This window comes from Barbus barbus, assembly GCF_936440315.1.
Source record: "Barbus barbus genome assembly, chromosome: 2".
Classification (NCBI taxonomy): Eukaryota; Metazoa; Chordata; class Actinopteri; order Cypriniformes; family Cyprinidae; genus Barbus; species Barbus barbus.
In genome coordinates this window covers 5,660,461-5,732,370 of record NC_136730.1, presented here as the reverse complement: position 1 = coordinate 5,732,370, position 71,910 = coordinate 5,660,461, and the positions used below count along the sequence as shown (strand labels likewise).

At 37.4% G+C, this 71,910-nt stretch overlaps 5 protein-coding genes and 1 pseudogene across 7 annotated transcripts in view; 5 read left to right on the top strand and 1 right to left on the bottom strand.

The window, feature by feature from the left end:
• Positions 1–11,115, top strand: part of LOC306888758 (calpain-1 catalytic subunit-like) — a 24,907-nt gene extending 13,792 nt beyond the window's left edge. The window contains exons 5-22 of the mRNA XM_079447194.1: positions 1,021–1,154; positions 1,237–1,405; positions 2,089–2,172; positions 2,453–2,538; positions 2,650–2,724; positions 3,429–3,589; positions 3,671–3,831; positions 3,932–3,943; positions 5,177–5,388; positions 6,942–6,981; positions 7,258–7,323; positions 7,405–7,462; positions 7,849–7,913; positions 8,123–8,191; positions 9,205–9,283; positions 9,364–9,480; positions 10,061–10,119; positions 10,319–11,115. Of these exons, the coding sequence (XP_079303320.1) occupies positions 1,021–1,154; positions 1,237–1,405; positions 2,089–2,172; positions 2,453–2,538; positions 2,650–2,724; positions 3,429–3,589; positions 3,671–3,831; positions 3,932–3,943; positions 5,177–5,388; positions 6,942–6,981; positions 7,258–7,323; positions 7,405–7,462; positions 7,849–7,913; positions 8,123–8,191; positions 9,205–9,283; positions 9,364–9,480; positions 10,061–10,119; positions 10,319–10,345 (1,674 nt within the window). The 3' untranslated portion in view covers positions 10,346–11,115. The remainder of the gene's footprint in view (positions 1–1,020; positions 1,155–1,236; positions 1,406–2,088; positions 2,173–2,452; positions 2,539–2,649; positions 2,725–3,428; positions 3,590–3,670; positions 3,832–3,931; positions 3,944–5,176; positions 5,389–6,941; positions 6,982–7,257; positions 7,324–7,404; positions 7,463–7,848; positions 7,914–8,122; positions 8,192–9,204; positions 9,284–9,363; positions 9,481–10,060; positions 10,120–10,318) is intronic.
• A 437-nt stretch (positions 11,116–11,552) lies between these two features.
• Positions 11,553–13,982, top strand: LOC306876703 (dual specificity protein phosphatase 19-like; annotated as a pseudogene). Its single transcript has 5 exons — positions 11,553–11,562; positions 11,667–11,768; positions 12,331–12,378; positions 12,520–12,657; positions 13,806–13,982. The product of its transcript is annotated as a dual specificity protein phosphatase 19-like (transcript).
• A 358-nt stretch (positions 13,983–14,340) lies between these two features.
• LOC306888763 (uncharacterized protein) lies at positions 14,341–17,589 on the top strand. The gene is made up of 7 exons (XM_079447204.1): positions 14,341–14,373; positions 14,458–14,603; positions 15,060–15,252; positions 15,327–15,424; positions 15,507–15,579; positions 15,683–15,862; positions 15,972–17,589. Exons 2-7 carry the CDS (start codon positions 14,472–14,474, stop codon positions 17,123–17,125), a joined length of 1,830 nt encoding a protein of 609 aa, XP_079303330.1. The 5' UTR covers positions 14,341–14,373; positions 14,458–14,471; the 3' UTR covers positions 17,126–17,589.
• A 17-nt stretch (positions 17,590–17,606) lies between these two features.
• LOC306842550 (purine nucleoside phosphorylase-like) lies at positions 17,607–22,113 on the bottom strand. 2 transcript variants are annotated; one of them, XM_079373488.1, is made up of 6 exons: positions 21,891–22,113; positions 20,622–20,791; positions 20,431–20,534; positions 19,774–19,949; positions 19,461–19,651; positions 17,607–18,588 (listed from the first exon to the last, which is right to left on the bottom strand). In XM_079373488.1, exons 1-6 carry the CDS (start codon positions 21,911–21,913, stop codon positions 18,371–18,373), a joined length of 882 nt encoding a protein of 293 aa, XP_079229614.1. In that variant the 5' UTR covers positions 21,914–22,113; the 3' UTR covers positions 17,607–18,370. The 2 variants fall into 2 exon arrangements, with proteins under 2 accessions (XP_079229614.1, XP_079229613.1); XM_079373487.1 differs by lacking the exon at positions 21,891–22,113 and having other exon boundaries at positions 20,622–20,916.
• Positions 22,114–35,526: 13,413 nt separating this feature from the next.
• On the top strand, positions 35,527–43,349 carry LOC306888289 (ATP-sensitive inward rectifier potassium channel 10-like; the record flags this gene model as incomplete). Its single annotated transcript, XM_079446487.1, has 5 exons — positions 35,527–35,884; positions 35,991–36,202; positions 36,741–36,872; positions 36,969–37,146; positions 42,949–43,349. 5 exons carry the CDS (start codon positions 35,527–35,529, stop codon positions 43,347–43,349), a joined length of 1,281 nt encoding a protein of 426 aa, XP_079302613.1.
• Positions 43,350–45,025: 1,676 nt separating this feature from the next.
• On the top strand, positions 45,026–63,681 carry LOC306876696 (uncharacterized protein; the record flags this gene model as incomplete). The annotated part of the gene is made up of 8 exons (XM_079428044.1): positions 45,026–45,039; positions 54,294–54,414; positions 55,301–55,388; positions 56,236–56,538; positions 56,643–56,897; positions 62,228–62,379; positions 62,469–62,606; positions 62,727–63,681. 8 exons carry the CDS (start codon positions 45,026–45,028, stop codon positions 62,889–62,891), a joined length of 1,236 nt encoding a protein of 411 aa, XP_079284170.1. The 3' UTR covers positions 62,892–63,681.
• Positions 63,682–71,910: the final 8,229 nt, after the last annotated feature.

Below are 71,910 nucleotides of genomic sequence, written 5' to 3'. Positions count from 1 at the left end.
CACATCATCTCATCATAGACACCATAATTAAAAGACGACAACTAAGAGCTTGTGCTCCGTGATCGTCCTCAGCTCCTCTCAGACAGTTTCTGCTTACAGGTTTGGAAGTCGAACGGTTTTGGCCCTACAGCACATGCATGCGTGCTATTCCTAAGAATCTTATGAATTAACAGATTGAGGTTAAATTATTAGTTATTGTAGAATATCTCCATGCTAATGGATATTCAATAAGTGTTATCGTAATCTTCAAATGTGATTATTGACTGATTACAGAGCAGAAAGACAGCTGTGTTTGGGAGATATGATGTGTGTGTGTGTGTGTGTGTGTGTGTGCGCGCCACCTGCTGGACGTATACTCTTAAAATATAAACATTTCAAAAGATGATTTTCACAGTGATTCCATCGAACAACCATAAAACCTTTCAGTGAACAGTTAAAATAACCATTTTTTCTTAGTGCACTCTTAAATGATTATTATTATTAATAATTTTGTTTTGTTTTTATTAGGGTTGATGGTTCCATGAAGAACTTTGAACATCCCTGGAAACTTTTTCTTTCACAAAAGGATGTTTATAGCAGAGGTCCTTTCAATTCTTTAGATTATTCAAATGTTCTTTAAAGAACTGTGCACTGAAAGGTTCATTGGTGGCATTGCTTTGAAAAACCTTTTTCGGAACTGTTATTTTTTAGAATGCGTGAAGAACATTTAAAAAATCTAAATTTCTCCATTATAAAGAACCTTTTGGGCAATTGAAAGGTTCTGTACTCTGGTTTATTACTGGCATTGATGGTTCCATGATGACCCTTTAACTTTCATGGAACTTCTCCATTCCACAAAAGTTTTTTTTTTTTTTAAATGAAGATAGGTTCAGTTATTTTAAGAACTGTTCACTTAAAAGGATCTCTTTTGCAGCCTTTATTTTCTAGAGTGTGTGGTTGTTTTTTTTGTGGAAGCATCAATGCCAGTAAAGCAGCTTTATTTTTTTTCAGGAGTGAATCTGAATCTCTCTCTCTCTGTAGTTCTGGCAGTTTGGTGAGTGGGTGGATGTGGTGATTGATGACCGGTTGCCCGTGAAGGACGGGAAGCTGTTGTTCGTTCACTCGGCGGAGGGTGGAGAGTTCTGGAGCGCTCTGCTGGAGAAGGCCTATGCCAAGTACGATCATCCTCAACTGTACATGTGAATCAAATACAGGTTATCTGCACTTCTTTAGTCTATTTATTGGCTTGTTCGTCAGGCTGAACGGCTGTTATGAGGCTCTGTCGGGCGGCAGCACATCTGAGGGCTTTGAGGATTTCACAGGAGGAGTCACAGAGATGTACGAGTTAAAGAAAGCACCCGCCGATCTCTTCAGCATCATCGGCCGCGCCATCGAGAGAGGATCGCTGCTGGGCTGCTCTATAGATGTGAGCACTGATTCTCACTTTTCACACTCAGTGTTCAGTGTTATCTTTAGAATAATTCATTTTTAAAATGTACAGTTTGAATTAGCTGTTATGTTTGTATATTTCCAGTTTTCATTTTAGTTTCATTTAGTAATTTTATGTGCTTTTGTCATTTTTTGTTCTTTATTTTACTTTTACATGTCCAGTGAGGTTTGTTTAAGTTTTAGTTGATTTGGTTTATTTATTTGGGTGCAAAGGCAACATTTCAATTTTTTTCTCTACATTTCTTAGTTTCAAAATAAGTGTTCATCTAGTATTTAATATTATCATTAAATTTGTTAATATTATATCAAATCTATCAAAGATGACCTATTATAGTTTGTTTGTGATTAACATGATTATTTGTGATTGTGCTTTTGCCATTTTTATAAAAAAAAAAAAAAAAAAAAAATCTAGTTAGCTTATTTATTGTGCTACTTAAACCCAAGTTAATTACCAAGGCAATGTTTATAATTTTAGTTTAGCATGTCATTTATATTTTCTCTCATCTATTTCAGTTATCAAATTATTTTAAGTAGTTGTAGTTAATAATAATAATAATGAGGATGATTATTTTGCTCATCATATTAGTTTTTAACCTGTTTGTATTGTGACGGTAATCAATATCAGTGTCTGACTGCATTATGCATCTTTTTGTCCTCAAGATCACTAGTAAGTTTGACATGGAGGCGGTGACCTTCAAGAAGCTGGTCAAAGGTCACGCGTACTCAGTGACTGGAGTGGAAGAGGTGAGCCAGAGACTTAAATACAAGGACATACTAAAACACTTACTCTACACATCTATCTAGCAGGTTCTAGATGCAGCACGTCTTTCTTTGAAAGTTCCCAGGGATTGTATGAACACCCTAGAAGTATCTGTCTAATGCATGAATGCTAATGTAATATGAAATCAAAATGGACTTGATTGTCTTAATAGACATTTCTGGTCTTAGTGTGTGTTTAAATCAATGCAAGTTATTCCAAAGGGAAATCTTTGTAATCAGAAATATTAAATGATCTGTTGATCAGTTGGTGTACAGGGGAAACATGACTAAGCTGGTGCGCATCAGGAACCCGTGGGGTGAAGTGGAGTGGACGGGAGCCTGGAGTGACGAGTGAGAATCACACCAGTGTGCTGAATGATGCTCCATACTTACGGTACGGTGTTGTGGTTGTTCTGACGTGTACGTGTGTGTGTGTGTGTGTGTGTGTGTGTGTGTGTTCAGCTCTCGGGAATGGGACAATGTGGACTGCACTGCCCGGGGCAGATTACAGAACCGCAGCGAGGACGGAGAGTTCTGGTGAGTGGATCATGAGAACACACACACCCAACCTTTGATACCCATAAACTCTTCTGAACAACTAAACAGCCCTAGAAATCCTCGAGCAACAACACAAAACCATAGCATCAACCTATAAATGCCCTGTTCTGAACCGTTTACATCTTAGCAGCCACATAGCAACAACTTAGGACACCTTAGCAACGACCAATAGTTGGCCTATAAACTGTTCAGAACATCTCAGTAACTGCATAGCAATCCCCTAGAAACCAAAACTGTAGCAATGACTTTTAAATGCCATATAAATCAATTTAAAATACAACTACAAAGCAACACCCTAGCAACCACCCAACATCATGGCAACAAGTTTTGCATTTGCAAATACCACTCATTGAATTAAGTCAAATCTCCCTACCAACAACCTTTAAATTCAGAGCATAGCAACGCTCTAGAAACCACCTAACAACCACACCACAGCAACGACCTATAAATGTCCTGTAAACTGTTCAGAACACCCTAGCAACCACACAAAACCCCTAGAAACAACCCCTATGCATGCCTTCTAAACCATTCAGAACATAGCAACATCCTAGAAACCACCTAACAGTCACTCAGAACACCATAGCAACGACCTATAACTGTCCTACAAACCGTTCAGAACACCTTAGCAACCTCATAATTCGCCAGCACCGCTCAGGGGGTCACCGGATCTCTCTATTTTTCAGGATGTCTTTCAGTGATTTCCTACGCGAGTTCACTCGGTTGGAGATCTGTAACCTGACGGCAGACGCGCTCCAGGCGTGTCAGGTGAAGAAGTGGAGCACGTCGCTCTATCAGGGCGAGTGGAGGAGAGGAAGTACGGCCGGTGGATGCAGGAACTTCCCAGGTACAGGGGACTGGGAACGGCGAGTCGGTGCCAGCAAAACCACCAAATCCTCATCTGCCTGTTTTTTCCCATAAACTACAGCCACATTCTGGATCAACCCTCAGTTCAAGGTGACCCTGAAACACCCGGATTCTCCCGGCCAATCAGATTGCAGTTTCCTGGTGGCGCTGATGCAGAAGGACCGCAGGAAGAAGCGGAAAGAAGGACAGGACATGGAGACCATCGGATTCGCCATTTATGAGGTCAGAGAGCAGATCTCTTCTGTTTAACTCATCTAAAGTTCCTGTTCACGTGTTTTGACTCCTTTTCTGATTGGTTGCTTTTTCACCTTTATTTTTGCAGGTGCCAAGAGAGGTATGGTGAGAGCCACCCGGGGCCTTTTAAATCAAGTGCCATTTATTTATACATACACATTTGTGCTTTATATAGTATAGATTGTTTCAAACAGGCTTGGGAGAGGATTCAGACATTTGAAGGCCTTTAAATACTGTAGAAGAGAGTCAAATCTTGAGAAGCTTGAAGACACTAGATCTGTTTCACTAATAATTGCATGGATTGCTCGTATTTATACTCAAGGGAGAATTTTTTATTTTTTTGCCTTATTTGTAACATACACATGAATTTATTTGTGACCTCATTTTAATTGTAATGACTGTAGTATTGTAAATGAGTGACAGCATGCCCGGTGTTAGTCATTTGCATAAGACACGCCCACACCATCTCCATATAAGGTCTTTCATAGGAACAACCTATAAATGTCTTAACCCTTTGGAACACTTTAGCAACTATATAGCAATGCTCTAGCAAATCACACAGAACACCCTATAAACAATCTATAAAAGCTCTATAAACTGTTCAGAAGTCTTTAGCAACCACACAGCAATGCCCTAGAAACCACCTACCAATCACATAGAACACACTAAAAATGACCTAGAAACCGTTCACAACACCTTAGCAACTACCACATCCACACCCTGGCACCCATGACAAGAAGTTCTGCACTGACATGATGTGGAGTAGCACATAGCAGCACCTCAGAAACCACCTAACACAGAACACCAAAGCAACGATCTATAAATGGCCTACAAGTTGTTCATAACACCTCAGCAACCACATAGCAACACCCTGGCAACAGCCTATAAATGACCTTTAAACTGTTTAAAACATTAGCAACACCCTGGCAACCCATAATAAGAAGCTTTGCACTGGCAAATGGAAACTACAATAGAAACCACCTAGGAACCTTAGCAACACCCTAGAAACCAGCTTGAAACCTTAGCAGCGCCCTATAAACCACCTAGGAGCCTTAGCAACACCTTAGAAACCACATATAAACACAGAGCACCCTAGAAACTATAATATCCTATAAACTGTTCAAAACACCTTAGCAACCACACACAACACCATAGCAACAACCTATAAATCAGAACACCTTAGCAACCACATATCCACTCCCTGGCATTGAGAATAGATTTGAACATGAATGTTCTTGATGAATGATATTCATGAAAGTGTTTGTACACAGATTTCCCGCTCAGATTTTTTAAAGCAGACGTGACTGAGTTAACGCTGTGTGTTTGTGCTCAGTTTGCGGGGAAGTCCGGTGTTCATCTGAAGCGGGATTTCTTCCTGTCTCACGCGTCCAGCGCTCGCTCGGAGCTCTTCATTAACCTGCGGGAGGTGAGCACACGCCTCCGGCTGCCTGCCGGCGAGTACATCATCATACCCTCCACATTCGAGCCGCAGAAAGAGGCCGACTTCGTGCTCAGAGTTTTCTCAGAGAAACCCGCCAACTCAGAGTAAGTTGGCACGCACTCACTCATCCAGTCAGGATTAAACACAAGCTTTCTCAAAAGGCTCCAAAAATGTACAGGATGGTAACAGGAGGCCATAAATCATTTTCACTGACTATGCACATATATTTTGCATAATTTCCTCAAAATATATACACTTTGTCCTGTATGCATATTGCAGATAAATTCTAGTTGCGGAAGTAAACTTAAAAAAAAATATTCGCTTTTATTTTGTTGCTGTTGAGGAAAGATTCCCAATAGTGGCATTTATTTAAAGGGGTCATATGATGTTGCTAAAAAGAACGTTATTTTGTGTATTTAGTGTAATGCAATGTGTTTGTGGTTTAAGGTTCCAAAAAACACATTTTCCACATACTGTACATTATTGTTGCTCCTCTATGCCCCGCCTTTCTGAAACGTGCAGATTTTTACAAAGCTCATCATCCCGAGAAGCGAGGCGTGCTCTGATTGGCCAGCTGTCCAGTGCATTGTGATTGGCTGAATACCTCAAGTGTGAGACTTTATAGAAACAGGCTTTGTGCAAGCCAGCATTGTAGGCTAACGTTACTCTTCCAGGTTCAGGAAATATGCGCTGCACACACTCTAATATTTGGGTTGAACTGTTCTGGAACAGTGTTGTAAATACAACTTAACCACTGATTTCTAGTTGTGTCCTCTTTTGGAAGGCCAAAGTACTTTCGCTTTCACAACGAAACACTGGCAGCAGCAACAACACTACAGCGAGAATAATAGTTCCGCCTTCTTTCATTGCGTATACATTTGGGCAGTGTTTTGCAAATGTGGTCACACAGTGATGTAGACATGTGGGGGCGTGTTTAAATAAGTCGTTTTAGGGGGGCGTGGCAGAGTCTTAACTTTTATAAATATCTCTTTGGTTTTGAGACTTTAGTCTTTGCAACTTCAGGGATCTCATCTACGGATGAACAGCTTGTAACACTCCAAAGGAGAAAGGAAAACTTGAAATCCCATCATGTGACCCCTTTAACAAACTATTTTGGATCTCATTGGAAGCGCTCATGCCGTTTATATTTGGGGCAAAAAAGACCATTGACCTTACTCAGCAAATTAAACTATTATTTTGCAATTCCTAAAAGAGTTATTGGTCAGCTGATTAGGATCTCTTTACTAACTTTGGTGCTGCTGAGAATTAACTTGTGTACTGCACATGCTAATGGTGAATGTAAATATGAAAGCTGTTATTTTGCAGTTTAACTGTTGCAGTAAAGTTGCAAAAATGTAATGCAAAAATAAATTAATAACCACCACCTTTTGGCTTCCTTACAAAATTTAACTTGACCATTTGAATTGCATTACATTTTTTGTTAGGAAAAACCCCCAGAAGACTAAATTAAACCAAACCGCTAAAGTAAACCATTATTTTGCAATTATTTTCCAGCTGAACACTCTTTTTCTTTCGTTTAATTTACTTAAAGCTTGTTCTAATGCTGAAGGACTCAACTTTGATAGCAGTTCTGTTCATCCAGTGAAGGCAAAGATTATTCTCTGGCTGATATTGTAATTCTCTTTGTGTCCTTCAGAGAAATGGATGATAAAGTAGTGGCTGATATTCCAGAGGAGGTGAGATGATCAGATCGAGACACATTTCTTTAGTTCAGCAAGAAAAGATAAGAGGGACTGCACTATACGACACATTCTCAGTTAAAGGGAGTTATTAGACACCTACACACAGCTGTATGTATATAAAGTTTAATAAAGTGTATTCAGGTTAATAGATGGTTTCTGAAGGTTCAGTGATGTTGTGAAGGAGGAGCTTATTTTATCATGCAAGACTACAATGTATACAAGTATACATTTATTTATGTATAAGTATATTCTCTCTCTCGATTGCTTTAGCAACGCCTGGATGAGAGTCAGATTGACGCGGGGTTTAAGAGTCTCTTCAGACAGCTGGCTGGAGCGGTGAGAGACTGATGAACCACTGCTGTGTGCAGACATTAAATATTACAATGCATTTCTATGTAAATCATATATGTGTTCTAGGACATGGAGATCAGCACGACAGAGCTGCAGACCATCATGAACAGAATCATCTCCAAACGTGAGCTCTTCATGATTCAGTTCAAACCTTAGTGAGCCGCTTCACTCTCTACACAGGCAGCTCACTTCCAAGACAACAGCCTACTATTTAAATCCTGCAGAATCTATGCTATATGTGCTTCTGCAGAAGACAAAAGTCAGTCACCTCACTCTTGCTAAACTGTAAATTGTGTATTTGCATCTGAATATTTAGCAATAAATTGACTAGAAGTCAAACTTTTATATTTTAGATTAAATTGTCATAGTGTTTCAAGAACATTTGAACTATTAAGATGTAGAGTTTGCACAAAAGCTGACATTTAAATGAAGTGTCAGACAGATTACACTTCAAGAAACGAAAGGGATTATTTCTGAGAACTCGCCTCTGTTTTGTGTCTTTCTGCACAGATAAAGATTTAAAGACGGACGGGTTTGGGAAGGAGTCATGCCGAAGCATGATCAACCTCATGGACGTATCCTTTCCACGCAATCAGCTTTAAAAAAATATGATAATGCAGATATTACTCTGCTAACAAATAGGCTACTGGTCACTGAAGGTTTTTTCGGTTTCTTTTTACATTGAACACTGCATGTTCACATCAAACATTGGCTCTTTGTGTCTCTTACAGTTCAGACTGTATTTCTGTTTGTCTTGCTCTGATTGTCCTTGACATGTCTGCAGACAGACGGCAGCGGAAAGCTCGGACTCACAGAGTTTCACGTGTTGTGGGAAAAGATTAAACGCTACCTGGTGAGATGAAATTATATTCAGGCTTTTCAAAGGTAGCGTTTAGTGCAGGCTCTTCTGATGGGTTAGTCTGGGCTGGTCATCACCTACTCCTGGTTTCACAGACAAGGCTTAAACCTAATTCCAGACTAAAATCTAAGTCTGAGCGGTTTCAACTGAAAGAAACTTGCTCCGACGGATCTTAAAATATATCAGTGCCTTTATTTTGTCTCCAAATGCACACCAGAAATATTTTTTCTAAGGCACTTTCATAAAAATTACTTAAATGTCCTAATTGAACTATGGCCTAATCAGGGTTTAGTCTAAGCCCTGTCTGTGAAATCAGGCCCTAGTGTTCAGCAGCTTGACCCGGACATTACTCCTTATTCCACATGCAAACATTAGCCAGTCATAACCGAACTCATTTACATACAGAAGTATTAAAAGTGCAGCATGTTTATTTCTGAGAGTCAGAGAGAGTTGTTATAAACCAGTGTTAGAGTTTAGTAAAGTAAAACCATACAAAAATGGATTACTTAAAATGTTTTAATTTAGTTTTTCAGTTCACGCTTATTTTATTTAACTTCAGCTGGTTAATGACATAATTCATAAACTATATAGACAATGTTTTTTTTTTAATTACTACATTTTCTAAATTAATAAAACGTGAAAAGCATCATATAAAAGTACCATCAAAATATGAATAAAAACAAAAGAATATAAATAATAGTATCTCAATAAAACTAAAATAGCACCGTGAACAACTGAAGTTACTGTTTTTGGTGCGGGAAAGCTGGGCTAAAATGATAAAATGAAGAATATGTAAAATAGTAGAGAAGTCATCATGAAATAGAAGTTGCAAGTAATTGTATTGCCACATTATGATGAGTTTTGCCTGAAGCAGCTAAATGAACAGACACGTGACATTTTAAATTAATTAAAAAATAAATAAGTGGACAAATTGTGTGCAGTCCATGGTTTGAAGACGATGCATGAAGAAATTAAAAACGGTCTGTTCTGATTGCATATGTTTACAGCAAATCTTCAGAGACCATGACGTGGATAAATCGGGTACTATGAGCTCTTATGAGATGAGAAGAGCTCTGGAAGCAGCAGGTACACGGCCTAAAAACTCTTATTTGGTCTGTTTGATTCATCTCTGTGTCCTGACTCTCTGTTCGTCCCTTTTTCTCCAGGCTTTAAGCTGAACAATCATTTATTCCAGCTGATCATCCTCCGGTACACCGAGGAAGATCTGTCAGTGGATTTCGATAACTTTGTCACCTGTTTAGTGCGACTGGAGACCATGTTCAGTGAGTCCATATGTCATTTAAGAAGTGTAGCCATTTTTCATTTTAAATAATGTGCTTATTTGTAATTCAATATTGCACAAAGATGATTGAATATATTTTTAAAAATGTATACACTACCATTCTAAGGTTTAGGGTTGCTAATATTTTTTTCTTTGAAAAATGAGCTTTTATTGAGCAAGGATGCATTAAATTGATCAAAAGTGACTCTAAAAACCATTTATAATATTTATAAAGATTTCTATTTTCAAATGATTTTGAACTTTATTCATAAAATAATCCTTTTCATCATTTCACAATATTACGGTTTTTAATGTATTTTTGATCAAATAAATGTAGACTTGGTGAGACTTCTTTCAAAAACGTTAAAAAGACCCCAAACGTTTGAACCGAAGCGAATAGAGAATTCATGTAAATAGGTATTTAGAGATAAGTTGGACATAGATCCATTTCTGCATTAAGTGCATTGCTGTTACACAAAATGACAAGAATATGAACATGCACAATCTTTTTATAAGTGCAGTAATTCTGACCTGACATGAGCTTTCAGGACAATCTGACTGAGACGTGTGTGTTTTTACAGAGACCTTCAAGACGCTGGACACAGATGCTGATGGATTCATATCTCTCACATTCTTTCAGGTGTCACTTCAGTTCACTTACATGAACATTTCAACACACACACGATCATGTTTGAGATGAATTAGTCATGTTTAGTAAACCTCTACACATGTGAATACAATCTCTGGTTCAAAGACTGTTTGCAGTGTGTCAGTCAAGCAGGTTTATTCTATAATGATCTTTCTGCTCTAATGCACTCTGATTTCTTTCTGTGTTGCAGTGGATTTCTCTGACCATGTTTGCCTGAAATGGACACAGATTTCCGCTGTTCGTCTGCACTGAGACGGTCTTCTCTTCTGTAGTCCTGCCCTCTGAAGAGTGCCTTCATTTCTACACTTCTGTAATGCATTTCTATGGGATAAACAGCCTGTTTACACAGTCTACATGCAAAACACTGTGCCAAACGCATTTCTAAAGCAAAGAGAAAAACATTTATAGTATGTTTTCATCATTTCTGGATCGAGCTGCATGCATATTCTCCAGAAGAAACTCGTTCACACTTTCTGTGCCACATGAATCATTGCCAATTTCAATCATTCTTCATTTTTATGGCTATTTTATGATAATGAGCTGCATATCTCTCAGTGAATGTCATCTGAATGTTGTTCGTATAAAGACCGCTGTATTAGAAATGCATGTGCTGATGAAACTGTAGATCGAACCCAGCTTTACTTACTGAAGGGGATTTGGTTTGGACTGAATTTCATGCATGCAGCTGTTTTATGGGATAAACTGTCTAAGATGTACTGAAAAACCAAAGAGTCTTTTAACAAGCGAAAAGGGACTTACAATTTTTAAAAATGCCATATGCATTCCTTAAGTTCTGTTTTTATTGTCCATTCAATACAATCTAGACAGGAGCAACAGAACTGGGAACAGATTTAATCTGATTTTTTTATTAGAAAGATGTATATGAAAAGGTGGAGGATGTTCCAAACAACATGTTTTACAGGATGGGTTTTTTCTCCAATGTTGATTCGTTTGTGGGTTTTCAATAAACTTTAAAAGTACAACGATTTTGGGGTTCAAGGTCTTGTCAATGTGGCTTTTACCTTCTTAAGTGAGCAAATATCTGTAATAATGCAAGTTGATAGCCTATCAACATTGTCAAGAATATTAATTATTGTACAGTTATGTATGCAGCTTTATGACCATACATTGAATACTTATAGGCCTAATTAAAAAAAATATATTGGATGAATATTTATCTGTAAAAAGGCTAAAAGGACATGATGTTGAAAGTCAGCTGAACCTTAAAAATTCACTTATTTTATCTAAACAACTAGCAATGTAGAAGAGTAAGATTGTGTTTGAATTCAAAGAGAAAATATAAAGAAAAGTACTGTGTAAAATAAAAATACAGAGTGTCTATTTACTATTTAAATAAATTTGTATTTTGTGAAATTAGGGTCATCGTGGGTGAGCGCTAATGCATGAAGGGCTTTTATTTTGAAATGAGCTGGTGTACCAAACTTAAGGTCCCGTGCGTTGTTTTTGCGGCGGTTCTGTTTAGTTCCGCAGCTCGCTGAACGGAGGTCTGTGAATGAAGATTAATTTCCATCATTAAGATCATTTCCACGCGGAGCGCCAGGGTGCCGCGGCGTGCGGGTTCGTGCAGGACTCGAGCCTTGACCTGCAAGTGTGCATCATCAGAGCCTTCCTCCTGCTCTGTGCGTTTGATGTTTATTTGTAATATTCATTAGGAAAACCTGGTTCAAACCCTACTGCGGTGGTGCACTGCTGGAAATACCATTATTTTCCACGGTGATCACTGCAATAATGCACTTAAGGTACCAACAGCGACTAAATGTGGCATTGTGAGGTACTTTTTGTGTAATGATGTATATCAATGATGAAAAAAAAAAAAAAAAAAAGTACTATGGTCACTAATAATAATAATTATTTAATATTAATTAGATAGATAGAGAGAAAACTTTAAATTCAAATCACATTATTTTTAAGGTAAAAATAATTGTCCAGATTATTTTAGTCATTTAAGACAATATTTAATAAATATGACTGTCATTATATTAAAAAAAAAGTTTTCCATGATCATGATGAATTCTATCATTTCTAATTTCAAGATTATTTTTTTTTAATACTTTAAAACCAGATTATTTATTCATGGCTAATTCCAATTTACTATTATTATTATTTAAACATTTTGATTGAAAATGTACCATGAAACTTTGAGTATTAACTCTACTTGTTATATTTAATTGTGATTTTTAGCATCACAGGATGCTGCCCATGATGTAGACACACTGAAGAAATGAAAAGGTAATCTAATATTTTATTATTTAATATATGACATATATATTACATTATTTAATGTATCTGACTTTCTCATAAAAATAAGCAAGCTAATTTATATAATACTAAAAATTAATAATTATATATTTTTTTGCTGTTGTGTTTTAGGTGACTCATGTGCTGAATGTGGCGTACAGTTCCCCGATCTCTTCACGTATAAAACTATTACAGTTAGATGTTCCAGAGACAGACATCACCTCATACTACCCTGAATGTTTCGAGTTCATAGATGAAGCCAGTCAGCAGGTGTGTACAGGTGCTGGTCATAAAATTAGAATATGATGAAAAAGTTGATTTATTTCAGTAATACCATTCAAAAAGTGAAACTTGTATATTAGATTCATTCATTACACACAGACTGATATATTTCAAATGTTTATTTCCTTTAATTTTGATGATTATAACTGACAACTAATGAAAGTCCCAAATTCAGTATCTCAGAAAATTAGAATATCAATTAAGACCAATGCAAAAAAAATGATTTTTAGAAATGTTGGCCAACTGAAAAGTATGAGCATGTACAGCACTCAATATTTAGTTGGGGCTCCTTTGGCCTGGATTACTGCAGCAATGCGGCGTGGCATGGAGTCGATCAGTCTGTGGCACTGCTCAGGTGTTATGAGAGCCCATGTTGCTCTGATAGTGGCCTTCAGCTCTTCTGAATTGTTGGGTCTGGCGTACTGCATCTTCCTCTTCACAATACCCCATAGGTTTTCTATGGGGTTAAGGTCAGGCGAGTTTGCTGGCCAATCAAGAACAGGGATACCATGGTCCTTAAACCAGGTACTGGTAGCTTTGGCAGTGTGTGCAGGTGCCAAGTCCTGTTGGAAAATGAAATCTGCATCTCCATAAAGTTGGTCAGCAGCAGGAAGCATGAAGTGCTCTAAAACTTCCTTGGACCTCAGAAAACACAATGGACCAACACCAGCAGATGGCATGGCACCCCAAACCATCAATGACTGTGGAAACTTTACACTGGACCTCAAGCAACGTGGATTATGTGCCTCTCCTCTCTTCCTCCAGACTCTGGGACCTTGATTTCCAAAGGAAATGCAAAATTTAATTTTGCAGGTGTTTTGAGTTAATTAGCTGATTAGAGTGTGGCACCAGGTGTCTTCAATATTGAACATTTTCACAATATTCTAATTTTCTGAGATACTGAATTTGGGACTTTCATTAGTTGTCAGTTATAATCATCAAAATTAAAGGAAATAAACATTTGAAATATATCAGTCTGTGTGTAATGAATGAATCTAATATACAAGTTTTACTTTTTGAATGGTATTACTAAAATAACTTTTTCATCATATTCTAATTTTATGACCAGCACCTGTATGCTGTATGTGGAAGACGGACACATATCCAGAGGTGTGTGTGTTCTGCGTGCACCTCAGGGTGGAGTGGTGCTGGTGCACTGTAACGCCTGTGTTTCTCGCTCTGCTTCTGTTGTCATCGGGTTCCTCATGTCCCAGGAGATGTCATTTGAAGCCTTCAGCACTGTGAAAACCGCCAGGCCTCACATTCAGCCAAACCCAGGCTTTATGAGTCAGCTGAAGAAATATAACCCATGATTACACTCAAAGACTGATTTGTCCTGTTTTTAGCATTTAGATGTTTCTCAAACTGCTTGATTGCTGCACATGTCAGATTACACACAGCACTTGATGAGTTAATGAGCTGATGAGATGAAGCAGGTGTGTTAGATGATTTGTTAGACATCAGAAATGTGGTGTTGGGGTCTCCAGGACCAGGATTGAGAAACTGTTTTAGTGCCAACGTCTTTCATTTCATATTTATATTTATTTTAATTAATTATGTTTATATTTGTTGCAAAATTAAACATTTTAAACCCTCGCTGCTGATTTATTGATAGCTTTTATATTTTCATGAGGTTTTTAGTGGGTGACTTTTATTTTAAAATCCGTCCTGACGGGAAACTGTCCACGCGCACGTCACAACACAGTAACTGAGGAGACTTTAACAAAACAAATAAACAGTGATATATTCACCTGTTTTATGATTTTTTTTATTTATTATATTTTACAGGTGTGTTTAGAAGCATGTCGTCGGCCCAGAAACAAGTGCTCTTAATAATGGACAGTTTAGTCACATCTATTGTGACAGAAATTTGTCAACTCGATATTTTTCAGTCAAAACGTCAAAATGGAAATCAAGAAACTGATATTAAAATGGTAAGTTCGTTCACATGTATAATGATTGACATTTTAACGTTTGTAAAGGTGTTAATCATTTCACTTTCACTAAAAAAAATACCGTGGTAACCATAGTTACTGTCAAAATATACAGTAGTTGATGGTTACTACTGTAAAATGATACACTAATATGGAATCTCCTTAGATGTATATATTCTATTTTATGTGTTACTTTTATTTGTTAGATGATAGCTGGTTAATATCAATAATCAAACTACCTGATGTTTGAACGCTAAACATTTACAGTGGACCTTGAAAAAAAACATGCTTAAATAACTAAATATATGGATATTCAAACCTTGTCATTGTCTTAATAAATGTAGAAGCGTCAATCCTCAACATTACATGTGCAGAAACTTAATAAAACTGTTAGGTAAGCAAACTTTTAATTTGACCTAAACAGTTAAACTGATTATTTCTGGTTTGATTCACAAGAATCTGACAGCTGCTATAAGGAAAATAACAAACTCAACAGCTGAACACATCTGCAGAATCCTTCATACAGCATCAAATGGACCAAGAAAAGATCTTCCACAAGCAGATCAAGTCAACCATATGGTAGAGCAGCAGTTTGCTGGGAGTGGAAGACCACTTAACACTCATATCAAAGATGAGGAACATGTCAAAGGTGGTTCTTCTCATAATTAAACCATGTATTACTGTTATTTTAATAGATTAAATAAGAAAAATGCACTGTTGTAGGAGGAGACCAGCAAGATTTCACCTCTGACGTTGTGTCTGGAATCCAGGAAAGATTGAATTGCACCACATCTGGTGGACATCTTCTTCAGGCTGTTGAAGTAACACCCTTTTTGTGTTTTTGAATATACAAATGCTTTGATTTGTTGTACATCAAACTAACATAGCCCTGTCTTCATCTAGGATGCGCCAGAGTTTAGATTTGAAGAAGTATTTGTCCACGGAGAAGTAGAGTGTCAAACTCCTGCTGCAGATGGTGCAGACTTCCTGACATTAATGCAATTCAATTGTATAATATGTTAAAGTATGGCTTAAATATACAATATCATATCTATAAACATGCCTTGTTGATGTTACAGAATCAATAGAGCCCAATGCAGATGAATCTGAATCTGCAGAGCATCAAAGAGAAGAGCAGTGGAGCACTGAACCAAACTCTAAGTACATTTCAGTACAATTAAACACACTGGGTGCACCCGATATTATCGAGACAGGATTGGACGTCCCAACAGACACAGCTGAAACTGCTGCTGTAGATGGTACAGACTCCCTGACATTATTGCATTTGGATTAACATGGTATAATATGTTAAATTATGGCCTAAATATACAATATAATATCTATAAACATGCCTTGTTGATGTTACAGAATCAATAGAGCCCAATGCAGATGAATCTGAAACTGCAGCGCATCAAAGAGAAGAGCAGTGGAGCACTGAACCAAACTCTAAGTACATTTCAGTACAATTAAACACACTGAATCCACCTGATATTATCGAGACAGGATTGGATGTCCCAATAGACACTGCTGAAGAAGTGCAACCGAATGCAAGCGATGAGGAGAACATATGCAAAGTCTGCGGAAAGACCTTCACCCACCTCAACAACCTCAGAAGACACGAGCAGAGGTTCCACAGCGGAGAAACGCCTCACGCTTGCCAAGAGTGCGGAGAGCGCTTCGGCTCCAGACGCCTCCTCCAAATCCACCGCAAAGACCACAAGGTGGAAAAACCTCACAAATGCACTCTCTGCGACAAGGTGTTTCGCTTGCCCAACCACTTGAAGAATCACATGATGAGTCACAGTGAGCAGAGACCATTCTCCTGCACCACATGCGGCAAGAGCTTTGCATTGATAAGCGTCCTCAGAGCTCACGAGCGAACGCATGCTGGCGAGAAGAACTTTGTATGCTTGCAATGCGGTTTGCGGTTTCTCACCAAGCCTTACTTGGACTACCACCAGCGAGTTCACACTGGAGAAAAGCCATACCTGTGCAAGCACTGCGGGAAGAGCTTCGCTCAAAAGGGCAACCTAAAGGCACACGAAAGGCTTCACACAGGCGAACAGCCCTTTAGATGTGAGGACTGTGGAAAAACCTTCGTACATGCCAACACCTTCAAATCCCACAAGCAGCTTCACACGGGAGTCAAAGCTTTCTGCTGTGAGCTTTGTGGGAAGGGCTTTCGGCGAGGAACGCATCTCAAGACTCATCTACTGATACATTCTGGAGACAAGCCATTTAGTTGCGATGTTTGCGGGAAGACTTTTGCCCTCAAAGGATCTTTGAAGACACATCAGCTTACTCATACGGGGCAGAAGAGCTACGCTTGTAACGTCTGCAGTAAGCAGTTTGCTCAGGCCAGCTCGTTAGCGAAACACAAGCGGGTTCATACGGGAGAGAAACCACACCGCTGCAGAAACTGTGACAAGTGTTTCTCTCAAAGTAGCCATCTTAACTATCACTTGAAGGTTTGCCAGTCTGGGACAAAAAGTTCACCAAACTCTAATGTGGAGGAGAACTAACTGAGCAGTCATTCCATTTGTGCCTTTCTTGAAGAAACCCAACTGTGGTTTTCTTAGAAGATCTGCAAGATTTTCGTGCTTAATTTCTGGATATTATTAAGGTGAATCTCAAGAAGAAATGCCGGATCAAATTTCACAGTGAAATAAAGCAATTATATTTTGCATAAGGAAAACAAAATATATGAGACTCTTTGAAGAGTTCCTTTTTTACAATAATAAAAAAAAATCATGTTTTTTCATTGTGCATTCCAATTAATCTCAATAAAACAGCAGTTTGGTTAATTTGATTAAAGTAATATATATATAGCTAATTAACAAAATAAAAAATGGTTTTCTCTTTTTGCAAATAAACTCTTCATTTGCAGATTTGTACATTAACACTCAAATAAAATGTTTCAAAACCAAACTGTAATAAAGGAGTAGAAATGCAATGTAAAAAAATCTAGTTTTCATGCAAAATAATGTCATGCAAAAAAAAAAAAAATGTAAAATGCATTTTATTTTTCCTTTTAATTTTTGTTTGAAATATACAGAGACGCAGCTTTGGAAAATTTGATGGGAGGAATAAAAACCCATTTCTACGCTTTGCATTCTCTCATAAAAATATTCCATTCCTCTAAGAAACTTTGCATTCACTCACAAAAAAGCATTGACAATTTTTCCTCCTAAGTGATATTTCCATCACAGGTTTTGGGAATGAGCGAAAGCATTAAAATATATATTTTTTTCTCCCATCTCAATATTTCCCCATCACCATGTCCCTTTTATACACAATACTCACTTTTCCACCATAAACAAGAGGGAGACATGCGTAATAAATAGCCAAATTTACTAATAAATGTTAAAAAACACATAAGCATTTACTGTACATCTACTGACACATACAACAAAGCAATCAAAGTTTTACAGAGAATTCAAATGTTAAATTAAGACATAGTAACAAATGATAAACGTTAAGATGTTAAATAAGAAACATTAGCTTTAGCATTCAGAGGAATGTAAAAATGATTTGTATTTTTCTTTTATAAAGAGAAAAAAAATAAGCACTCTCCTGTTGACCGGGTTTATGTACATAAGGGCAAAATATCACAGACCAAAACTGAATGAAGGCTTTAAGAAGATTCAGCAAATATAAATAAGTGGGACCCAAGTGGAATTTACCTGTATAGCAAGGTTTTTGTAACCATAATGTTTGTTTACAGATGAATCAGCGATCTTTGGTCTGTGACTGATCTAAGAACAGTCTTAAGCGAAATTGTTGTTGTGCTCTATCCGGGTGACTATGGTGGACACCAGCCTCTCCAGCTGCTCCGCCCTCTGTTTGCCCGTCTGCAGAACTTCCTCATGATTGGCCTTTTCCTCACTGTCGTAGTCCATCACCGCCTTATTAGTTATCAAAGACAGAGCGAAGACACGCATCCCACAGTGCCGTGCCACGATCACCTCGTGAACCGTACTCATGCCTAAAACACATGACACCTGGTCATTAAACTAGTTAACATAGAAAAAAAAAATTGCATATAAATAAATTTTAAATTTCAATGTTATATAAATTACATTATACAGTACAATAACACACTGGTCACTAAATCACTGCTTATTTGCATAAAAAGTTACATTTGGTTCAACTTAAGGTATGTTTACACCACCATTTTACTAAAAATAGAAAAGGTTTTCCCTTGCTTTTTGAGAAGTTTCGCATACAGATGACAATGTTGTCAAAACGATCGCCATCCATTCAGATCGGCGAAAACAACTTAAGAGTGCGGTATTATGCATGCCAGGCCAATAGTTGGCGATATGCATGCACATGACGTCACCATTTACACAAATTTGTGTTTTTATAGTTAGATTCCGCTATTGTAATTTTGTACTTTGAAACCAGTTTTCAAAAGTGTGCATTCTCAGTCCCCCAAAATGACGTTTTTGTACATATGAACGGCCAAAACGCATAAAAATGTCCTGTTTTAAGTTGAAAACTGTCTTGTAAACACCCCAATAGTTGCCTTGAAAAAGATTGAAAATGAATGCCTTCCAGCTACTTTGTTACAGCATCACTGTTCATTTGCATCAAGTTAAATTTTAAACGGTCACATTAACATTTATGCTTCTGGCAGATGCTTTTATACAAAGAGGCTTGCATTATATTTTAGATATACATTTCATTAGTTCATGCATACCCTGGGAATCGAACCCATGACCTACAAGAATACTAACTGTTGTCAGTTTGAATCAGAGAACTGCTTAATACTCTATTATATTATTTTATATCATAAATCTTTGATAGCATGTTCTGATCGGTTAAAAGAAGCTTTAGAGCAGACGAGACACTTACCGACAGCATCAGCTCCCAGTTTGTGCAGCATGCGACACTCGGCGATGGTCTCGAACGACGGTCCTCCTAGAACACAGTAGACACCCTCTCGCAGGAAGTCGCTGTAACCGAGCTCTGAACCCACGTCGAGCGCCAGCTGCTGGAGTTCTCGATCGTATGCGTCAGACATGCAGGGGAAACGAACGCCAAACCTAAGAAGGTAAAGTAAGGCTTATATAATGAACAGTATTTACAGGAGCATGTGTGGAATCTCTACTTGTCAAAACAGCTCTGTGACATAACCGTGGTGATTCAAGGAACTGAATAAACATACCTTTCATCATTGGGTCCAGCCAGAGGGTTGTTTCCAGCAAATCCTGGCATGTTGAGATGATCTTTGATGATCATGATGTCGCCTACTTTAAAGTCCTGGTTCAGACCGCCAGCAGCATTGGTGAGAATCACGGTCTCCACACCCAGCAGTTTGAATATCCGCATAGGCATCGTAATCTAAAACACAACAACAATCTTAGTTTGAGATGCTTTGAACCTCGCATCAGTTGCAGCTTGCACCAGTTGTGTTCCATTTGTAACCCTGGACCACAAAACCAGTCATAAGTAGCACAGTTTCAAATAGTTCTTAGCCAAATATGGTCCTATCCTAACAAACCATACATCAGTGGAAAACAAGTGTTCTGGTCTTTGCATTCCACAGGGTCAAAGAATGAATGAATGCTTCAATCAGGCACACAACACAACCAGTTAAAACTAATTAGGTTTTCAAATATAGTTTGTGCAGCTTGTAATTTCAGGGATATTTAAATACACAGACGTGAACCCTTCTTAAACCCAGAGGCTTGGATCAGCACTCAGGACAACAATACAGCCACAACTAACTCTCAATTTAACTGTCAGACTGACAAAGAGCTGTATTGTTTACATGTTTTGGACTCTGACGAGCCGGAATTTGAATATTATAGGGTGGTCATACCTTTTGGATAGTATATCCCTCATAGAGATGAAACCGTCCCTGCATGCAGACACAAGGTCTGCCCTTCAAAGTGCCGAAAACCAGTCGTCCAGCGTGACCGTGCACTGCAGAAGAGAAAGAAACGCACATATTCAGTAATGGTTTTTACAAGATAAGGTATACAATATTGTAAATTATACAGTAAACCGCACCTGTACTTTGGGGGAAGTCGGGGATGTCCCTGTAGTTGAAGGCCACCTGGTCTTTTAAGGCGTCAGCCAGCCCACCCAAACCCGAACCGCACACGATGCCCACCAGAGGACGGACTGCAGTCTGGGACATAAGCCAGTCAGCTGTGGCCTGGCAGTCCTCATAGCTGTACCTGCAAAGAGAGAATGGAAAAAATGAGTTCATGAAGCCCCACACATGACTGTAACTGAATGTGTTTCCACCGCACTGAATTCACAGCACGCACGTGCACGTTTCCCATCCACAAGTCACATCCTCGGACACACTTGAATATCACACACAGTCGCATTACACTTTTATACAATATACTTACACAACTGACATATCTACAATAGCATTTGCATATGTATTATATAACTGAAGAACTAAGATGTTGAATACTGTAACATATATTTGAATGGATATGAAGTTTGCAGCTACCAACTAAAAATATCCAGGCAAATCTGAAACATGAGCCACTTTCTGACACATCACTACTGTAATCTGAGCGGCTGACTACTAAAATAAACTTCCTGTAACAGAGCATCTTTATGATTAGTACTATGGCCTTTGCACAAAAACTAACACAGTTTCATGTGAAAATAAGCTTAGATTTACAATTTAATAGCAGCATACACACATTTCAATACAATAAATTGTTAAAACAATTACTGTTCTAAAAACAACAAGCAGATGTCCAAAAAGCACTTCTCCAGAGGTAGTACAAGTAATGGCATTAGTGGTATTTATAAGTAGTACAGGTTAATGTTTGACCAATATTATTGTCTAATTAAACATATCTAGAGAGTATGGTGTAAATATTATATTGTGTCTATATGTTTTACAGTATATGTTATTTACAATATTCTTTTGCCCATCAATGTCAGTACAATCAATTCAAAGTCAAATTTTCCCTCCAAACTTCAAAGCGTTCTTTTTTATCCCCGCGTTTAAATTCGAAACAATCGCTTAAATAACGGTTCGCTGGCAGCTGTTCAAGACGCGCGCGCCACCGCAACACCACGTGCTCGCCACTGCTCAAATTCGTTAAAAATTAAATTTCACATTGTTAATGAAAAAAGCAATGGTTGAATTATTATAGGTCGACGTTAACCAGCCAACTGAACTCCCTACATGCCATTGATCGAGTATTACATTCAGCATTGATACTCAACCATATAGTACACTTTCAAAAGATTAAATAAAGACAGTAGATCTAGAAAATTACATTCGAAAAAATAAGAGTCGTTTACCCAGTGCTGCTCTCAGGAAACATGATTAAAATCGCTGGTCGGAAATATCTATGTTACTATGTAGCGATGTATGGTAAGGTTAGACACGAACGTACGCGACGAATTACCAATGCAACAAATGAAAGAGATACAAACAAAACAAAACCACTAGAACGAGCGCTGTTTAAAATTCCTGAAGAGTCGCTCACGAAGCCGGTTTCTTATAGATCCGCCGCTCCGCCCCGCCCCGCGTTTGACGCACTGAACACACCTCCTGACGCACGGTGGGCCATCATGGGCTCCCGGTCTGTTATCAGTAAAATCTCACTAAAACTTGAGCAATAGCTGTCAGACTGAACACCTGATCACCAGGAAATGGGTTTTCCGGGATTAGATTTATGGATGGTTGAACAACACAAATGCATGTGACTAAGAGTCATCCAAATATAAACACTGTCCTGTGAGTCCATGTGTATTTGGCTTGATCAAACTAATTCACAATTATTCAGATAAAGAAATCACGCACTTTTACACAGATAGCCTCAACTGCCTTTTCTTTTGGCTTTGAGTCAATAAACTGGACATACTGAACAGGCGTATGTTGCATAATAGCCTATTATAATTTTTCTCCTTTGTTGAGTTTTGAACCTACAAGAGCATATTTTGGCCCGCTTTGCTCCGTATAGTATAGAATAGATAGTATAGAACAAGTATAGAATAGAATAAGGAACACTAGTGAATAAAAAAATGAACAAACCCATATGTTTGTATATATGCTTCTCACACATGAACATGTCAGTCAAAACCATCTAAGGGTTATCAATGGAGAATGATGTCAATATCACTTTCGATAACGATTTTACATTTATAAATGATTAATGATTTATTTTTTTGGTCATATATTGTTGTTGTGATCAGCCAACTGTAGTTCAAGGTACTCACATGTGAATAAATGACAAACTGATAAGCATAATATTTACAGCCTCACCTGTAGGCCTGATAGGGGGCCTGTTTTTGTCACTGTTGTGGCTCTTTATAATCAACCTAAAACCACAGCTGAAGAGAAGAAATGGCTGTAGGGAACTCAACCTGTATTGATGACGTGGGTTTTCTTTGCATAAGCTGACACGCCTGTATCCTGACCAATGGCGTGACCGCTTGGCTCATGATGGCACAAAACAATTTAGCCTTTTCCTCAGAGGTTACAGCCTTTTAGGGATCAATAAAAATGTTCCCAAAGCTGTCCAAGTTCATTTTACAACAAGTCCTGCAGAACAAGGTCAGGAGGCCCTTAGGATTTCTCACTGGTATGATCTGAAGCGTTTAAACATTGCTTGAAAACCTCCATCTAAACAAGCAAAATATGATTTACCTGAAAATAAATCATTCATATGTGACCCTGGACCACAAAACTAGTCTTAAGTGGCATGGATATATTTGTAGCAATAGCAAAAAATACATGGGTCAAAATTATACATTTTTCTTTTCTCATTAGGATCATTAGGATATTAAGCAAAGATTGTGTTCCATGAAGATATTTTATAAATTTACAACCGTTTTTGATTAGTAATATGCATTGCTAAGAACTTAATTTGGACAAATTTAAAGGTGATTTTCTCAATATTTAGATTTTTTTGCCCTCAGATTCCAGATATTCAAATAGTCATATCTCAGCCAAATATTGTCCTATCCAAACTATGGAAACCTTATTTGTTCAGCTTTCAGAAGATGTATAAATCTCAATTTCCAAAAATTGACCCTTATGACTGGCTTTGTGGTTCAGGGTCCAACACATATTATTTTCTTTCAGATGGAAGAAGCTGCGTCTGATCAGCACAAGTCTCGAATGAACACATGAATCTTTATGCAACAAACTGCATGCATAACATCTGGTAATATTGTTATCCACGTCTGATAATTGCAAAGCATACTCACTTCAGACCAGCGGCGTGCATGAAAGTCACATGTCTCGGTCAGCACTCATCATCATACATAGTGACCCCATTATTCGTAATGATTGAGAGTGTGAAACACTGGTGAACGTATGAAATGCCTTTGAGTTTAACGGGTTTAGTTTGACGTCTTTGAACCTGTCTAGACAAGAATGTACGGTTTGGCTAATGCATGCATTAGTCCTTTTATTTGGTCCTTATTATTGATTAAGAAGACCATAAGCTCAGTTTAGACAAGTCAAAATCTAGCAGATCTAGAATTTTCCAGGCTTCAATATTGCCCTGTCCGATTAATATCAACAGATTGACACAGGAGCATGTGACTGAGAATCTGCAGAACTGTTTACGGCAATGCTTAAATGAAAAGCAGCTTTTATGGCAGAATCAAGTGTAGTCAAATTTAGGAAATAAAACAGTGCAGTACCAAATGGGCCACAACTCTTAGTATCATTTCCTGAACTGACAAACACTGAGGTGTTTTTGTGAGATCTGCATGAAAAAGACCAGTCCGTACCTTTTAGTAGGACTGAGAAACATTGTTGAATTTTGTCTATAAATGTTACATAACAAATGTGTGGGTCAGTTTGACTGCAGAAATTCACTGCCAGACATATTTGGACTCGGACCAAAGCAAATGTAAACTTTAACTCGGTTTTTCTTTCACCGCCTTTCATTACACTTCCTGTGCAGCAAACACTGAGCCTTAGTAAATACAGGTCCAAAAGTCATTGGTGCACTGCTTCTATTTGGCATTTTTGCTAATTTAATACAGATTACTTGAAGTGAAAATGAGGTGTTCAACACCTTTCAAAGAGGAAGAACTTTGAGAAATGTATGAGGAAATTTTGGACATTATAAAAGTGATACAATAGAATGAGGGGGTTTAAACAAGAAGCCATCAAGTTTTGTCTTTCTGATCCAATCAGGTTTTCCAGATGAGCCCATTGTGCTTTATCATTCTTATGAAAAAAATCATCACCGAGTCATCTCGACTGTCAACTTATATCAGAATGTGGACACTGTGCCAACCTTCCCCTTCTAGAACATGCCATTAGTCTGTCTATCTCTCTTATCACCCTCATTAGGTAATAGTGGGTTGAAAAGAGACAAATATAAGGAAATAGGAGATAAGCCATGATAAGTTTTATCGATAAGGCATTCTTTTGTGTCCACCATAAAACACTTTCCATCACTTTAAGGCTTTGTCAATAACAGAAACTTGCTGGAATGTCGCAAACAAACCCATTATGAAACTCACCCATTCGCAAGAATACAGGCCTCATTTAGCGTTACGAAATTCCAAATGGAGAACTCGTATAAAAGCTTCAGATATATTATTGTGTGCAGACACTGTTTATTTTACCATATATTTAGGCCAAGGCCCTATACAGGTTAGTCAACACCTAATAGATACATGAAGTGAAGGAACTGAGGCACGTCAGCGATTGGCGCGTATAGAGGGTGGTGTGATGATTGTGGCGTTTACAATCATTTTGAGAATAAAAGTGAATGGCCTGCATGTCCCTCCCTCAACTCGTGAGTTTAACAGCCTGCTTTCTTCGATTACAATTGCATAACACTTCATGCTTTTTGCAAGTCATTGTATACTAAGGCATCAGTTGGGTTGCTGATGTAATGAACACATTCAAAGACAAATATCCCAGTGTTCTTTCCTAAAAGGGCTCATTCTCTTGTGATTATCGAATTCAGAAATAATTCATTTACTTAATATTGTTCCAAAACCATGACTTTCTTTCATTCATGCAACTGTGTTGCATTCAGTCAAAGTGGATGGTGACTTACCGCTATTCAGTGAAGATGCATCACAACATTGATGATACTGAGTTGCACTGGTCCTCTGCTTTTACTGTATGGAAAAAGGACAAGCAAACATTGCAAAATCTCTTCTTCTGTGCTCTATGGGAGAAAGTTAGTCATTGATAATGGAAAACAGACTGTACTTAACACAAATTTAGAACACAGAGTTTTCTCTGTTTGTCAACAGTGATGGGGAGGTTGACACTGGCTGTGGTTCTTGATGTCAGAGATTGCTCATGCTCTCGCTTTTCTCTCAGACATAAATCAGATCTTTGTGGAACAGAGTCGGTTATATGAGAACGTATCTGGAGAATCTCACTGCAGTGTCATGCGTGAAACCTGCGACATTCACTTTGGTCCTCACAAGAGTAACTTGAAGGCCTTTATTGTTGTGAGTAACGTGCTCCTCCTGAAACTGAAAATTAGATGAGCTATTTGAAGGGACGTGCCGTTTCGTATTATGTCAAACGAGTTAAAATGCAAACCTGTCCGTGTCCTGCACGTGAGAGAGATACAGACAATTAGAAAAACTGAAAGCGATCCATGAATTCAATTACACATAATACACATACCTTTATCGTCTCCTTTCTAACATGAGCTGTTTCAGTAACAGACCTTCAGGAAAAAGATGAGGTTCATAAATCCTGAATTCTCCTTCATCTTATAATTAGATCAGTGCCCAGATGTCACCAATAATGTGGAGAAAGACATGGAGCAGAACAAACCTAAACAGACAGATTGAATGTATTTGATGCAGTCTGACAGTGAATGTGGGATCTTTATGTCAAGATGGTTTTATTTATACAGAGCTTTACAAAATGTACATTGCTTCAAAACCACTTTACTGGGAAAAAAAAAAAATGGATGCATGCAATAAAATAAGATAAAGTGATGGCAGCTGTGAAAGTGCTGATAAAGATATTGAGATAAGACAATAGATGAATTATGTCTGAAAGGAATAGATAAGGTTCTCAATCACTGTTTTCTACTTGATAACAGGACAACAAACAGTCCTTAAAATCAAGGCTTTGCATGTATTGGAGACTAAAACACCAGGCTCTATAGACATAGACTCTATAAACATAGACTCTATCTATATCAGGGGTCTCTGTGACAGGACTGGATATTCCAGTCTTTCTTATGGACTGTGTGACTAAGATAGCCATAACAACATCATTACATTAAAGCTTTCAGATAAAGAACTTCTCAAAATGTTGAATGGAAAAACGTGGTTTATTTACTCGTCTTCGTGTTGTTCTGAACCTATATGACTTACTTTCTTCCACTGAACATAAGAGTGCAGTTTTGAAGAGTGCAGTTCTTCTGAAATACAACAGCTGGCTGAGGAACAGCAAGACACTGAAGTCATTGTTTACTGATAATATTCCCCTCCAAGCTATTGCATTATGCGCATACTCTCATTTTTACAACCCTTTGACTCTACCTCAGGTAAAAATGGGCGATGGTTCCTCTGACATCCAGTCATTGTGGTTCTACTTGACAAACCCTTGAAAATGTGGAGGTGAAGAGATGCACAAGGCTCCTGAGATGCAACAAACATGGTACTCATTGCATGTTTAGTTCAGCAAATCATCACCATTTGTTAGTTTGGAAATAAATATGGTTATATTGCTAATTTATTTAGTTAGATTTCCTCCAAATTTTCTGTAAACATGCGTAAAATATTTAGTGTGATTAAAAAAAAAAGTTAATTAAATCAAGGTCAAATGCATTGCATTTTGGGATGCAGTAGCCTATTCAGTGCAGTGTTCTATATGTTCTAAGCATATTAAAAATGTGCATACTGTGCACTGTATACACAATAGGCTTACATATTGCAGTATGTTAGTGTGCAAAGTTGTTCAAGCGCTCTTGATTCTGCCCATACTGCAGATGAATTGTGCAGCACTGCCCTCTACTGGATATATTCATTCATGGATCATTGCTGAGCTTTTCAATAAAGGCAGAGGATTTGGAAAGCTGTTTCAAGAAAAGAAATCCAAATCAATCAGGGTTTAGCTTAAAAAGTATATGATTTTTAAAGAAAATAATTCTTTATGTGCTGATATTGTTTTTCAGTCAAACAATGCATGCATAGTTATTAGCAAAATGGTGTTTAAAACAGTTTTAGATGAACAGATGTAATAACGTCACACCAAAGAACATGTCTATTTCCCATGAGCATTAATACCAAGTTGTCAACTACTCTAATGTCAGAACAAAATATCACCTATTACTAAATAAAGTCTTTGTTTAAAAATGAAAAAAAAGGGACACTTACCAGTTGGAATGGTCTCTTTAATAGCCACAGGAGGGCTCTAGAGCCAAGGGTTCCTAAGAGACCATGCATCTGATTGCAGGAATGGAAGAGCACGATGGAGAATCCCTTGGCTGAATCATGAGGCCAGCTGTGAGTTACAGGAGTTAACACAGTCAGAGCACTGATTACCCTAATAAAACTTCTCTCGCTGAATGTCCAAATAAAACTTCTCTCACTAGGAAGGCATAAAACTTCACCGAGCGGCTCCCTTGGACAGAAAATGGACACTATCCCAGACATAGTGGTAATGGTTTCCTCTCTTTCTTTGAATAAAAATCCTCAATGAAAGTCTCTGCGCAGTGTGTGTGTTTATGGATTGTATACTATACAAAAAACATCGAAGCTCACTATAATGCTCAAGGAGGTATATGAAAAAGTTGTAGCTAGGCTGAACTGACAGAAAGGGTATGATACTGAATTGAATATCAACAGCTCAAAAGGGAACACTTGAGAGAGAAACAGCAAGAGGGACGGAAGTTGAGTGGGAAAAAGAACACCATGTGTTCAGTAAACAAACGAAGTGTAATGCCAGAGAAAAGGGTCAACAAAAGAGAAGAAACAGAACAGAAGAAAAAGGCTCTTCCGTCCAGCCAAAAGAGTCCTGACCGACTTAATTCACCTCTGTTTCCTTTTTGTGCCTCATCCTGTTCTCTTCCATCCATCCTTTCTTCTCTTTTGTATGTACATCCTCTCATTTGCATCTTACATCCTTGAGTGACAGATCAGGGCCTACCTTGCCTTTCTTTATTAGATTACTTTTTGTTTGCATTATTTTATTACTTTGTTTTTCAGTTTAGTCCGATATATATTTAATCCTCAAAACTATGAAAAACTACCCCAACCTTGTTGAGTTATGTCGGCCTAAGAAAATTGCGCGCTTTGGCAGGTGGGCGGGAAATCAAGATTAACGCGCGTGTGAAAAAGCCGCGCGCAAAACGTCTCGGCACATATGTCCGCGTTAAGATTTATGACGTGTCTAGGTCGTCTAGACCAGAGGTCTTCAACCCTGCTCCTGGGGACCCACTCTCCTGGAAAGATTATTTCCAACCGGCTTCAGCACTCCTGCCTGCAATATTCAAGCAGTCTTGAGGAGCCTGACTGGCCGCTTCAGGTGTGTTTGATTAGGGCTGTATCTAAACTCTTCAGGATAGTGGGTCCCCAGGAACAGGGTTGAAGACTTCTGGTCTAGGGAACGCGGTAAATTTAACTTCCGCCAAAACATGCTTCGGTTTAATGTTGTCCAGCCTTCAGAAATAACCTCTAGAGTGTAAATAATAAAATTTAATTAAGCCACACGCCAGCAACACCAACAGTGAACAAGACTTTAGCTAAGCAGAAATTAAAAGGCAACGTGAGTTTTTATGTGAAAGCTAACTTTTTTTTTTACTTATGCAAGATAACTGTTGACTGTCGTTTTGTGAAGTTAAAAAGACAAATGATCACAGACAGGCCCATTGCCCCTACTGCAACAACAACAACAAAACCAAATCAAGTAATTTAGCCTACCTTTTTGCGAATAAGAAGATGAGAGGAACATACAATCGGTGGGTTAAAAATCAACATTCAAGCATTCTGCTAATGCAACAGTATAAATAGGCTACACAAACTAATACAAATTCGAGAAAAAAAAAGAAAAGAAAGAAATATGACATCAACTTAATAAAAAAATAAAAAAAAAATTAAAAAAAATTCCTCTCCGCCTTATGTTTAAATTAAACTATTCATCTAGCTTATGTTTTTTCAGTATATATTTATATTTAAGTTTTTAGTTTTGTTTTAAAATATTTTTTTAGTTGCTGTGGCTAGCCTATATAATAACAGTGTTATATAATACGAATAGTAATCATAATTACGGTAGGCCTAATTCTTTCTTTGTCGTCTTTAGCGCCTCTTTTCAAAGGTTTGCACCTGTTTTCTGCAGTTATTCAAGCGGACATGGATCGACTTCAAAGCCTTGTCTTCCGCTCGGATAGAGAAAAGAAAGAGGGAAAATCACAATAAAACTAATTCAACATCCGAGCTCGTATTTATAAATAATGTATGTGTCCTTCGAACAGCAGCAACATACAGTTTCTTCATTTCGACACATTTAAATCGAGCAGAAAAGTTTACAAAGGCTGAGGAGCTCAACAAGGGCTCTATTTACAGACGGAGACGCGGGGGTCGGGAGGAGGAGCGGAGGGCCGATGAATTAATGAATTAAACAGTGCTGAGGAGCTGAAAGTACGTATTTCATCATCAATGAAAGGCAGGACTGAGACGAGAGGAGAAAGTTTTCAGATGTGCTGCGAACAAAACTTATTGAGGAGTTCCACTTAAGACGAGACAAGAGATAGAGAGAGAGTGAGGAGGATAGAGAGAGGAGAGAGAGAGAGAGAGAGAGAAAGAAAGGGCATCACATAATAAATCGGTAACATTAGACCGGCACTGACTTGCTAGGATCGAACCGATTATATATAGGCTATATATTTTTTAACTTGACAATTTTGTATATTTGCATAAATATTTAGGCGTATAGGCTGGCGTTTTAAAATCGTATTAAATGTGTTTATTTGCATGCTAAACATTATGAGAACTGGTCATTCTTCTGGCGCGGATGATGTTGACAAAGTTGTCTGGAACGCGCTTCTCTCCTTTCTGAACGCTTTCACAACTTTCGCCTCAGATTATCCTCTGATGCTTCCTGAAATTGGAAAACAGCAGTGAATCACAAAGAGAGAGAGTGCTCTGCGTTCAAGTCCTCAGTAAAAGGTAAGTAAACATAGCCTAACATCTATATGCTGAAGTCACTTGTGAGGGGTCAGAGGTCGATGTGCTGAGATTGTGTTCATTTAGAAGAAACTAAACCATGAGCATGTCATTCATCTGTCATGCAACATGCCTCATCCTTAAATAAGGCATCACATCCAATATGAGTAAGATCCTTGCAGACATGATGTAAGACATCCGGTGCATCTCAACAAGATGAACAAGAATGCAAAAACATATATCATTGTTAAATATTAGAAATAAGTATTATAGTGAAAGTATGTTGTTCTGATGTGTAGCCTGCTGTTTGATGCTCAAATGACCTGTTATACGTTTACTTTGTCATTTGCATAAGCTAAAATTAAATAATAATGGGCATGTTTAACTGTTTGTCAATATTAGATTGCTTCAGTTTTATTCAAGTTTGTGTCACTCTCTTTTGCGTTTCAGTATGTTTAACATTATAATGCAAAATACTAAATGAAAAAAGAAAAAGATTTAAGCTAAAAAGCTTGACAGTAATATTGAACCTGCAAAACATGTTCTTTTGTTTGTGTTTTGTTTGCCATTGGTTTTGGTCTTGTAAAATGCATTTGTCTGCAATGAAATGCCTTTTAAATGTCATGAACAATTATTACAGTAGTAGTTTGATTTATAAGTAGAACCTTCAGTGTGTTTAAATCTTTCAGATTAAATTTACAGTTACAGTTCGCTCTATTAACACTGCTTCTGTTTAATGCATGAGCTGTAGAGAAACAATATTTACTGATGCAGAGATATAAAAGAGGAGGATTGTCCACTGCTATCAAAATAATTTCATAGACTCTGACTGAAACACAACTTTGCGTGGGTATTCTTTTCTTTTTTTTGTTCCTTTCAACTGATCTGATATGCTCCCCATGGCTCTTTCTGGCAAACATCAGACCTGGCAAAGTTTTTGGATTTCCTTTTTGGACTTTTCCCTTGCTTTTCCCCCCTTGTTCATTTCAACCTGGTTATTTTGGAGATCTAAACCAAGCCAGCCAATGAATTAACTGATCTGCAGATAACTGTGCAGTAGATTAATTAGAGGTTAAGGAAATGTTGATTTGTTAAGGGAGTCGATTTGTTTGCAGAGTGATTTCCAGAGCACTTTAAAATAGAAAAGTCAAGTACGTTCGACAGCGACTGTGAGAAATGCATTGGATCTGATGAATAGAGGAAAGTCAAAGTTTGCACATCCACAGAATACTGATGAGAGAGTTTTAATATCGGCCTGTTTTCTGTCCATCTCTCCATGTCATTCCTTCCTTTCTCTCTCTCTCTCTGTCTGTCTCACTTACTCTCTCTCTCTCTCTCTCTCACACACATGCAGTGTTGTATTTTTCAATGGTGTCTTTTGTCTCTTTCATCTCATCTCTAAACAAAAGGATTCTTGTGCATACAGGACAGCGAGTGAGAAAGAAAGACATCGAGGGAGGACAGAAAGTGAGAGGAAGAGTGAGAAAAAAGACGAAGACAATTTGTAAACTCTCGCAGTGAAACAACATGGCTTCGCTCTCTGAGAACTCATGTGCATACGAGACTGTTTTTCCACATTACAGAATAATAATGAAGTCATAAAATAACACACTGATGTATGGAAATGATGATAAATTTCCCTTTAAGCAGTATTGAATTAGTTTGCATGTATTCTTAGTCAAATATTCATGTGTAGGCACAATGTATATTTGTCTCCAAAACTAATTTCATGCATTTCAAGCCTTTAAACCAAAGGTCTTTGAGAGCATGAGAAACATACATTGAGTCAAGTGCGTGTCAGCGTTTGTCTGCTGTATGTACTGTATCAGTGTGCACACGTGTGGGCGCATACTCGCCGGAGTTCAAAGGTCGGCTGTGTGTACAATCTGCTTATAACACGTGCCTCGGCGAGGAACCGCCTCCTCCCTCTCGGCCGACGTTAGTATTCAGAGCACAGAGATCCAGACAGATACCTATTCATTCTCTCAGTGTGAGTCCAGAGAGAGAGAGCGAGGTCAGAGAGGGGAGAGCGTATCACATCTCCCTGGTACTCATTCATTTCATTTATTTATTTTATTTAGTGCGGAAGGCAGAAGCTGAGTGAGACTAAACTACCACTTAGACATTTAAACAAGAATGCAGAGAGGGAGAGGGTGAGATTGAACAGTGTGAATGAATGGAGTCACCATTGAAAGTGATTCCTTGTGTAACGTAGCTAAGAAATTGGTTCTTAGTTATGTTTTCAAGTTGCTGTTTGTCCTCAAATTCACAAATGAGTCAATTGTTTGACATCAAGAGCAATTAAATAAATGTGGATAGCACCTCAGATCATTGATCCTGTAGAATTTAATGAGTCAAGTTAAATCAATGCGTTGTTTCAAAGCAGCTTTACAGAAAATCATGATGTTGTTATACAGTATATATTGCTGGAGCATGAGAGCTAGGCGATAATATAGTTACATTTTGCAACACTATAAAAAAAGAAATGTTTGAGCTCATATTGAGATTTTTTATTAAAGGCAAGTGTCTTAAGCGAATTTTGGTGAATTGAAGCACAGTTGAAATGTCTTCTGAGACGTGAGATTACTGGCTTATTCTTTCTTAGGCGAAGCACTTTTCTTCATTTTTGTCTAAATTTTTTTTAATCATCTGGTGTTTCTGTGATTTTTAGTGGATGTATGAAGTCAGTTCTCAGATTCACAGAGGAACCACAGGTGTAGAGAATCACACTATCAAGCAATATGATTCACTAAACAAACTCACATAATCCTGATTCTTCATTTACTACATCTATTCTTTTGTCATTTGAAATCGCACAAACTCTTTCTTTTGACAAATGTTTTGCTTGAAATTTGTGTTTGTGCTGTATTTTGGTAAGAAAGAAGATATTGTGAGAACTTTTTTTGATTGCCCATACAATGGAAGTCAATGGTGTCCAAAGTTATTTAGTTCCCAGTGTTCTTCAAAATATCTTTTGTTTTCCAATGAAGAAAGAAATGTCCAGATGTTTTGCTTAAGAAAAGTGTGTCTATGTATTCTTTCTGGAAAATAAGTGATAATTGCTATTTAGTTATCTGTTATGACATTCAGACAATTTAAAGAATTACTTGTGTCCAAATACTTATAGATTATTTCAAAAGAAAGTTGTTTGTGGAGCTTAAAATGGTTTGTCTATGCATCAGACTGTAAAACCATTATTGGTTCTTGAATAGTGTATGATCGTGCAATGAAGTTTTATTCCAAGACAATTTGAGATCAACAATGTCAGAATACATATTCAGATTTTTGAGCATGATTGCTGTACTTTTTCTAGCTAATGTGTGGTTTCTATGCACAAAAAGTTTCAGTTAATGCTGTAGGAGAAGTGAGTGAACCAGTGATTGAAAAAAACTGTCCAAGCAGCATCTACGAAAGTTTATAGGTGAAGGATTAAGAAGCGTCATCCTCAATGTAACAGAGGAATGCAGAGAATATGGAAAACATTGTGGTGTTCTTTTCATCTCTGATTCCTTCCTGCGGTTTTGTGTTTTTAAATGGTGAAACCCTTTTCACCGCTCACCCGGGCCAACCGAGCACGGCATGTGAGTTGGTCAGCGTTGACGACCAGCCTTTAAATGAGAAAGGGCAGCTGCTTCCACTGTGTGAATGAGGGGCATTTAATGCGCTTGGGCAGCTGGAGGGTCTGAATGTAGAGTAACGGACCACCAGGGTCGCCCCCAAACCGGCCTTGTACCCCTTCCTGGCACACACAAACCTCGAGAGAGAGAGAAGGATGCGCTCACGTGTTCACGATAAAGATCGCTGTGAAAGCTACTTTGCCCATTTCAGCTTTTAGAGAAGACGTTTTAAATACTGCTGAGGGTCACTAATGTGTCCCTAATGTGGCTCTCTTTACTTGGATGATGCATGTCTTTCAGATAGAGCTTGGATGGAGATAGAGCCCTCTCTCTTCCCATGTGCTTTTTCTTCTAAAATGCTACGAGACGACCTAGATTTTACAGAAGGAGATAAGGTGACAGGTTTCTCACACAGGTTTCTCAACTGCTAGATCGCTTATTTCATTAAAAAGAACTTCTTTTTATGTCAGAGTAACAAGATACTAGTTTCTGTAACCTAAACTGTGGCATGTATGAGTCCCATCTGATAACATCCACTGCTGGCCAGACAAAAATGAGGGAAATAAGTGGAATTACTAGCAAAATATAAATGGCAATGTGAAAACCCAAAATGATAGATCACAACATCATAGTTCAGTGCTGCTGCAGTTGTCACAGCAAAACCTGAACACTTAAACAAAAAGATGTCCAGTTTTCAGTGTTTGGTCAATTGAACATCAACCCAATTGCAATCTGTATCTTTTCTACATAACAACTGGACTATTGTGCTTAAAGCTTCATCAGTCTTTAATAAGAGTTTTGGATGAAGAAAGCCTGGTCACCTGTGCATGTTAGAAACTGCATTAGCTTGCATTTTGAACACAAAAAACTACATCAGTGAATGAGTTTTAATGCAGAAATGATTCATAATGCTCTTAGTTCAAAATCTCTGTTTGCAGATTTGACCTCAGAAATAGTGCAAATATTACAGTTTCATCGTTATCAATCAATATTAGCTAATTTGCAGAGTTTACACTGAAAAGTCAAGACATATGATATGTGTTATAAATAACAACATTTAAAAAAAAAAATTCCCATGACCTGTGTACATGCACATTTTAAACCAGGGGTAGCCAACCCTGCAACCCTGGAACTCAAGTCTGCAGGAAGGTAGAAGAAATCAGACTACTTATTTTAAACCATCTCTCTCTTCCCTCCTAGCTATGACCTCAGCCACGCCCCCTTCCTCCCGTAGCCCCTCCCCACAGAAGGTCTGCCACTCCCAGACACAGACAGACGTTCTAAAGCCACTCCTAGGTGGAGGAGGTGGGGCTTCGACAGGAAACGGACCTGCGGCATTGAGACGTCGTCGACGGGTGCTATCTAAAGATGGGCGGAGCAATGTACGCATCGAACACATCAGCGGCCGAGGGACGCTTTACCTGCGCGACCTGTGGACAACCTTTCTGGACATGCAGTGGCGCTATAAGCTTTTCCTGTTTTCCGCCACCTTCGCTGGCACCTGGTTTGTCTTTGGAGTGCTGTGGTACTTGGTAGCACTTGTGCATGGAGATTTGTTAGGTGAGGAGGGAAGGAGATGTTTTTCAATAGGACCTGGATATTTATATTCATAAATATTGCAAACCTGTTATTTCCATGTCTTTGTTTCTTGTCCTTTTCTCACCAGAGTTTGACCCTCCGTCCAACCACACGCCGTGTGTGATGCAGGTCCAAACCCTGACTGGAGCGTTCCTTTTCTCCCTGGAATCACAAACTACGATTGGTTATGGCTTTCGGTGCATCACTGAGGAATGTCCACTTGCTATAATCCTGCTTATTGTTCAGCTTGTCATCACCATGGTGATGGAGATCTTTATCACTGGAACCTTCCTTGCTAAGGTACAACTAACACTTTTTAAATTAATTTGGGTAAAAAGTTGCTACAGCACAAATCAAGTGTACAGATACAATATTATTATTTCTGGTTGTCAAAATGTTAAAATGTCAAGCTTCTATTTTGGCGGAAAACTTGACATGAGCCTGTCTGTAAGTGCTTCTTATTCCAAGTTTGGGAAGGCTGGTAAACGTTGAGTTCCTAAATGTATAAGTAACCCAAACTCACAGCAAATACAGAGACGGAGTTTGTGTGGAGCAGCATTTGTTGTGAACTGCTCTGCTCTGAGACCCTGAAAACACTAGATGATCCATCATGAGCTCCCCACGTGTAAATGAAAACAGAGCCAAGCTTTAGTGCATATTTTTATTTGAATAAATTGTAGCCTTTGCAATTTGATAATCATACTAAGCGGTATTTTGGTTTTATTGCCATTAAACGTAGCCATACTGGAACAATATCTGATTACAAAATATATTTTTGTGACCTGTACAGTTCTCTCAGATCTAATAAGGCTTTTATGCTTCCATTTGGTGTATGTAGGTAGCACGGCCGAAGAAACGTGGTGAGACGGTGAAGTTCAGTCAGCATGCTGTGGTCGCCAATCACGAGGGCCAACCTTGTCTCATGATCCGTGTCGCTAATATGCGTAAGAGCCTCCTTTTGGGCTGCCAGGTAAACACATCTGATGAAATAATGTTGAATTTCATATTCATTTCCAAATAAATGTATGTGCAACTCATCTTATGTCCAATTACTGGGATTCCTCAGGTAACAGGTAAGCTTCTGCAGACGTCGCTGACTAAAGAGGGTGAGACGGTGCGTCTGGACCAGAGAAATGTAGCCTTCCAAGTGGACATGTCCAGTGACAGCCCCTTCCTCATCCTGCCCCTCACTTTCTACCACTTGATAGATGACAACAGCCCACTGCGGGCCTGGGCTGCCAAAGGTACGGAAGCCTAGGAGAACTAAGGAGGGTAAATGGAACAATAAGGCGTCATGTTGAAATGTTAGAATTCCAAAATGGATCCTGAAAACCTAAGCCAAGAATCGTCCCATTCAAAAAATGTATTCATTACTTTCTACTGTAAGTTGAACTGGTATCATTGTAGCTCTACTAGAAGAGCATGGTGCTGGCTATGCCAAGGTCTTGGGTCAACCATCTGCCAAATGGGTAAATGTAAAACAGAACAGGCACAGTTTCAGCTGGTGCAAGCTTAGGTGTCTTGCTCTGTTGGCTCATGGATTGTTATTTTTGGTGAATGAACCAGCAACCATCTGGATACCAATGTTAAGCTTACTAGACAACACTACTCCATTTCCTTATATATGCACAATTCAAACCCATCACATCACAGGAATTTTGAGAGTCCTGTAGCTCAAACAGTAGAGCATAGTGCTAGCAAAGCCATGGTCATGGGTTTGATTCCCAAGGAATGCAGTGTGATGTAATTTGCTTTAGATAAAAGTGTGTGCTAAATGCAAGTGGGTTTGAGTCCCAGGGAATACAGGAACTGATTTTCATACATTCCTTAAGAATCGAACACATGAGCATGTGTACTATAAATGCAAAGTTGCTTTTAATAAAAGCATCTGTCAAATGCATGTTTCTTAGTTCTTTGCACACTGTAAAACCTACCACTAAGCTTAGCTTCTATGTGCGAGAGTGCAGAGATGGCGCTGGCTCTGGTGGCAGAAGAAGAAGACTGTCAGTAGGATACACCTGAGAACAGGGACAGTGTGGTTGGGCACCGACCCCCGTGGCTCCAGCAGAGTTGCTCTGAGGATAGAGTGCTACATGAGAGAAACGTGAACCAGCAGTGTGGGGAGAGGTGTTAAAGACACCAGAGAAGCTCTGTTTCAGCGCAGAGGTCATGCTGGAGGAAAAAGGTTCAGGGAGTTCTGGCACTTTGAGCACACGCTGGTGCCCTGTTTCCACTGACACTTCACACCTGAATCAAGTATGCGTGGCTAGCCAAAGTGGCTCAATTTATGTTTCCATTTTGCCTCTCCTTGATTAATCATGAGGATAAATGTGAATTAAATTTGTACATTTACACAAAACTTGCTGCCATGATTCTAGGGTGTATGGGTAGCTTGCTAGAGCATTGGTTTTTAGAGAGTTGCTAGTGGTTGTTAGAGTGCTCTGGGTTGTTTCTTGCTGGTCCACAACAAAATGTAATGATGTGTTTGTCTCTTTATAAGTGTATTTTATTATGTGTGTTTAAACACAAATGAACACCACCACGATGCTGTAATCATAAGTGGGAAAAACTTAGGAACTTGGGATTTTCATTGAGCCCTAAGTTTCGGATGTGGGAATGCATCTTCCACTCATCATCTGTGAATTTGTGGAGGACAGCTGTTGTCCCTCCAGTCTTCAATAATAATAGCACTCGATGAAGCAGCATCAATTAGCATCAGAAGTAATCAGTCAACCAACAGCCAGTGTAGCTTGCTTTTCAATGCTTCTATACTTATTTTTTGAGGTACCTCCAAATTCACTGATTATGAGACTAAATGTAAACAGATCTACCTCAATCAAGCGCTAACTTGTTTTTTGCAGGTTTGCGTGTCAAAATCAGAACCATACTGGGAAATATAGACTGGACAAGCCACCGAGCCACAAGGCTGGTCTGTTTTGGTGGTTTTAAGGGATTTTGAGTGCTTGACAGCTGGTCAGACTGGAAGACCAGCTTGAACCAGCTAAGACTGTGTTTTTCAGCAAGGACCTTTGGTGTCAGGATTGGCATTTGGGAATTATAAAAACCCTTTGCGGGAAAGACTGCAAAAGTTTAATTGAATATTGGGAGGTTAAAGGACAGAAGCAGATTTCACATTCTCTCTGCAATTTTAGTGTGAATTTAGAAAATTTAATAAAGACTTAGGTGAAGGGGGCATGTTTACAGGAACTTGGGGTTTCTATTATTGGCAGATGAGCTGCATTTATTGTCTTCTTCCTCCCTTCATCTAATTTTCTCTCTGTTAGCCCACATTAACTTTCTCTGTAGATGTAGCTTTCCCTCTTTCTTTTATACGTTCTCTCTCTTTGGCTGGAATGCGTGTATGAGAGCGTGCCAGAGCGTCTCATTAGAGGCACAAAGCAGCCCAGTTCCTGGTGCTGACACGCAGGTCGTGGATCCAGTTACGGTCCCAGTCTCTACCCCAACGAGGGCCCACGCTAACAGACACTCCGGACCCCACTTTTGCACTTGATTCACTGAATGCGACTCATCTCGCACGCCTGAGTTTTTCCTGTACGTGCATATCCTTGCGTATTTCTGTTGTGCTTTTTCTCTCATCTCAATGCTTCTGTCTCATCGTGTTTGTAGTCTAGCCAGATCGCCCAGTGTAATTGACTGTAGTCGGATTATGCGGTATAGGGTTATATTTAATAGACCCCACTTATGCCTAATGCTACCTAATCCAAATGAAACTCATGATGACTTCCCGTTTGATTGTGTCATCCCAGAAATGACTCTGTTTTGTATGCTGACCGTTAAATTTTTCTTTAAAAACCTGAATATGAAGTAGAAATAGCTATTCAGAATGCTCCAATGGAAGCACATTTGCATATGAATGAAGAAACTGGCACCGGCTTTAAAAACGTGTCCGAAAGCGTGCCAGTGCATTACACTGTGAATCTGTATGTGCCTGAGTGGCTGTGTGTAAACGTACATGTATGGATGTGTGCCAGTGCACCATTGTGTGTGAATCTATAGTAAAAAAAAACTAAATACACAGTGTGCCAGTCTGCTGAATGTGGCATTGTGTTTGCGTAAGAGACTGAGAAGAAGAGACACGGGTCTCTGCTGGAGCCCAGTGACAACTCAGCATATAGCTATATGAACCACCAAACTAAATGTTCTCTCATGTATGTTTGTTTGACTCAAAGACTATGTTTTACTTGTGGTTTCAAACCAGGGCTGCATGATATATCGAAATATAATATTATGATAGGGCTGAATGCAATCATCAAATCGTGAAGGCTGCGATTTAATTGAATAGATACAGAGTTTTAACATCTTTGTGAGCCTTCGTTCATTTACTGAGAATCAAGCTGTTGTGAGATGCTGAAACACTGTATTGTAAGTGAACACAGTCCCACTTTACTCTGAAACCAGCAGTGCATATTTATTTGCAGGCAAACCATCAAAATTTAAGCTTGATGTTTTAACTTTTGAAAATGAAGAATTTAAAATGCAAATATTAGTATTGCAATTTTATCTTTGTACTAATAAAACTGTCTTTAAAAATAAATAAATAATAATAATAACCACAATAGAATTTGTATTAATAGTTTATAATAATGTGGCCTATGAAAACTCAAACGGAAAGAGATTTAAAAAAACAAAAAAAAACAAATTCCCTTCCTGAAAGAGATTTGGTTCTTGATTAAACCAAAGTGTGATTTGCACTCAAAAATGTCTCAGATTTAAATTTTTTTCAGATTTATTTTCAAAATTATTATTATTTTCTGTGCAGAAGTACTCACCCCAAGCATTTTGGAAGGATTATTTATTTCCAAATTCTATTAAAGTTATATAAAAAAATATTGTTATTTTCACCAGATCACAATATATATATTGCAGAAAAACAAAATATCACATTGTCAATATTTTCCATCAAACATTCTGTTAAAGAAACGTTCAAATGAAATTGCATTTCTGTAATCCTTTACTCACCCTCATGTCATTCCAAATTTGTATGACTTGTGTATTTTTTTCTGACGATTTTTGAAGGACCTTGCCACTACTCTGTGCATACCAAGATTATATTATTGATAGACTGACATGTGTCTTCTTAAATAGAGCTTTTAATGTTATAAATGACTGTAGTGCAAAACATGCCATATCAAATGTACCCCTATGTTTACATATTCATACATATAAACTGTGATAAGAGAAAGGTAATTAATACGATTTCATTCCTTTATTTAACTTATATGTGACCCTGGACCACAAAACCAGTCATAAGGGTCAGTTTTTCAAAATTGAGAATACATCAATAAATAATAATGAATAAATAAGCTTTCCATTGATGTATGGTTTGTTAGGACAGCACAATATTTGGCTGAAATAGAACTATTTGAAAATCTGGAATCTGAGGAAATCGCCTTTAAAGTTGTCCAAATGAAGTTCTTAGCAAAGCATATTACTAATCAAAATTTAAGTTTTGATATATTTACAGTAGGAGATTTATAAAATATCTTCATGGAAAACTTAGTGTCCTAATGATTTTTTGCATGAAAGAAAAATCTACAATTTTGACCCATAGAGTGAATTTTTGGCTATTGCTACAAATATACCCCAGTGACTTAAGACTGCTTTTGTTGTCCAGGGTCACATATTTGATGAGGACATGAAAATGTACCAGATAGTAGGAATGACCCATATATAAGTAGGCTATCTTCTTTCCTGAAACGCATTAAAGACAGTGAGAGGCCACATCAGATCCGCCTGCTAGTAAACACCGGCATCCCCTGAGGGTCTTTCCACTGAGCTCTGTCATGATCAGCGTGTGAACGACACCAACGACACCATCTTCATATTTAATACTTTTCAGTCTATTTGCATTAATTAGCCAGTAAGCTTTAAATGTATGAGAATTTATGATGTGTATACACTGGCCCTAAAATGTTTTGAATGCTTAATGCAATTCTTACTCTCCAAATGTCCAAATATCTTACCATTTATCATCTGTTGTTTTAGCATCAACAATAAAATAAATGATACTAAACTAAATATTTAATAATGTAATTCAGTAACATTTCTAAGTGTGACTCAAGTGTCAGATGTAGAACATGATTGTGAGCATGATCTTGTGTGTTTGTGGGTTATGAAACCCCATGTTTTTTGCTCGCAGAATGCAGAACTGGCTCTGGGTTAAAGGAGAGACTGTTTGCACAGATGACGGTCTCTTGCTCTGAATGTGGGATGTTGATGCAGGTGTGTGTGCGATTGTGAGTGTGTGTGTGTGTCAGTGGGTGAATGGCATGTTTACGAGTGAAGGCATTTCTATTTCTGCTGGTATGAGCCATAAGTTTCCTTATGTACCATCACATAATGTGAATTTTTCCATAATTTGTTGTTTGTCTTACTGTCCGAATCGTCTTAAACTATCTGTTTTAAACTAAACATGGTGTCAAATTTTATTGTAGGGTACAAATGTTTTGAGAATTTTGTTGATGTCTTTCTTAACTTTAGAATCAGAATCAATATTTGCTTTATTCACCAATTGTTCACAAACACACAAATAATGTGGTATGGTTTCCAGAAGCCCTAGGTACTTACATACCTAAATATTACTAATATTACATACATAAATATTACTCAGTAATTACACTGTAACAAGGACACCTTAAAATAAAGTGTTTCCATTTAGTTTCTTTCAAGGAATGAAAATGTTTTTCATGGATTTAATTTTAGTTAACTAAAATAAGGCCCAGATGTTCACATTAAGTACTTAATATACTGAATAAAGCATGCATTTACATGATACATATTCTATACTATTCTTTGAAGAATATCCAAGTTTTATTCGGTAAGAGAATGTAAATGAAAATAGACAAATCCCACTCTGTTAACACACTAGGTTTGCTTATGTTCAAGCATGAATGAGATTTGAGAGCTGCACCGTTTCATTTGCTATACTGAAAAAAAAAGTTATACATGTTTGGGACAACATGGGATGAACACTATCTGCTACTGAATTTCTGTTGTATATTTCACTTTGTATGCTTCTTTCTAAGGTGGCGGGTGGACGGATCCGGAGCTGGCTGACTTTGAGCTGCTTGTGATAATGAGCGCTACCGTGGAGCCGACCTCGGCCACCTGCCAAGTGCGCACCTCCTATCTGCCTGACGAGATCCTGTGGGGCTACGAGTTTCCTCCCGTCGTCTCCCTCTCCCCCTCCGGAAAGTATGTCGCTGATTTTGCCTTCTTTGACAAGGTTGCCAAGACCAAGACCCCACCTGTTTTTAAACAAGCCCCACCTCCAAGCACCCAGTCACCCCAACAACAAGGCAATAGTGGTGGAGACCAAGGGGCGGCTATGGAGAAAATGCGATTGGAGGACAGCTACCGGGAGGAAAGGGGGCGGGACAGGGGGCGTGTCCGAGACCAGCTCAGCGTCCGCATTAGTAACGTCTAGAGAGTGGAAAACAGAGATGAATGAGTGAACGGGGGATCAGATAAATTGCTTGAGTTCTTGTTTGATTCAGTGTTAGCCAACTTTTTTTTTTTTGATGCCACTAGGCTTACCTGTTTTACAAGGTAGGGTGCCAGTAGAGTTGGCTAGCGCTGAAATGCACTGGCATACAAGCATGAAATAGAGAAGATAAAGACAGGATGGCTATGTTCGGAATAGCACACTAGCATACTACACTTGTTGTTTCTGGTACAAATACTGTGCATAGTATGCAAGTTTTCTGTATGAACAAAACACAAAGATAATCTAATATGGCAAAATTATTGGAAAAACATACCTATACATACAACTCACTGCAGTGAGCACTATGGCGGTAAAGCACCAACAACTTTTATTCCTATTCACACAGATTATGATTACAAGTAATACATTTGAAGTTCGCACATAATAATTACATAATCAGCTCTATATGTATGACTTTTCTGACATAGTAAACTTGCTCGATAGCTCACCCGGTACAGCACTGTACTTGCCATGCGAAGCAATGTCTCCTAAAATATGACTAATGGTAAAAGACCTCAAAGCAAGTAAGCTAAAACTGCATGGTTGCCTCAGCAAATGTGTTATTATCTCACAGTTGCATTTGTTAACACTATCGGTTACATTTAGGGTTGAATTTAATGCAGATGATACGTTATTTTCATACAAAATCCTTTTAGTGCCAGTCACCGGACATTCATTTGCGAACTATACATCGCTATTCGTACAGCAACCAACATTGCCAGATTCATGTTCATCCGTTTCCAATAAACTGTACACTGTATTAGCGCCACACAGTGGTCATTTCACATATTCCACAATGCAATGCACTCAAAATTACGATTATCAAGTGCTGATTATAATGCATCAAAATGATATGTTTCTATAGCAGGGGTGTCCTGGTTCTGGAGGGCTGAAATCCTGCAAAGTTCACACACCTGAACCAGCTTACTAGGCACATTAGAAACTTCCAGGCAGGTGTGCTGAGACAAATTAGAGCTAATCTCTGTAGGGCACCGGCCGTCCAGGACTAAGATTGGACACCCCTGTTCAAGATGCTCAACCAGTTGTGGAACCCATTTTCCTATTTTTCTTTATTGGGCTGCCAAAAGTTGTATTAAAATGCAATGACAACTGCAAAATAATGCACATTCATTTTTTGACAACAATGTCACATACGATTATTTGAAACTCTTATCAATGCATAATGCATAGTTTCACATGATACTTTTAAAAAATAGAATGCTACATACAAATGTTAGTATGCTAGTGTTCCATTCTGGACATAGTTGGAGTCTGTAAATGAGAAATACTGTAAACTACTAAACTATTAGGACATGTGGAATCAAATGATGATCTGCTGCTTTATTCATGACAAAACAGCAACAGATGCTCTGTGATGGACCTGCTCACTAGGAAGGACTACTTCACCACCTTGTGGCCAAGAAAAGCAGTGCCACAGATTTGAGACACTTTGAGAAGAACAACTATTCTGTAAACTCTGATGGATAATACCTGATTTTATAAACATATGGATATCAATCTATTTTTGCAGAAGGATTATGGATTACAATGGACTGGAGGGTTGCATGTCATTGACTGGAATAAATCATAATCTTTAAACCACTGTACTGTAGTTAATGATAGAGGAAAGGTACAACATTTAGAGTGAATAACTCATGCGTGTCTTCTTGAGAGACTGCGCTGGATGTGATTTGTATCTATATTTGTGTCTAACAGTGCCAGTATAGAGCTATTTTGGGTAAAGATCTAGTTTTTTCTCCATAGTTGATCTTTTGTCACTGGAATAAACAAAGATGTTTGTTAACAATACTAAAAGCACTTTAACTTGAGGAGGAGGCTTTATTTTTGATATTTTGTTTGAGTCCAACTTAACTGTACATGGCCTTTTATATGTGAAGATATTGACGAAGAGTGAAAGAATGTATTTTGAAGTATAGGAGTTGTAAAGTCAACGTGCCTATGAATCAACAACAACCATAATGATAATAATAATAATTATAATAATAAATAAGAGCTGTTTATTAAGTCAAGTACCACTGTAACTGTTGTAAATTACTATTGTGTGATTGTTAGTCTACAAACTCCCCATTATACAAATTATTGAGGTGAAATGTCATTAGTTTTATACAATTAATTAGTAAGCTTTCCAACTTGCAAGTGATATAAACCACATTATTTATTACGCATTAATATTATTATTATTCAGATGGTTTATGTTGTTGAAAAAGAATGAATTTGGTGTTATCTACTGTGGCTGTAAGGAAACATCTGTTTCATGAATTTCCTGTTTCACTTTACCTTCTAATGATCTCAAATGAGAAGTTTTTAATAAATGAGAAGTTTTGAAACACTTGCACAATGATTTTAATAATGTGTTCAATGAACGGTGTTAAATCACAGTTTCATAACACCAGGTGTGATTTTGAGGTGGGTGTTAAAAACATCCAGCGTTTATTCCCTAGAATTCCCAGCATCATGAAAATGAAAGATGAAATTGTGATGCAGATGCATGAATTCACTCTAAAGCATGGCTTTTTTGTGTCATTGTATACAGTCACAGATACACACAGGGAATCAAAATACATATGTCACTCAGTATTTAAGTGAAGTGACATTCTGCCAAGTATGGTGACCCATACTGACAGCTATGGAACTCATTCTGCGGTGGATTTTTTGCTTAAGTTTAGGTTTGTATCTACTTTATGAAGGATTTCCAGTTTAAAACAGAATCTATAGATTCCCCTCAGGTTCTTGTTAAAGTTAAGCACTGAAGGAATGGTTCACACGAAACACCCTTGTGTTGTTCCTAAAGCACATGACTTTGTGGAATACAAAAGAAGACAATACATCCTGATTTTATTTTTTCACAATCAAAGCAAACAGCATCAGATGTACACTCTCAGAGACAAAGGTACAAAAACCATCACTGGAGTGGTATCCTTTCAAAAACTACTAATATGTACATTTTAGAGACCAATATGTACCCTTTAAGAGTAAATAAAGGACCTTTCACAAAGGTATTGCACCAGTGACAGCTTTTTTTTACACTAGACAGTGTAGCCTATATAGTTCAAAAAGTAGCCCACAGTATATTTCAAGCAATTTCTTGCATTTAATTTAATTTAAATAAATAAATACATTTTAATTTCATGTTCTACAAGTAAGCCTTTTATTCAGCAACGATGCATTAAATTGGTCAAAAGTGACAGTAAAGACATTTATATTCTGACAGAAGTTTTCATATAAATGCTATTCTTTTGAAATCCTGAAATAATGTGTAACGATTTCCACAAAAACAGTAAGCATCAAAACTATTTCACAATGTAACACAAATTCGTTTCACTTCAATTTTTATGGTTCTTCTGTAATTCTGTGGTGCTAATTATTAATGCACTATTTATTTTCACGCAGCATCAATATTTTGATATATATTTAGGTCAGGTAAATTTTAGAACGTCTAGCATTAACTATGAGACATTGGTTTAGTACAGATAAGCTTTTGTAATTTTGCATATTTTTTTAAAGATATTTTGCTTTTGCAATGATGGGAACATTCTAGAAGCTGCAACATTCTGTAGTATTCTGTAATATTCTAGTGCTTTCTGGAACATTCCAGAAGATTGTGGGACTAGTCATAAAATACACTTCTGATGTTTTGGATGACTCACTTTTGATAACTCTTTATGTTAAACTGTTGTTAGCTCAGTATTATGTAAATTATTATGCTATGTTTGAGTGCAATAACACATTAGCTTGTATAAGCTGTCTATATATATATATATTCATGAGCACTGTTAATGATACACAAAAATGATTTTTGTATTCATCATGTCAAACTTCATAAAGAAACATTAAAAACTAAAGTGAAGCCTATTCTGAGGGATCACGCAGCACTGAAAACTGGAAAATTCAGCTTTGATCACAGGATTAAATTACATTTTACAATATATTTCCATTTTTGTAATAATAATATTTTACAACATCACTTTATTATATTTTTGATCAAATAAATGCAGCCTCAGTGAGCAGAGGAGACTTCTTTTAAAAACATAAAAAATAACTCATTATAGACAACTCAGTCATAAATAAAATTTTCATTGATGCAGGTTTTGTTGCTGATTGCCAAGTGAATCGTTATGGATTGAAAGGAAGCTCAATCCGTCTGAGCATCAGTCCCAGAAATCAGTCACATCGGCCAACTGAAGTTATTACATGGTTCCGATTCAGCAGGAAAGAGATGCCCCTTGAATAAAGGGGTCATCGGATGCCCAAGTTGATATGATTCTTTAGGGTCTTAATGAAAAGTCTATAACATATTTAGTTTAAATTTCTCAATGGTCGTGTTAAACAACACCCTTTATACCCTGTCAAAAACAGCTCTGTTCTCGGTGCTGTCCCTTTAAATGCTAATGAGCTCTGCTCACCCCGCCCCTCTCTTCCATGGGGTGATGAGCGCTTCTCATAAGACTGTAAACTTTAGCCGCATTCATCGCGGAAATAGCACAAGGCAATTTGCAAAGATTCATAAAAAACCCCACTTCTTCTGGAGGTGAAGCTGGATCATAATTGATTTGCACAAATATAGGCACATTTAGGTAGATCGGGGGCACATTCCCTTCAAAAACAAATGTAATCCACTGCATCTTCAGCGGCTCAGATTTCAGGAGTAAATGACGACTGCTATATTCATTATTACATCTGTTATGGTCTGCGACCTTTAGTGCTGCATGTTATTTCCGTTTGGTCTGTTTTCTGTTCTTATTCTCATGCTCTTAGGTACCGCCTTCCTTGGATTCTATTGGCTATCTTTGCTGTCATTCCTCATTAGTCAACTATGACAACATGTTTCTCTTGCCAATCACGGTCTCGTCCGAGAGGTTTAAAAGGAGAACGTCAGCGAGAAGAGGAAGCTTTGGATTGTGATTGTTGTGTGCACTCGTGGAATGTGTGTGTTGCGCTCTTTGTTTGGCTCACTTTAGTTGGTGGAGTTTCAGAGCTCTTCAATGGTTTTGGTAATGATCTTGTTAATGTTTTAGTCACAACCTACTTTGTTAATGGCTAGTCTTTGTCAGATTGTCGTTGGTTTGGAAGACAAGGAAGGAGTGGAAGAGTTTAGGGAGTCACATGACCTACATACCTGCACGCAGAGATCTTTGATGTATTAGACACATTAGTTTATTACTGTATGTTTTGCTTTGTATATTTAGTGTAGTTCATGACGCTTTTGTGTTGAAGACCTTTTTTTATCTTTACTTTAATAGTTTAGGGGATCTGGGGATTAGTTAGTATGTGGAATTCTTTTATTATTTTTATTTTATGATTAAACGCCACTTTAACTTCCCTTCTTTTCCTTTGTCTTGTTTTTTTAACTACTGATTTCTTGGGAACAATACACTTTTCTTGAGGTGTAATTTGTGTCATGTGTTACATTGCCACCTATTTCCAACAACAGAACACCTCGATCACTTAGGAGACATTCTTGTCTACATCCCTGCATCCCGTTGAAACAATGGCGGATTGTTCACAGCTCACTCAGGGTGGGTCTAAGGTGAAACACCAGTGTCAATCAACAATCGTAGAAGGGGCCTGTGGAGAACTACGTCACTCTGCCAAGAATCTGTGAACTGCTTGATCTGAGAAACATCTGAGTAAGATTGAATAAAGTCACACATGTTCAAGCCTCAAACAAGTCTCAAGTCATAGTACAAAATAATAACGATTTCTATCTTCACCCACTTTGGCCTAAATATATGCAATACTTTTTAATATTTTGTTACCTCCTTGAAAGGCTTTGTCTTTATAATAGGAAAAATTAGTTTGGCTGTAATTGCTCAAACTGCTCGCAAAATAGAAAAACCAACATGACTAAGAATCGTGAATCGTGATACCCCTAGGCGAGAGGGAACAACCCCCCCGGGTCCGCGATTGAGCGATTGATTGGAGTTGCTATAAAATCAAGTCCTGGGAGTCATGAAGGTCAAGTCAAGTCTCAAGTCACTGGATCTCAAGTCCAAGTCAAGTCATTTTCTTTATTTAGTCAAGCAAGTCAAGTCCTTAAATCAGTCAGACTCGAGTCAAGTCATGTGTCAAGTCACTTTAGGGTGCAAATATGAAATATTAAGGTAGGCTATATACTGTTAAGGTACTAATATGTACTTTAGGGTATTAATATATACACCTTTGGTACTAATGTGCACTTTTACAGTACTAATATGCAATTCTATGGTAATATTTACTTTTATGCACATATAAAGTACTAAGATACTAAGTATAAGATGCACTTTAGAGTAGTAACTTTACTTAGGTTAAAACACTTTAGGTACTAATATGTACCATCAGAGCTGGATAGATTACTTACAAATTGTAATATATTAGTGATTCCAAATTACATAACAAATATTGTAGTTAGTAACGCATAATCCATTATAGGTATTATCCATTAGGTAATGTAATCAGACTATTTATAGATTACTTATGACCTAATTTGTTTATCACAGATTTAAATAGGATAATCTCGTACCATATTGACATAACAATACAAATAATAATAAATAAATACAAATTAAATAAATAAATAAATAAAATAATAAATAAAAATTGAAAATAAACAGTATTCCATTTGTTATTACAACATGAAGTGCATTAAACATTACATCAAAGTTTCCCAAACTGTTGTTTGTAAAGGAACTGCAGGAGGTTTATGAGTTTAATGAAAAGCTAATAATTAAATAATATTTTGTTTTATGAAAATAAATAATTTAGAAAAATCAGTTGAAATAAAAATCCTTACAAAAAAATATTATATTTTATTTGTTTAGTTGCATGTCATGTAACCACGCCAGATTTTTTTTCCAGTACATCGAAGAAATTTCCGAAGTTCCACAACATCCCAGCATAAACGCTCCAGGTAAAATATTTGTTATTTAGGATAAGCATCAACATTCACAAACCACTGTTGTTTTTAACAGAAAAGCAAGCATGGGCTGCTGCGTACATGGTTTGGCATGGAAGAATGCAAGCAAACAGTGGTCCCTTTATTATCAATGAAAGCTGACATCTCAGTTCATTGCGATCTCATAAAGCTCTGTTATAACTCAATAAATATATGCACAATCAATCTTTCACAGTGTCTGCACTCTGTGTGTTAAAATGAGAGGATTCGTTCAAGTTCAAGTTCAAATTCAAGTTTATTTGTATAGCGCTTTTTACGATACAAATCGTTGCAAAGCAGCTCTACAGGAAATTAAGTTTCCACAATATATTCATATATTGCAGAACCTTAATATATTTAACTTATGGCAAAATTTGTTAATTGTGTATGTTGTCTGAGCGTTGGCATCCTCTGAGGTCTTCTGAGGGGTTGGCATTATCTTTTCTCAGGTGTTCGGTCATCTCAGATCATTTAAGGGTTGGATCCAGACTGAAGCTTCTGTCATTCCTAGTTATCACGGGATGTTAATCAGAAACAGAGAAACAAATAGAGACATAATTAGCGTAGCTGCTGTTCCATCTAAGCAAAAATGATTTGTTCAACCCAAGCTAAAGAATAATAATAATGTGCATTTGATCAGATATAACTGCAGTACAAGATTATAAGATGCATTATGTGAATGCTTGGCTAAAGAGATGTGTCTTTAATCTAGATTTAAACAGAGAGAGTGTATCTGAACCCTGAACGTTATCAGGAAGGCTATTCCAGAGTTTGGGAGCCAAATGTGAAAAAGGGAGCAGGTTGGATTATAGCGTGGTAGAAGATGAGTTAGGTACGCAGGAGCTAAACCCTTTAGAGCCTTATAGGCAAGTAATAATATTTAGTAAATTATACGGAACTTAATAGGTAGCCAGTGCAGAGACTGTCTACCTATTAAGTTCCGTATCATCGTGAGCATGCAATTTCAGCACTGCTGTGAAGATGGTTCTCACTGCAGAACACAAGATCCAGAGGGCAAGGTTGGATCCAGATCCAACTCCTCCCACCTTGCATATACCTAAACCTACCTGTCTCAACCCCCTGATCCTTAAACCCACCCATCTCCACCCCTAAACCTAGCAATCTCCACCACCTAGATGTGGATCCAGCCCCGCCCCCTGGATCTTTGTTCTGCAGTGAGGGGCTACTGCTGCTGTGAGTGGATTCTAACTTAATCACCTCTGATTGGCCATTGCATTCCAGAAATCAACAGCTATGTCTGTGACCGGCTACATTGGGCAACGCTTTAAACATGTGTTATAAATAGAAACCCAAGCTTTGCATGTTAATCATTTTACTGCTAATATTAGTTGTTCTTTTTGCTTTTGTGCAACAGATAAATAACAATTGATATGCTTTTAGATATTTTATGTTTAGAGATTTCTATTTTGCGGGAGTTCTGCGAATCATTTAATTCTCCCGCATCCTGCACACACACGTGAGTGTCTACCCACCCGTACCCGCACTCGCCCATCAAGAGTTGTCCCGCACCTCACCCTGTCGCGTTGGGTCCCACGGTACTCCTGCGGAAGTCGAGGCCTCTACCTTAAACCCTCAGCTCTCCCATTGTTTGGGTCTGTTCTAATTTATTATAGTGTTTGGTTATGTTTCTTTGAGTTTGAGCGCAAGGACGTGCCTATTCAGGAGGGGGCGAACTGTTACACGTATGCTTTGTTTCTGTCTCTTTCTCTGCGTCCCAATGTGCATACTATCCACCCTATCTACCCGGCTTTGTGTTTTCCCCATGACCTAAATCAATTATTCATTAGATTAACAAATAATCACAGACCCCTCACCCAATAAACATACTGGGTGCCAGGATGCCTGTGAACGACCCCGGACTCCTGTTTACCATGGCAACCAGGACACCTCAGCCAGACCAGATAAACTTTACGACCTAATGGCATGTCCAGAGTTCTCCCTCTCACTACCTTTCACCCATAGGAAAAACATAATGCCCATAAAAATGGACTCCTCTCTAATTCATTCATAGAAAATCCTTTCTTTGAATGAACGCACATATCCTTCAAGTCATTGCGTATATTATTACTGTTCTTGTATATTGTCTTTTGTATTTTTTGCATCAACACCCAATCGAATTACATATGTAAAATACCATGCTCTAAGACAGTGGTTCCCAAACCTGTCCCGGAGAACCCCCTGCCCTGCACTTTATATGTCTCCCTAATCAGACACACCCAATTTAGTTATTGCAGTCTCTACTAACGAGCTGATGAGTGGAATCAGGGGTGTTAGATAAGGGAGCTATACGAAAGGTGCAGGGCAAGGGGGCCTCCAGGACAGGTTTGGGAACCACTGCTCTAAGACAAAGCGTTTTAAACTTTCCCTCCAAAAGTTTAAGTCACCATTGGCTCCTTGACCCCCAAGAGATGTGACCTTGACAGAACTTAAAAGGCCTCACATCAGTGATAGTGCTGCCAATTTAGCAATTTTGTTGCTAGATTTAGTGACTTACCCACCCTTTTTGAGACTTTTTTCAAAGGTTTAGGGACAAATATAGCAACTTCTGGGACAAACCTTATCTAAGTTCTCATTTTGCTTATTCATCTTTATATAGATCAGTGAATTTGCCATTATAATTTCATCTAGTGACATTTAGCTACCAGTTTTAGCTATTGAAAGCAATTGGCAACACTGATCAGTGACCGCCCCCAGTCTAGCTTCTTTTAGATTCTGAGAAGATGGGGATGCCGAGCTAGAACTCTTCTGGAACCCTTAAGTCTTTGGCCTTGCCTTATCATTCACCAAAGATCCTAGGATCTGAGCTGATATCTATCTTATCTCTTCTTCACTTTCCATCTGGGAAGAAACTCCCAATCACTATCGAGTCTTTGGAGTTCATCACTCTTCAAACCCGGAAGAACGTGATCACAAGTCCAAACCTTGAAACCATCAAGACTTTCATCCGAGACTGCATCCAGACACTCGTCAATGACCAAGGCAATGCAAGTATCGTATATTTAACTAAACGAAACAGAGGTTCAGTATAAGCTATAGACCCTGTGCTAAAACGCCACTGATGGTTTCACTCAAAGGTTAACTGATTAATTTTCCATAGCTTCATTTCCTGTTTCTCTAATGATTTCTGTCATCCACTTTGCTCCCCTTTGTATGTACGCGTGAGTGTATGTTTGTTTGTTAGACTAGTTTGTGTTAGTGCTTTGAGTTTCTGATTCTGTCACAGCTTATGAATAATGTCCCCTTTATGATTACAGATTAGTTGTTGACTATATTAATTCTGCTACAGTTATTACTGGCAGCTGATATAAATACTTGTAATTAATCATAATTAATTGTAATTATTTATATACATGTTCCTTTTGAGCTAATTTGCTACATGGTTAAACAACAAACAGATTGATAAATCAAATAAAAAGCAATGTGTTCATCATCAGTAGTTGATGCAGGGTTGACACGTCTTAAACCTATGATTTTTGAAAATGCAGTGGTCAAATGTTGTGTAGACAACTGACTAATGACTGGTCTTTGTGTGAACATCCACAAAACTGGATGTGTATATAAGCGGCATGCTTTTTTATAAAGGAAAAAAAGAGGAATTAGGAATAATTTCTTTCTATTGTGTCAACAATATGTAATCATGTAATCCATAAAAGTAACTGCAGTCTAATTACGAGTATTTTAAAATGCAATTTAATCTAATTACAAGTACTGAATTTTTGGAATCTGATTAAATAATCCAGATTACATTTTATCCATTACAAACCATTTTAGGTGAAGAAATAAGGTATAAACACTCCAGTGACAGATAGATAGATAGATAGATAGATAGATAGATAGATAGATAGATAGATAGATAGATAGATAGATTAATCATAGTTAACCATGTATTAATCATAGTTTCCGTATGACATCATTTTCATATTCATAAATAGAACTGAACCCGTGTCAACCCGTGAACATGCAAATGAACAGGAAGACTTTCCTTTTGAGTTTGAGAGTGGAAACCGTTGCATCTCATCCTCTTCAAGACATTTACTACAACAGATCTTGCAGGTAAGAACTTATGCTCTAGTATGTGATCAATTTCTTTCTTTTATACATTTGACATGTAATGAGTGATATGTTAATGCATGCATATTCTGTTTCATTTGAATTAATTCATATTGACTGTTTTTTCATAACTGTGCAGCGTGTGCACAGCTTTTTCTGAACGTACAATGTCTGCAGCTTTGCAATTCTGGATTTGACAAGCAATATACACTTTTGACAACATGCCAGTTGTTTTTTGTTTACATTAGTTGAAATGACTGGTTAAAGCAAGTGTTCCCTGGTTAAATAGGTTTAGCTGATTGCGGTGTAGTCTGCGTATTTCTTTGTAAAATGGTGAACAATCAGTTGCATAAGAGCACAAATTTCTGGTGTGATATTTAGGATTTTGTTTAGAATCTGTGGTGTTCATTGAGTATAGGTGAGACTTTAATTTTGAAACTCCATGTGAATTACTTTCATAATTGTGTGTCAGTGTGTGTGTTTGTAGAGATGAGATGACCTTTTTGCTGTCTGTGACTCATTGTGAAAAAAAGATTCAAACTTTCCACCAGACTAGGCGAAAAGTTACGCTGATATGCTCTGCTAAGCATAACTAAACACACATGCACACCCGCCCAACAACCCACCCACCCAGCCATAAACACCCACACATGCAGCACTTAAAGTAAATGCTCATTTTCTATTTTGTTGAGCTTTACAGAAGTCTGAGAATATTGTGAAAATAAGACATTATTAGTGGGCATAAAGTTGGTCTAAACGGTTGAGGTAGAATTATTCACTCATTTAGACTGCTTAATTGGTTTGGTGCTCTGTAAATAAAACTTGTTTTGCAGAAGGATTGCAGTGCTGACATTTACTCTTCTGTTTCTTTCCTGTTTTCTGTTTGCAGGTGCTCAACAGGAAATCTGGTGTCTTATTTTCAGTCGAGTTGTCAGCTATGAAACTCATTCTGCGGTGGATTTTTTGCTTCAGTTTAGGTACATATCTACTTTATGAAGGATTTCCCAGCTCAAAACAGAGTCTAAAGATTCCCCTCACAGGTTCTTTTTAAACTTAATTATTGAATGAATAGTTCGCAACAAACCACCCTTGTGTTGTTCCAAACCCACATGACTTTCTTTCATCTGTAGAACACAAAAGAAGATTTTTGTAAGAATTCACAGCCTGATTTTTTTAACAATGTTTCTCCAGTGACAGCTTTTATACTTTTTTTTTTTTCTCAAAACGTAGCCTATATAGTGCAAAAAGAAGTCCATACAGCTTGTGCAATACTAAGTTTTTTGAAGTTGTATGATTGCTTTGTATGAGAGATATAAATCCACATATAAGAATATGTTTAACTTTTCTGTATGGCTTTTCTTCAAGCATTTCTTTAATACTTGTTTTGTATATTATATTATTTTATATTTCTTAAGTTCTATCACTCACAGGTTTGGGGTCAGAATGATTTTTTAAAAGAAATTAATATTCAGCAATGATGCATTCATTTGATCAAAAGTGACAGTAAAGACAATTACATTCTCACAATGATTTCAAATAAAAATTCTATTCATCAAAAAATCCTGAAATAATGTATCACAGATTTCCCAAACTGTTTTCAATACTGAGAATAATCAGAAATGTTTCTTGAGCAGTATTTACAGACCCCAAACTTTTGAAATGAAATGTGTATATATAGATGAATTACTGCAAAGTCGCAACAAAGTTTTTATTTTGGTCAATTTTAGGGAGTTTTAAGTCTTCAGTTTCTCGCTTTTAGCAAGATATTGATCTTCAATATACTGAACTGTTATGTATGACCATTGTCAATTTTCATTGATGCAGGTTTTGTTGCTGATTGCCAAGTGAATCGTTATGGATTGAAAGGAAGCTCAATCCGTCTGAGCATCAGTCCCAGAAATCAGTCACATCGGCCAACTGAAGTTATTACATGGTTCCGATTCAGCAGGAAAGAGATGCTTACAGACTCAAAGGACATTTCCCCTCATTTTGTGAAAAGAATGAGCCTAAACGACTCGGACTGGTCTTTGACCATACACAACCTTGAGGAAATTGACAGTGGACTATATGAGGCCGTTCCGAAGTGGGAGCAAGTATCTCTGGCTGCGTTCACACTTAAAGTGGAGCGTAAGATCTATGCATCTCATTTACACTGTATGCTTATAACATGATATATACTTCAATATCTCAGCTCAGATGTTGCTACTAACTCATCTGTGGTGTTTTTCCAGATACTGTCTCTGAGCCTGTCATCAAAGTGAATCGATATGACGTTAATTCTTCTGCTGGAGTGTGTTGGGCCGCAGTGAACTGTTCGGCTGATGGCAGCTGGGCCACGTTTGACTGCCACCAAAATGTCTGTTCAAAGACACAAGCCTCTCTATCCTCCATTAACATCACTGTCACTGCATTGGACAACAGCGACATCAAATGCCGCGTCAACAACCACGTGAGCAAGAATCATTCTCGGGTTATCAGAATTATGTGTAAGCATGATTTTTAAAAAAATACTCATTGTCAATACTAATGTCATGTTTCACTCTGTTGTACTTTTCCCTGTAATCATTCAACCCTTTGAAATAATTCTTTTTTAAATTTTTTTTGGAAAAGTGTGTTTTGGAATAATGTGTACACTGAGTTAGCATATTTCTGCAGTCATAAAAATTGTTATACACTCACCTAAAGGATTATTAGGAACACCTGTTCAATTTCTCATTAATGCAATTATCTAATCAACCAATCACATGGCAGTTGCTTCAATGCATTTAGGGGTGTGGTCCTGGTCAAGACAATCTCCTGAACTCCAAACTGAATGTCAGAATGGGAAAGAAAGGTGATTTAAGCAATTTTGAGCGTGGCATGGTTGTTGGTGCCAGACGGGCCGGTGTGAGTATTTCACAATCTGCTCAGTTACTGGGATTTTCACGCACAACCATTTCTAGGGTTTACAAAGAATGGTGTGAAAAGGGAAAAACATCCAGTATGCGGCAGTCCTGTGGGCGAAAATGCCTTGTTGATGCTAGAGGTCAGAGGAGAATGGGCCGACTGATTCAAGCTGATAGAAGAGCAACTTTGACTGAAATAACCACTCGTTACAACCGAGGTATGCAGCAAAGCATTTGTGAAGCCACAACACTCACAACCTTGAGGCGGATGGGCTACAACAGCAGAAGACCCCACCGGGTACCACTCATCTCCACTACAAATAGGAAAAAGAGGCTACAATTTGCACGAGCTCACCAAAATTGGACGGTTGAAGACTGGAAAAATGTTGCCTGGTCTGATGAGTCTCGATTTCTGTTGAGATATTCAGATGGTAGAGTCAGAATTTGGCGTAAACCGAATGAGAACATGGATCCATCATGCCTTGTTACCACTGTGCAGGCTGGTGGTGGTGGTGTAATGGTGTGGGGGATGTTTTCTTGGCACACTTTAGGCCCCTTAGTGCCAATTGGGCATCGTTTAAATGCCACGGCCTACCTGAGCATTGTTTCTGACCATGTCCATCCCTTTATGACCACCATGTACCCATCCATGGTACTTCCAGCAGGATAATGCACCATGTCACAAAGCTCGAATCATTTCAAATTGGTTTCTTGAACATGACAATGAGGTCACTGTACTAAAATGGCCCCCACAGTCACCAGATCTCAACCCAATAGAGCATCTTTGGGATGTGGTGAAACGGGAGCTTCGTGCCCTGGATGTGCATCCCACAAATCTCCATCAACTGCAAGATGCTATCCTATCAATATGGGCCAACATTTCTAAAGAATGCTTTCAGCACCTTGTTGAATCAATGCCACGTAGAATTAAGGCAGTTCTGAAGGGTCAAACACAGTATTAGTATGGTGTTCCTAATAATCCTTTAGGTGAGTGTATATCTCAGCCTAGCTATTCAAAACTCTGTTAAATCACATTCTAGGGTTACTATTATGCTTAAAAACCCTTATTCAACCCGACTTCCGGAAATGTTGGGACGTTTTTTTAAATTTGAATGAAATGAAAATTAAAAGACTTTCAAATCACATGAGCCAATATTTTATTCACAATAGATAATAGATAACATGCATGTTTAAACAGAGACATTTTACAATTTTATACACAAAATGAGCTCATTTAAAATTTAATGCCTGCTACAGGTCTCAATAGTTGGGACAGAGGCATGTTTACCATGGTGTAGCATCTCCTCTTCTTTTCAAAACACTTTGAAGACATCTGGGCATTGAGGTTATGAGTTTCTGGAGTTTTGGTGTTGGAATTTGCTCCCCTTCTTGCCTGACATAGGTTTCCAGCTGCTGAAGAATTCGTGGTCATCTTTGAAGTATTTTTCGTTTACAAATGTTCTTTATCGGTAAAAGATCTGGATTGCAGGTAGGCCAATTCAGCACCCGGACTCTTCTACTACGAAGCCATGATGTTGTAATAGCTGCAGAATGTGGTTTTGCATTGTCCTGCTGAAATACACAAGGCCTTCCCTGAAATAGATGTCATCTGGAGGGGAGCATATGTTGCTCTAAAACCTTTTATATACTTTTCAGCATTCATAGTGATTTCCAAAACATGCAAGCTGCCCATACTGTATGCATTAATGCACCCCATACCATCAGAGATGCTGGCTTTTGAACTGAATGCTGATAACATGGTGGAAGGTCTCGCTCCTCTTTAGCCCAGAGGACTTCACATATGGTTTCCTTTTTGCATGATAGAGATTTAGTTGGCATCTGCAGATGGCACGGTGGATTGTGTTTACCAACAGTGGTTTCTGGAAATATTCCTGGGCCCATTTAGTAATGTCAATGACAGAATCATGTCGATGAGTGATGCAGCGTCGTCTGAGGGTCTGAAGACCATGGGCATTCAACAAAGGTCTTCGGCCTTGTCCCTTACGCACAGAGATTTATCCAGTTTCTCTGAATCTGTTGATGATGTTATGCACTGTAGATGATGAGATTTGCAAAGCCTTTGCAATTTGACGTAGAGGAAAGTTGTTTTTAAAGTATTCCACAATCTTTTTCAGATTGGAGAGCCTCTGCCCATCTTTACTTCTGAGAGACTCTGCCTCTCTAAGACATCCCTTTTAGAGCTAATCATGTTACAGACCTGATGTCAATTCACTTAATTAGTTGCTACATGTTCTCCCAGCTGAATCTTTTCAAAATGTCTTGCTTTTTCAGCCCTTTGTTGCCCCCGTGCCAACTTTTTTGAGACCTGTAGCAGGCATCAAATTTGAAATGAGCTCATTTAGTGGACAAAAGTGTAAAGTTTCTCCTTTTAAACATTTATGTTATCTATGTTCTATTGTGAATAAAATATTGGCTCATGTGATTTGAAAGTCTTTTAGATTTCATTTTATTCAAATATAAAAAAACATCCCAACATTTCCAGAATTCGGGTTGTACAATGCTGATAGTAATATTGAGATAAAATACAACCATCAACATATTTCTAAATTGTTACTTTATTGAAACATATCAAATTATTATATTAGTGCTACCGGTGGGATTATTAATAATGTTGATTGAATAAGTGTAGTGTACAGCAAACGTGTGTTTTATTAGCTGTCACATCTGTGGATATGAGAACATGAAAATCCCCTCTGGTTTCTTATGAAAGAAAAACAGAAGGAAAAAACAGAGGGGTGCTTACATCACTGTATGATGTTTGAAACCGTTTCCTCCAGACACTGAAAACAGAACATTTCTGTGGTTTTACCAAGTACATGACTATCTAATAAGGCAAACATGGAGGCTCTTGATTGGTTGGCAAGGCGTTTGCATCAAAAACTGCTTGATAATTTATATCATCACAATATGTAAAGAATCCTATATCCTATATATTTTTTTGTGCTAAATAAAATTGTAAAAGTTATGCACTATAAATTTCAAAAGTATACTAAACACCATTTATGTTTTAATAGATTTTTCGTGCATTGAAATAAAGTATAGGTTACTACCTCAAACATATACAGATTACTTTTATTAGTGAATTTCTTAAAAGTGTACTTTGAATGATTTAAAAATTAGTTCAGTTTAAGACACTTTTATATAGTAATCCTAAATTTAAATTAAATTGATTTTATTTAAAATATATTAGTAATGTACTAGTTATAAGTAAATTTTCCCCAACTGTACTTAAGTACACTTTATATAGCTAAACTAATTAGCACTAAAAGCACTAAAATTGTACTCGGATAAAGTACCAGAAGTGGTTTATAATTGCATTGCTTAAAATATATATGCTTTAAAAATCTACTTTTAATTAGTGCATTTATGTTACGGGGTGAATGAGACGTGAGACGTGCGGATCCATTTGCAAGCTTTTATTCAGGGACGTGGTCAGAAAACAAGCAAGGTTCATGCAATGGCAAACAGGTACAACACATGCAAGACAAAGAGTAATCCTAGGGCAAGCATGGGTCTACAATCGGCGAATAATATCCAACAGGAGAAGGCAGAGAGATAATCCAGCTATAGTCCAAGCGAGGTGCAAGGCAAGGATAAGGGTTAGGAAACACGGGCAAGAATCAAAACACTAGAAAACCGGCAAGGCAAGACTCTGACTACTAAGTGGGCTCTGTAGAGTAGCTATCGCTAGGAGAGTGAAATACGCTATACAATACTCGGCGATCTGACTGAGGGAGTGCATGGTTTAAGTAAGGCGTGTGACGGGAATCAGCTGTGTGTGTCGTCAGTGCAATGGATGATGGGAATTGTAGTCCGATGGTGAAGTGCAACATTAGTGTAGTGCAAGAGTCAATGTGGTGAGCGAGTGACCTATGGTGGTGAGTGAACAGAAGTTCATAGACCGGATTTGTGACAATTTATAATATATAACTTTTACAATTTTATTTAGAACAAAAAATAAGAATGTACTACAAATGTACTTGCTTGTATTTAAGTATTTTTTTAGTGCATTCAAGTACACTTTATTTTTACCTGGGACATGTTATCAGTTTCACTGAACATCTTCTGTATTACCTTATGAGCTCTACAGTATTGTGTTATTGAAATCTGCCAGCTGACAGTCTCATCTACAGAGTATGAGCGCTTTAAATCTGCAGCGACCCAAATGAATGAATGCTTTTGTGCCTTCAAAAACTAAATAGAAAAGAGCGCAAGCTGTAGAGACGTGATTTTAAAGAACCTTTAACCTGACAGTATCGTAAAACGCAGTGCAAGAAAGAGCAGACGAGGCAAAGACGGTTGTTTAACTCATTATGTTTACAGCAAAACCTTTTCATCACTACTACACGATGGCGAACAAAGTGAAAGAATTTATATCAAAATCTACATTATTTGACGTTTATAATGCGAGTCTTCAAAAAAATCAGTGGATTTCGACAATTCAATTCAGGTTTATTTGTATAGCGCTGTTCAATACAAATCATTGCAATAATCAGGGGCTAAAGCCACCGAAGTAGCACCTCACCAATTGCACAAGAGGATAGGACGGCTGTTTTCTTCTGTGCCATTCTGAGATGTGTCTGAAGTCTGTGGTCTTTTGCTTCAGATTTAATAGTGCTCCATCTTCATAATTGTTGATGAGGAGCTTAATATGACGGCAAGGCCTATTTGTTAATGGCCTAATTGACTCCTCCCCCATCAATAACATTGTTTTTAGGCTATAAGCTGCTATACAAAAGCACATCAGGCTTTCAAGTGTTAATTTATTTTAATTTTATTACATTTTTAAAAATTAATATAAACAATAAAATAAGACTAAATTAAATAAATAAAAAAAATCTAGTGAAAATAGCTGTTTTGTTGTTGTTTCTTTTTCTAAAATGTGTTTTAATATTTATACTTATCTTCAGGCCATGAAAAGCAGCAAAGTGATTTGCCCTCTTCATCATCACTCACCCTTTGGATCACTGTCACCGTTATTGGGGGTGTTTTGTTGGGTTTGGTTATGGGTGGGATTGTGATATTTGTCAAGAGAAGAAAATGTTCAAAAGTTCATCCACAGGTACAATTCAGTCAAATTGTCTCTCAGAACTTAATTTGTTATGACTCTTTTTTTTCTTTTTTAAACTCTGTTCTTTGTCTCTGTATCAGTCCAGTCGTGTTGTGATTGAACAGCATCATGAAACAATTTACTGCACAGTTGAAAAGCCGGCCGCATCCCAGACATCTCCAGTAAACAACACTGTCATCAACAAAGTAGAAACCATCTACGACACTCCATCACGACATGTATGTAATATCTTACTGAATCACAAAGTGAGATTGTAATTTAAATCAATGTCCTTTGATCTGATAGATGCAGTGAAACTCTGTGTGACCTGTTTCTTTGTTGGCTTGTGTCTTGCTCAGACCAAGGCATGTCAAGTAGACAATGTGGAGGTGATGAGAGACAATCAGGAGCAACAGCAATCTGGACAAGACAGAACTATTCAAGTGAAAGCTACAGTTCACCAGGCAGCAGAACCCGATTCAGATCCAATAAACACGGTTTACTGCAAACTGGGAGAGATATGACACAAACACATATCTGAGACGTCACTTCAGTGGAGATTTAAACCACAGACGATCTTTGTGAGAAAGAAAAAATTGTACTTTAATGTAAATTATGTGTGTTTTCACTAGTGAATAGGGCATCATTCATGGATACAATACACACTGTATGCTGTCTGCTATTTTGTGAAACAGTATATACAATTCATTCTTAAAAAAAAAAATTCAAAAAGAGTTTTTGTAGTAATGCAATGGAAGGACCATTTTTGTTTTCCTAAAGAACCTTTCATATATAAATATATATATACATATATATTGTGAAAAATATTTCAATAATCACAGGAACCTTTCAGGAAAGACTCTTCATGGAACCATCAATGGCAATAAATGACCTTTATTTTTAAGAGTGTATGCAATGATATACATTTCAAACAGTCCTATTTTGTTGTCCTGTGACTTGTAGCATGTTTAATTCAGCAAGTAGCATTGAGTCGATTTGAGTTGTCATCTCTGAAAAGTGTTTAACAAAAAACAGTCCAAGAGCGACCATCCAATAGGCAAAAAATGTGCATTTTTAATTCCATTTTGTTTAAAAATGTCATAATTTTGAAATGATGTTAAAAATTACAGCACATATCATGTTCATTCCTTACACTGGAAATGAAAAGTCAAGTTGAGCGGAATTACATGATGATCTCATACATCCCTGTGGTTGCACTTTTTGAAGAAAATAGCATGCAAAATAATTGTCTGCTGTATTACAAATGTTCTCGATCACTCTGATGCTGATGCATTAAATTTTTTTTTTTTGGTGCTCTGGTTTAAATGAATCTCATTTGCTCATTACAGTATACAAATCTGTGCTGACAACTCATAGTTAGAAATGGAGATGAGATATTGTAATATTAAACAGTTTTATTTTTTTAAATAACTCCACTAACAGCATTACCAGCTTCACGCATTACTAACCAGTTTGACTTTATTTCTGTCATATGCCTACAGACGTTTTTACTGAGAATTAACAGATGTTTAGATGAGCTTTTATTGAATTTGTTGTTTTTTTTGTGTTGAAAAAATATTTATAATGGCAAGAAAACCAAGAAAAAATCTGCTCCGGTGCTGATGATTATATAATCATTATGTAGATAATAATTATGCAGTGACCTGATTAATCCAGAGTCAGAAAGTTATGATTTGATCAGGGTTGTAGTTTTATGGCATCGGTTAAAGAAACTCTGTGATTCTACAGCTTGAGATCCAGCAGTGCTGTGACAATCAGATAATCTAGACAAAGTGCAAAAAAAAAAAAAAAAAAAAGAGCCTGCATCATTTAGACACACAGAGACATCAAAAATCAGTGTATGAATCGCAACAGGTGGCAGTCAAATTAAAGACTTCATGCTGCAGTGCATGATGGGAGACACAAACAAACAATCAAACAACAACAAAAAACCTCAACCACGAATCCCAGCATTCCGACATGATTCAATTATAAAGATGAATTGTCTCACCATTTATTATTCTTAATATTTGCTTTTATTTTTCCTGTTTTGTTGTGACTTTAGTTGCTTATTTTGTGATGGTCAGAGATTATCTGTATGTTTTATTGATTGTTGAGATTCATACTCTGATTCTTGATGTCTGTGTATGTCTGATGCTGCAGGAGTTGAAAATAAATTGTGCAAATAGTTTTTGATGTTCAGATTAGCTGTTTGTCAGAAAGTGTAGCCTACTATCACAAGGTTCAGCCATAAAATAAACATTACCCACATAATAAGAGTGTTACCTGAATGTGTATCATCATCATCAACGTATAAAAATCTGATTTTATTTCTCTTGGCTTTTCTTGCTATAATAAACATATCTTATAAACACAGTTATCACAGCCAGAAAAAAAAGCACAATAGCCAAAGATCAGAAGTGAAACAAACACTAATCTCTATAATGGTGATTTCAACTGAAATGCAATAAAACACCAGCGTCTAAACCTCTGTTAATTCTCAGTAAGAACTTCTGTTGATGACAGAAAACTCAAGTCGAACTGGTTAGTAATAAGTGAAGCTGGTAAGGCTGTTTGTACAGTTGTTCAATCATCCTCTGCTGGCTCTTGAATGGCTCTTGAGGGTCTGGTCTTCAACATACCTCTGGTCTTGATTATTTATTAAAATTTATTTAGAAAGGGACCATGTACAAAGATGTTTCCATTGCATGCACTGTACTGAATTTAGCCAATGGCTAGTTTTCATCCGCGGTCCATTGGCAGGTAATCATAATCCAGCCCGGTCTCATTAAAATGCGCATATGTCAGTCCTCTTTGTGTGTCATGTGTTCCCGCCTCTTGTGTCCATATTTGGTTTGTTTCCTGTCCTTGTTTAGTGTGATCATTAGTTAATTCTTGTCTAGCTGTGTTTGTGTAATTAGCCTGTGTATTTAAGTTCCTGCCTGTTCAGTTTCGTGTTGTCTGGTCTACTCGTTACTTCCCGGTGTTCCTGTTTGTGTCAGCCTTGCCTTTCCTTGTTTGGAGTCATTTAAGACTGTTATTTTGAGTTTACTCCTCGTCTGCGTGTTCCTGTATCCTCCTCGTGTGTGCACCGTGACAGTATACACCAAATAAAAATGAAAACTCGCGGTATTGAAACGCAAAAATGGACTTTGGCATACATACTGTATGATACGAATGTGTTTGGCGTGCATACACATTTTCCGTGTGCATATATGAAAATTGTTGGCGTGCATATGATATACGCAGTTTTCGCGTACATATGCTATGGATCTACCCCGCAAACCTAATCCTACCCATCGCATATCATATACACGCCAAAGTTCATTTTTGCATATAAATACCACAAGTTTTCATTTTTATTTGCCGTACTATTTATATGCACTTTCATGAGATAAGCATAATCATAGGTAAACATAAAAACATGAAACAACAAACACATACAATAGAGTAATACTTATACACATCCTATCAGAGCCAAAAAAGAACAATAAGGATAACGTCCAGTTAAACCAGTCTGAAATTATCTAAAAGTCTAAAATGATCAAAGCTCAAAAAATTTTATTTCTCCAAAACCCTACAGTGGTGATATTGGTTAGGCTTTTTGTCCAGAGTTTTTAAAGTCTGTTTATAAAGAGATTTTAAAGGTTTAATAAAAGTTTCTCCTGCTTGACCCCAACATGTCAGACAGTATGACAGATGAGAAGAGATTGTAGCATGCATAAAAGTCTTAGCTACATCAGTGGGTAGACGGTGTCTAATTTGTCTGAAATTTATCAAGTTATATTTTGTAGTCCTCACCATTTTCTTTACATGTTTTAAGATTTGGATCCTGCGTTAAACCAAGTTAAACTCAGTAACAATTTTTTATCTTTTCACCATTTATAAAAAAATATCTGCATTGGAAGAACACACATTAATTTGAGAAAAAACCCCCAAAAACATCCCTTTTGTTTTACCAATGTTCAAGGTGAGACACGATTGCTCTAAATCATTTCCATAGCAACTTGTTGGATTGGTCTTGGTGGTCTGGGCAGATGTTAGAGTTTTCCCGGTGTGCTGCTGTACTTTGCTATCCCCGTTGCTATATGTGAGTTTATTGTAAATGTAAATGTAAATGTACTTATATCCTGTCCTTCCATTGGCCCATGGGGACTGACCCATCCAGGCTGCTTGAGTCAAAATCCTTTTACTTTATTTAGAGCAGTCAGTCTAACAATAGTCTAACAGGGCTGCTCAAATGTCAAATTGCTTGAGATGTCAGAAGTTCTCAGAAGCTCAAGCTTCTGTAAAATGATAATACATAGTGGATGTTGCATAATGTGCCTTTGCATGACATAAATGCCAATAAACAACATGTAAAAGACAGTCATGCTGGTCTACTCCTGTACTGTAAAAATAAATCTGAAAAATAACAGAAAAGGTACTGGCAGCTCATTACACATAACATTATCCATTAATATTACGGATTTCTGTTAACTCTAAAACACAATGCAATGAAGTGTAAAATTCAAAATACTGGTAAAACACCTGTAAAACATAAATACAGAAAAATTCCTTTACAGTATATTGTGCCCTATTTTATTTTTTTTTACAGATTTTGTGGAAAAACAGAGTGTGGAAAACTGTGGCCCTGATGTATATGGGATGCTAGAGAAAACCCACTGCACTGTATAGAAAAAAATTGTTTCAAAAAGTTGTTTTAACTTAAAATAATTTGTTACCCCACTGACTTAAAATTTTTAGTTTAGTCAACTTGAAATTTTAAGTTACTCAATGTTAATTTAAGGGACAACTGGAATATTTTAGATGAGGGAGCGGGGTACCAAATTATTTTAAGCTGAAACAAGGTTTTTTTTTTTTTTTAGCAGTGTATTTCAGAGTCAGAGTCTTTCTCAGAAAGACTAGGGGTGTAACCCTGGTGTAAAATAGTTCCTATATCACATCCAATTCTTACAGACAATCATTAGTTCACAAGCGATATAGTACTTTATTTAGATCAGAATCAGAATGAGATTGCGCTTTATTGGCCAAGTATATTTACACATACGAGGGATTTGTTGCAGTGACAGAAGCTCCACAGTGCAACAGAAAGACAGCAACAGGACAGGACACAGATAATAAAAGAATAATATACAAATATCCAAATAGGCAATGTACAAAGCAACAAAAACACAATATATAATATAAACTATTGTGTATGTACAGGTCTGATATGTGTAAATTTGAAATTGAATAACCTCCTGTCTGTAAGCAGACTCATCACCATCCTGAATGAGGCCGATGAGTGTGGTGTCGTCTGCAAACTTCAGTAGCTTGACAGAGGGGTCTTTAGATGTGCAGTCGTTGGTGTAGAGGGAGAAGAGCAGTGGGGAGAGAACGCAGCCCTGAGGAGCTCCAGTGCTGATGGTTCGAGTGCTGGATGTGAATTTACCAAGCTTTACTAACTGCTGTCTGTCTGTCAGGAAGCTGTTGATCCACTGGCAGACGGAGGTGGGGACGGAGAGCTGGGTTAGTTTATTCTGAAGGGTTTCCGTGATGATGGTGTTAAAAGCAGAGCTGAAGTCCACAAACAGGATCCTCACATAAGTCCCTGGTCTGTCCAGATGCTGTAGGATGAATTTGGTAACGTTTGTTTATTGTAAGTTTGTTGAGCAGTATTTTTAGTCAATTAGTTCTGTAATTCTGTTGTCTTTTGTTATTTGCAGAATTATACCTGAGCTTCCTGTTTCTGTCCAGACTAAAAGGCTTCAGTTCACTGGATAGGTAAGGTTTGTTTGTATATAACTGTAGTTTGAGCAGTATTTTTAGTATTTTTATTAGCATGTGAGTTCTCTAATTCTGTTACTCAAACTCAAATACACGTTGGCCACAATTAACGGCACCATTTTATTCAATACTTTTTGAAACCTCCATTTGTCAGTTTAACAGCTCTAAATTTTCTCCTATAATGCCTGATGAGGTTAGAGAACACCTGACAAGAGATCAGAGACCATTCCTTCATCCAGAATCACTCCAGACCCTTTAGATTCCCAGCTCCATGTTGGTGCTTCTTCTCCTCAGTTCACCTCACTCATTTTCTACAGAGTTCAGGTCAGAGGACTGGAATGGCCAGCAGAAGCTTGGTGTTGTGCTCAGTGACCCATTTTTGTTGTTTTTGATGTTTGTTTTGGATTATTGTATGGTTGGAAGGTCCAAACGTGGCCCATTATAAGATTTCTAACAGAGTCAGACACTTGTTTAGTTTCATCTGACCATAGAAGCCAGTCCCATTTGAAGTTCCAGTCGTTTAACTGAATATGCTGGAGTGTGTTTTTGGAAGAGCTAGGATATTTTTTTTAAACCCTCCCAAACAACGTGGTGATGTAGGTGCTGTTTGATTGATATATATATATATATATATATATATATATATATATATATATATACATTTTTTAAGGTTTTCTGACTTAAGATATATTTTATTCATACGAATTTCTAGGGGTGCCAATAATTGTGTCCAGTTGGTCACATGACGAGAGACATGATCCAAAGGCTGAATTTTTGTTAGTAAGTTTCTTAGCAACAATAAAGACAAACTCGCTTATATTAAACTGTGTTTTCATAAAAGATAAATAAAACAATGAGCCACAAACTAAGCATTCGTTTGAAGGGGAAAATCCAAAAACCTAATGTCTTATTTGTTGATGTTAATGTTAATAAAAGTTTTATGTTTCATATAATTACTTTGTCATTTTAGTATTGCTGATGTTGTGTGTAGGATTGGATTTTGTTTTCATTAAGAGTAATACTGAATCAACATTAAGCATTAATTTTGTTCCAAGAATAGGAAAGATCTAATGTTAAAGATCAAAATAAGCGCCGCAGATCTGAGAATGCGAGATTGGTTTGCTGCTGAGGTAAATAGACGCTCTCGATCTTTCTCTGCTGTATCTGTAGAAACGGTCATCAATTCTTGATTTGGGTACAGCACAGACATGTTAAAGGTAATATGATCAAATATTCTTGCTTATATGATCATAAAGTCTTGCCAACAAACGACTTCAGTCAATTTGATTAAACTTTTGTTGTTTACTGTAGATTTACTGTAGAAAAACCTACTTGTTGTAGTTTTTTTCTATGAATTTCAATGAATATACATATGAATAAAATGAGTTTATTTATTTTTTGTTACAAAATTTTCATTTAACATTGCACCATCATATTTTTTTCATGGGCTACACGCCAGCGGGTGCTGCAGCACCCCTACTTCCTGCGGTAATGGTTATAAAGCAGTTACATTGTCAGCCTAAATCAATCTAATCATTTTTTCTTTTATTTAAGAATTCCATGTCGATGAAAAGGGCCGTTGTTCTTCAGGGCCTTCCACATTATCTCAGCAAGGATCTGTCAGATTTCTTCAAGTCAGCAGACGTAGACTCACATGTTAATATTATACCTTTGCTTAAAATAATCTTCTGCATATGTTTAATCAGGACCCTGTCTGTGAAATCTATTATAGTTTCATAATCTAATTGAGATAAATGCCAAAGTTGAAATTGTAGCTGTTAATTTCACTGTGATTTCAGTCTTTTGACATGGCCTTGGTCAGTATTAAAGATATCAAGGTTATATTTTCATGATTTAATGTAGAAAACGGTCAAATACAAACAAGACTTAAGCATTTTGCAAGCAGTGTCTCTCAGAATTAAGATACTTTGACTATATAAATTTCTGCTACAAATTGGGTTACACACTTTCAATAAAATAACTGACATTGAGTAAATATTTTGATAATACACTTACTGTAGGAAACCGACATTGAAGACCATGTGACGGCAGGAATGGATGCGGGCATTCTCATAATGCCTGATGGAGATGATGCCTTTGACTACTACGTATTATTTTTAATGTACATTACTGTATGTTTATACAGTATGTTAATGTAGTACATTACTGTATGTTTCTTCAGTATTGATCATGCAGTACATTTTTGTATTTTGCAGTATAGCACTGTATGCTTTATTCAGTATCGCTCATGCAGAACATTACTCTGTATTTTATGCTGTTTTGTTTATGTAGTACATCACTGTATGCTTCAAGTATCAGTTAATGAACTGGTTTCAGTGGAAAAATAAAATCCAGATGATTTATCCTCAGTTAAGACATCTTGTCATTTTAAATTTGTTAAACTGATATTGTTCATTGCACTTTAGTCTATTCAGCTTTATTCTTAGTTAAGACAACTTCACAATTTAAGTTCCCAAAACTTAAATGATGTTTATTGCATGTGTTTTTATAAGTCCTGTCAACTTTATTGTCAGTTAAGGCAACGTCACAATTTTGAGGCAGCACGAACAATTTAAGGCAGCACGAACACTTCCTTTTTTAAGCTGAAACAACTACATTTTTTTAGAGTGCAGTAAATACCATAAGAATGCACAAGTGCAAATCAAAAACATAATAAAATGTGGATGAAACAACCAAATTTTCTATATGATGACATCTAGTGGACAACGAGAGGATAGATTAATACATTAACACAGGCCTATTGATATTTTCTTATAATATTCATAATTCTGTAATACATATTAGAAATGTAACAGTAAATGCAGTACTGTATCAGTGGTCAGAATCATGTTTTAAAATGTCACAGATTATGAACATTTGCATGTCATGATCAATAATTTAAGCAATATGATTTATAATCACAGTAATATATTTCCAATTCATCAACTCTTTTTTTGTATTGCAGTGTTGATGAAAGTTGTCTGAGCATTCACACATTGATCCAGCAACAGCACCTGAAATTATGCAAATTATTTCACAAGTATAAAACATTTTGTATGCATGTATTTTTTGTAATTGCTTTATGTTGTGATATTTCTCCTTTTCTAACAGATGACAAAAGTGTATCATATATTTATTATACATGCATTTATCTTAATGTGTTATGTTACAACAAACAACTGCAAAAGACTAAAGCCCTGCATTTCGGCCCGGGCCCGACGGGCCCCGACTTTTTTACGCAGGGCTTCGGGCCAATTTTCACGTCATAGTTCAGACACGGGCGGCTCGATGGTGTTTAGTGTCCTGCAGCAGCACTAGCGAGTATAAAAAAAGGTAAAAAGTAATTACCATGAATGTGTCCGGGGGAAACAGTAAGGAGATATTTGAATTATTTACTAATAAACTAGTGTTTTCTGTGTCTGTGACGATTCTGACTCCAATCTCCTCATTAGACATGCCTTTAGAGAGAAGTGCATCTTCATAGATTATGATTATAATGAAAGAGTTTTTGTTTTCGATTTGATTTATTTTGTTAAGAAGTAATTTAAAGCTTTCTATAGATATATTTATCATGTCTGTGAGGCATGTATTTGCTGACTTTCGTTTCATTTTTGTGAAGCGCTCCTGAGATGGCAGAAAGCACATTATTGTTTTCTATTTTATAAAAGCAGATGTTTTGCTGATATTTTGAGTGCACACAAATAAAAGCAGAGCCTTTACAGTTCCGAATGATGCATTACTCTTATGAGCAAAAAATACGGCATATTTTAAGTT

Excerpts from the sequence above, each read along its gene's own strand:
- LOC306888763 (XM_079447204.1), top strand. The coding sequence starts at position 14,472 with ATGTCGTCGGCCCAGAAACAAGTGCTCTTAATAATGGACAGTTTAGTC. Across the intron at positions 15,580-15,682 it reads TCAAACTCCTGCTGCAGATG|AATCAATAGAGCCCAATGCA; the intron begins GTGCAGACTTCC and ends TTGATGTTACAG. Across the intron at positions 15,863-15,971 it reads TGAAACTGCTGCTGTAGATG|AATCAATAGAGCCCAATGCA; the intron begins GTACAGACTCCC and ends TTGATGTTACAG.
- LOC306842550 (XM_079373487.1), bottom strand. The coding sequence starts at position 20,823 with ATGAACTCATTTTTTCCATTCTCTCTTTGCAGGTACAGCTATGAGGAC. Across the intron at positions 20,535-20,621 it reads CGACTTCCCCCAAAGTACAG|TGCACGGTCACGCTGGACGA; the intron begins GTGCGGTTTACT and ends TCTCTTCTGCAG. Across the intron at positions 18,589-19,460 it reads ACTGGGAGCTGATGCTGTCG|GCATGAGTACGGTTCACGAG; the intron begins GTAAGTGTCTCG and ends CATGTGTTTTAG.